This window comes from Prunus dulcis, chromosome 7 (genome assembly GCF_902201215.1).
Source record: "Prunus dulcis chromosome 7, ALMONDv2, whole genome shotgun sequence".
NCBI classification, from domain to species: Eukaryota; Viridiplantae; Streptophyta; class Magnoliopsida; order Rosales; family Rosaceae; genus Prunus; species Prunus dulcis.
Window position 1 is genome coordinate 10,040,883 of NC_047656.1, and position 70,214 is coordinate 10,111,096.

Here is a 70,214-nt window from a genome sequence, read left to right on the forward strand (position 1 = left end):
TTTCTTTTTTTCAATGTAAGGAAATAAAGAAAAACTTGGAGATTTGTTGACATGAATAGTTATTTTCGAACAAAAAAAATGTGAAATATTTTTTACATCATAGGTATTTTACATCATCGATATTGAAAGAAGGGAATTGAACACAAAACCTCAATGTATATGGAATTATAAAAGGATCTTTTATTTAATAACTAATCTTTGTTGTCATATTGCATTTCCTAGGTACCCTTGAATAATCTTTAGTGAAATTGTAAGTCATGTGAACAGCTGATTATTACCATAATCACTTAAATATAATGATATATAGAGTTCATCTATTTATTTTATTTTATTTTAATTAAAAATTCTATGATTGAATTTATAATTTACCTAAAGAAGTCACTAGTCACAAAAGGCCAGTACAAATTAGCCACAAAAGGGCCATTATAATAACGGATCGGTCTAAGATCAAAATTAAGACAATTTGGTGCGTCTCCACTCACGATCACGCAGTATCGAAGAAACTCTGGTATAGGCATCCCAACTAAGATTGCAAACTTAGAATAATCAAAAAGAGATAAAGCTTGAAAAACCCAAGCCATAACAATACAAATAAAACTCTTATAAATGAGAGATGAAAAGCTCTCGCAAAGGAGAGGTGAAAAACTCTCGCAAAAGGAGATGTGAAGACTACACAGAGAACCCAAAGAATCTCTGCAACTTATTCCAAACATAAAGAAACCACAAAAACGATGGTGGTGGAGATCCGACGCTAAAACACAGGTGGAGATCCGATGCAGAAACGCAGCCGCCTGTGATAGTTGGATAAAAATTATAACAAAAAGAAGACAAATAGGGAAAACCATTTGTCTTTGAAAATGGGAGAAGAGGTGAAGGAAGGAAGAGAATGAGGGAGATGGGAGGAAGAACAATGGCTTCCTCCCCCCTAAAAGTGAAAATGGCTTTAGGAGTGTTTTGTTCGTTTATTTATTTGAAAGGAGCATTTTTGCTCACCACTTTAACATTAAGTGTACCATCACCACTTTTCTCAACACTTGACATGTGTCCATGGGCCTAACCATGGTTCCATAAATACAAACTAAGAAATTAACTATGGTTATTCATGGACATGTGTGAGGTGTTGTTGAAAGCGTGATAATGATACACCTTGAGTTAAAGTGGTGAGTCAAAATATTTCCTTATTTGAATGCCAAAAAAAGAACTACATAGTTTCCAATTCTGATTTGCTTAACGTGACGACACTTGCAAAAGATCTAAATATGTTTATATTATGACAGGAAGGTCTCTAATCCAAATTGAACTCTCATTAGAACGTTATAATGCAATTAAGAGTATCTACAATCATGTTCTTTATTTTTTTTAGTTAAAATTTAACTAAAAACACACAAAAGTTATTTTAGGAGCTAAGGGAGTGTAGTGGACAAAAGCGGGGTAGGAAAATGAGATCCTAAAAAAATAGTTAGCATGAATTAAAAGTTTAAAATATGCATAAAACAAAGCACCATCAAATTATAGGGAGCCATTAGGAGGAGAAAGACTTCATGAAATGGGGATAACAATATTTTGCTATCTTCGACTAATAACGTTTTGATTTGTGTGACAACACTTCCACATGACACAATATTATTAGTCGAGGATAGCAAAATATCCCCATTGCAACTATGTTTTGATGGCAATTTCTGATACGACCTGATACATGACTTGAAACCAACATGACAAATTAGCGGGTCAACACGCATGATTCAACTTTTGGGTTGCAGGGGCTTTTTCGTTCAGACAGCTACTGATGGGCCTAGGCTGCTATAAAGAGTCAAATGTGTGAAATTGCCCCTAGGTTTGAGTTCAAGAATCAAACCCCAAAAGTACTTCGAAAAGGTAGCTAAGCCTTAAGAAACACCTTGGTCTTCTTCACCAATGAAACCAACAGTTGCTTATAGATAAATTCTTGGCTTGGCTTGAGAGGCTTGTGGCATAGAAGCTAAGCATTCATAAGTTTAGCATGAGAGAGAGAAAGACCAGATTTTCTACAAGAAACAAAGCTTTAAAGCAAAGGATTTCATGAGAATTTGCTGAGGAGAGAGAAAGACAAAGGTTAGGGTGGAAGAATGGATGTTTTGGGTAATTTTTCGGCAGCTCGACAAACGGTTTGTCAGGTTTTGGAATGGCTTGCTAGAGGAGAGGATGGGGAGAGATGGAGGAATAGGGCTTGAAATTGAAGGGTTCCAAGGATGAGAGGTGAAGCTTGCTCTCTGGATGTGTGTTGGTTCTTACGGGTAGAAGATGCCCCTTTTATAGTCGTTGGAAGCTCCTGCTTCCCCAGAAACCTTAATGGGTTATCTCCAATTTTGCCAAGTCTCCCATTTCATTTCTCTTCTCTCCCTTTGATTCATCCTAATTTGTGAAATCTTCCTCTGTTCAAACACACAAAAACAAGAGTTTGGTGAGCTCTAAGGCCTTCCCGCAGCTGCTTCAGTGTTAAACTCCTATTTTTAGCTACCACCTCACCTTTTTTCCTCCCCTCTTCTATGGAAAGAGTTGGTGGGAGAAAGAAATAGGTAAGGGCGTTGGTTTGAAGGGTGCCTTTTCTCCTAGCAACCTGCGCGAGCTAATACCCTTTGGTTTTTTAGACGATCTACTTTGAAGTATGCTTTTGGCCACATGCTGGACCCTCCCAGTAGTCTACTTTCGTGAGTGGCTTTTGGCTTCTGTCATTGTTTTGTCTCCAGCCATGTGCTGGAGACTTTCAAATATTTTCTTGGTCATTTGGGCCTTCTAAAGGTGATGGGTTAGTGTACTAAGGGAATGGGCCAACCTCCTAAAGTGATGGACCATTTTTTATTAAGGTGATGGGCCAATTTTCAAAATAATGGGCTACCTATTTCTTTCCTTATGCTTACCCACATATTTGGGCTCAAGAAATGAGCTCGAGTTTTGGGGTTCCCAAGCAGCCCAAAACTTCCATTTCTCGACTCATCAATAGGTCTCATGAATGCTCGTTACAATCAATACCACAACCCACTCAGCAAGCCCTGAGCATTTGAGTGGCTTGGACCCACTTAAGCTTGTAGCGTGGCTAAGTGTAAAAATAAGGATCTTTCTGCTTGGCATTGCATGTCGATTGGCGTGCTTGAATTTTATCGTATTTGAAAAGGGATATGATGCTTGACGGGATAATTAGAATGAGCTCGTAGAGCCATTGCATTTTATAGGCTCATTTCAATTCTTAGTTGACAGATTGCGTATTTATCTGGCATGGCATGTGGTTGTGGCTCGTGCAAGCGTGCATGACGAATTTCACGTGCTGGGCCAGTAATTTATTTGGGCCCAACCCTAGATTTTTTGGGCCTCAACATGGGTCAACTCAACTTTGACCCATCAATAAACGGGTGGATTTCGAGTTAACCTGCCAACCCGCTAAAATACCTATGTAACCCGTTTATTAATTTATTTTAATTCTTATATTTCTCTTTCTCAGTATTCATACATAGAAAGAGGCAAAATGTAATCACTATTTTATATATAAATAAAAAGTATAAAATGCAATTACTTTATTAAATTATCAGAATTCAGGATTTTTTTTATATTTGTTTTTTATAAAAAGTATAAAATGAAATTACTTAGCGGGTCAACTCGACACGACCCAAAACCTGCACGGGTCATCTCGTAAATGACACGTTTATTAAACATGTTGGGTTAGGTTTAAACATTCTTGATACGTATATAATCCTGACACGACACGAACCCGATACGTCCTATTGCCAATCCTAATTAGGAGTCATTTCTCTCTCCTCAGATTTAGGAACACCTAGAGGTTTCCCTATTTTAAGAGGAGGATAGGAAGGATGGTCGGAGTTGTATTTTTCCAATTGCTCCAAAAAAAATTGTCTAATGAGGTGGTTTAGGGAGCCCATTGAGGATGCACTATCATTATAACTTATAGGTTTATTACCTAAAGTGCCCCCCAGAAACTTTGGTCAAATCCCACTTTCCCCAATGAAATTGAAAGTGACCCATATTGCCCCTTTGACAGTGGTTTTATGGGTCACTTTGCCCCATGTCATTAACTCTGTTCCAAACTACATAAAAAAATGCTGACGTGACGGAGGTAATTTCTTCTTTTTGTCCCAGCTGACTATTTTCTCACTAGTATGAGAGGGTGACATGGCTATTTTCCCACCAGTATAAGAAGGGTATCCCTCCTAGCCCCAATCTCCCCTAGCCTCTTCTTGAATTAATTAGTGTATAGTGATTAAAAACTTTAATAATTATGATATCATAAATAAAGTATTTTAGTTTTGGGTATGGTGAATGGATTTTGAGTTTTTGTTTTTTTGTTTTTGGGTGGGTAATATGTTTGGTGGGCCAAATTGGATGGGCCCATTTAAATTTATAAAGGAAAAGTCTATTTTGCCCCTTTTAGGTTAAGAGGGCACCATCGCAAAATGGACCACCGTTGATGTCTGCTGGCCAGACATACCTCCATCGGTTGGACCCACATCCAATACCTTTACTTAAACTAATAATTTAAAAAATATTAAACACCATGCCATTTGTAGGATTCGAACCTCTAACCTCCACTATGAACAAATTATCACTTTTCCAACGAAGCTATACCACACTTTTGATAATTTTGGATTTTTATATTAACTATCCCCTCAAAAATTGGACAAATCGGTTTAGTCACTGTCTAACAATGACATAAAAGAACACTTATGTCAGTGTCGAACAGTGACATTGAACAACTCTCGGGTCACTGTTCGACAGCGACATAAAATAACTCTTATGTCACTGTCAGATAGTGACTGGACCGGTTTGTCCAATTCTAGAGAGGTTGGACCATTCTAACATTTTGTCTTGGGTGAATGACATTTTTATCATTTCTGATGCACACACTGTGTTGTAGTTTCTATTATATAAGTCTAAAAATATAAATATAAGAGTACTCTTTGGTTATATGTTTATTTTTATATATGTGTTAAATGGTTTGAAATTGGATTGTGTTGCCTTCGGACATCCCGGTTGCCTTCAGGGATAATGATTTCTTCGAACATCCTGGATGCCTTCAGAAATATAGAAGTCTTTAGACATCCCAATTGCCTTCAGAAAATAAAGGTATCTTCGAATAACTCAATTGCCTTAGGAAAATTCTACGTGCAGATGATATTACCCCACGAGTCTCGAGGACGCCGGAACCGTCCGGTGTTAGGGTTTGCGTTCTCAAGTTAAGAATATCTCCCTAAGTTCTACTAGGATTGCGTTCTCATGTTGACCATTTCTCCCTGAGTTCTGCTAAGAGTGGACTGTTCCACATGTGTAGTACTTGGAATTAACGGATTATCTATGGAATTGACAGATTATGTTTGGGGTATACCTATGTGGAGAACAGTGCGTACTGATATGTTTTGTATAGTTAATAGGATAGTTTTCACCACCCTACTCACGTTATCTCCATAGGGTTGGCCCAGATCCCTAGCCACCTGGCCGACTTGTTTACATAGGTGGTTGGCTAGTTTCCCCCTTCCCCGGTTGCCTTCGGATTTAATGATATTTCCCATATACCCCTTTATGGGTGATTGCATGACATATGCACTATGCGGACTGTCGTAGATATGGCTTTCAGGTAAAAAGGTTTGGTTACATATGTGTTTAGATGTACAATGATAAACTAATTGAATAGTTAGGTACATAATTACAAGGCATGATATTCAGTTATATATATAGCTTGTTGAAATCAAAGTAAAGAATAATTCTAAAATTTTATTGTTGGTTTCACCTTGAATAATATTATATTACCTGAATTGTGTTTTTGGTAGGAAGAACTATCTGTGGCTTAATCCCTCGGTAAGGGTACGTAGACAACCTAGGCTAACCTATGTGCAGCCGCAAGTTTAGGCTTATTTTGTTCAATTGTCAAGAAGATTTTGCTGACTTTTTATGTTGTAAAAAAAGGGGGGGCTTGAAGCCCATTGAAAATTTTGCTAATTGTTGTGTGGTTTATACATTGTGCTTGCTGAACATTTGGGAAGTAAATTGTGTTTGTTGTGCTTGTAGATTTTTGAGTTTAGAGCCTTTTTCAAGGGTGACTGTTGATTTTTCGATAAAAGTCAAACCCTAAAGTTGTTTTGGAATTAGAGGAAGAAGGGTATTTTTGTAATTTGGACCGACACGTGCCTGGTGTCGGATTGAGAGAGGGTTCATCACGGATTCCAAGAAGGAATTCGGGGCAGGTCATTTCATGGAGGGTAGTTGTGGGATAGGTTTAAGGGTTAGAGATTGCAGGTGGTGTTCATGTGGGAATAGGGGAAGAAGAAATCGACAAGGAAGAGAGAGAGAGAGAGAGAGAGAGAGAGAGTTTTATTTTTATTTTTATTTTTTGTTTTAAATATTTTATTCACATTTTAATTAATTTAAAATAATAATAATAACAGAAAATATGGGACACATAGTGCCACATAGGTAACTAACAAAGAGATCTGACGAAAACCCTAAAAGCTAAACCACATTGTAACAACTTTAAAAAATCGAGGTATGTGATTGTAAAAATTAAAAAGATAGGTAATAACATGTCTTAAAGGTATAACCACAAGGTACTAAACTGTAATTAACCCTTTTTCTTTTGCTCTGCCCTTCTTTCTTTGCTGTGATTTTCTGGGGTCTTTGATGTCTCTCTCTACCGACTATCCATTTTTGGATGTAGAGCTCCTCTTTATTCTACTCAAAAAATCTGCTGCGCTTTGCTTTTTCACATTTGCATTACTATGTAATGACAGGACCCGACCCAATTTTCGCTTTGAAATTCGAGCCAAGTCCTGTGCGTGTCCGACACCTGGCGAATGTCGGGCACAAAAGACCTTTTTTCCCTTCTCGTTTCAAATTCTGTTTATGTTTTCCCTTAGACTTCTGCCGAAAATTCGGCAGAGTCTCCCCTGTATTTTGACCAAACCCAAAATTTTTCCGCATGTTAAACAATCAAATAAATCCACACCAACTGCCAGAATATCTCAAATAACAGATCTCAACTCCAGTTTTTCAGTTTGAACTAGATATTAGAGCATTTTCTAAAGTTTTCAGGGTTTCAAGGATTTTCTACAAAACTCTACCTTACGTGGTGATGCGGAAGCTTTGAATAGCCCGGTGGTGGATCCCGCGTACTTCTACGGCCTGGGGGCGAAAAACAAGTCGAAAATGTGAGTGGATAAAAAGAATGTTTTCAAACTAGTTTATAAAAATACTAACCCCCGTAGTCAAAATAAATATGTAAGTAAATCTAAAGCTCATCTGTAATCAAATATATAAAGCATGTAAATCAATAGATATACGTATATGTATATATATACAGATATAAAACAGCACGAATATTAAGAAAACTGATATAAAATTTTCTGAAAACAATAATTTCATAAAACACTGAAATTCCTTGAAAAGTACCACCTAGAAGTACCCATGTAAGTCCGTCAATTCCCCTGGCAGGTCTCGGATGACACGCAGTCTATCCGAGCCGCAAACTGGCAGGATACAGGGGACTATGGTCAGCCTGATCTGCCGGCAGGTCCTCGATGACACCAAGTCAGCTCGAGTCGCTCTGGCAGGATGCAGGGGACCGTAGTCAGCCTGATCCGCAATCCTGGCAGGTCTCGGGGACACAGAGTCAGCCGAGCCGCAATCCTGGCAGGTCTCGGGACACCAAGTCTGCCGAGCCGCAAATCCTGGCACTCACGATCCGAGCGTCCCCGAAACTCGTGAGGCAAAGTCAAGTGCACTGACGTAAACTGAAATCGGACTGGATGTCCGTAGACATCGGTCCAACTCTGGGTAATCACCAAATAAAGGGTGGGTACATGGTGGTTCTAAAATAAACTATTTTTATAAAAATCTAATAACTCACTGCCTTTTTGTGAAACTGAAATTTTGCTGCTATCTCCTCTGATAGAGTTCTCAAACTCTGCTTTTTATATATTACTGAGCTTCAGTAACTAAACAACACGTAAATCAAAGCATTGTACAGCACAAATCACGTTCGAAATGAATAGTTCATAAAACTTCTTCAAGATCAAATAATGACATTAACCCATATAAATTGATTTATAAAAGCTTATTTGTATAAAATCATTATAAAAATCACTTAAGTAATCTCATTTATATAAATCATTTATATAACTCATGCAAATAAAATCGTTTATGAAAGAAAGTCCACTCACTGATGGTCCGAGCTAGTTGGACCCTTTGAAGGTTCCTGCTGCGGGTCGACTGGACCTCTAGTGCCTGATTATCCATGAATAATAAATCAATAAATTGCTGAATAAAAAGAATTTAAATTAAACACCCTGCCCCCGGCTCCTAGAAATACGTGCACTCGTTTCAGTTACTCCTATGCCCACATTAGCCCTTTCAGACACTTAGATTAGTTTTGGGAGATCCGACGCTCCGCTAAGCGATAAACCACCAGACCGGCCAATCCGGGAACCCGTGAGTCCACGGTCTCCGATGGCCAATCTGGGCTTCTCTGAAGGTTCCTCAGAGAGAGGGAACCATGTTCTGCGAGTTTGGTCCGAAACGGACGGTCGGATTAGCCAAAATCGCGTTATCGCTTAAAATCCAAACCCTAGCCCCAGGGTTCGCGATTCGGGAGTATCCGGGACTCCGATTCGCAATCCGTCGAATCCTACACAATCCTGAAATCATATGGACCGACATATCCAAAATTCAGTGCGATCCAGCAATCTGACAATACTGCACCCAAGGATCGCGCGATACGGAAAATTGGTTTGGGGCCCAAACGAACTCCGAATCGAGATCCGCGAAATCCTACGCGCTCGTGACGATACGAGGATCTCAAAACTGCCCAGGGTCACTTCACCACCCTCGCCCACGTGCCCCAACACGCGCGGGCAGATTTGGGTGTCCTAATCGATTTCGGGTGGCCGAAAAATCTCAGAACCAAGACTCCAAACTCCTATCCTAGGTAAAACACCCCATTTGGAGTCACTTTTGTTCTTGGATACACCCCAGAAAGTGACCAGAAATAGTAGATCTCGGTGGCTGAATTTTTGGCCAGAATTCAAGTCGAAAATTGATCGCTTTAGAGCTAAAACCGATCGAAACCCATACATCCATCCACTAGAACACGAAAAATAGCTGAGAAACCATACCTTGCTCAATTGATTTGGTGGAGAAACGAAGGAGAAAATCGAGCTGGAAGATCGGGTGGAACTCGGGTGAACATCCGTCGGAAATCATGACTTTCCGACCAGCTCCGGGCGGCCCAAGGGTGGAGGATGGTCAGGTCGTAACGGCGAGAGGGAGGCGGAGCCGACGGTACCTACAGCGGAGATCAGCTCGGCCTGTGCTGGCCGGGCCGACGTCGAGAAGATGAAGAGTCGCACGGCTGGGGTGCGACGAGAGAGAGAAAGATGAGGAGAGAGAGAGAGGGAAAGGGATAAAAATCTGACTTTTTCTCTAAATTACCGTTTTGCCCTTCGCGGTATTTTGATCGTATTTTCTTCGTTACAAGTCCGATTCAGGTCTACTCAGTGTCTACGGACTCGTTTCGCCGTGCTCTACGCAACGGCGCAAGCGAAATTCCCAAATTCTTTCTCAATCAAAAAGTCAAATTTTTCCCTATTAAAATATATGAGGGCAAACTTGTCTTTTTGCTAGAAGATATTAATCTTACTTTTTAAATATTTTTGTTATTTCTTTGATATTTTATTTTGGGTTATTACAATCTACCCCCCTTATAAAAATTTCTTCCTCGAAATTTACTTATTTGTTATTCAAGAGGGGAAGAGGCTGCATTCCCATCTTCTCTTGAGTTGCCCTTATTTACTGAGAATTAAACACTTCCCATTTCGAAATCTGATCTGATTGTTTGCCCACAAGTGAAATCAGCCTCCAATTTTGCTAATTACTGGTCCAACAGATGAGATAGATCGGATTGTTCTCTTTGAAGCATGGGCATACGGAAAACATCAAGTTATTGTACTAGATATTCTATAATTTTATTGGGTCCGATATGGTTAGGATTTGACTCCCTTGCTTCCTTAAATCCCACTACACCTTTCTTAGACGATAAATATCGAAGAATACCCAATTGAAGATTCTTCTTTTAGTATCTGCATACCTCCTTGCCAATCCTGGGTCGTTTGAGTCTTTTTTTGCTTAATCCAATAAGGTTCTTTGTTTCCTTCAACACTTTCAGATATCAGTAACCTTTGCTTACCATTCCATCTTCATACTCGGGTGGTCTATACTATATCTCGTATAAGACATCAATTGGTAACGTCTCAGTTATAGACACCAGTGACAAATTTGGGGCTTGTAATCTGAGGAAGATCAATTCGTCTAATCAACTATCATTTGAGTCACACACTCTCAAAGTGGTAACTTTTCACCCTAATTACTCTGAAACTGCAGTATATAACGTCTCAACAACCTTTCCAAAGTTTGAGTCATTTTCTTAGGTTAATCGTCTATCTAGGGTGAATTGCAGTATTTAACTGCACTTGGTCTCAAAAACTTCTTTTAACTGAGTCCAAACAGAGCATAGCTTGGGATTCTCGATCTCAACAATAGGGATTGATATTCCATAAAGTCTGGCGATCTTTTATGTGAAAATCTTGCCGGTCTATTCAAACTACACTTGGCTCTCACCGGCAGAACTTTTACAGACTTGTTGAATCGATCATTAATTTCCTACCCTCCATCATGTTTCCTCTATGTTCAAGGAGGCTGAACACAAAATCCATCGTAAGTTACTTCAGCCTTCCTTCAGAAATCGGTAGTGGTTGCAAGAACTTTGTTGATTTCTATCACAGAGCTATTCCTTACTGACAATTTCTACTGTTCTTTTCATCATAAGAAACTCCTTGTAAGATCTCCATTTTAAACCTGTGCTCCTCGTATCATATAATTCAACCCTTTTACTCATAAAAATCAAATCAAGATCCTGGAATTAACCTGCGAATATCCGAGTTCTTTAGCGTTGGTCTTCCTTGACAAGTAATTATCTATGCTTCCTGAGTATTCGTATCCGGCTCAACTTTTGCCCTACTATTTTTGATAATTATCTTCTTCGGAGCAAGGCTACTGCTCCTAATGATTTCATACTAAGCATTTTTACAACCATATTAGTTTGTCTTGGTTAAGTTTTAGTGCTGTGGTCCTACTTCTTTGTGATCCTTGCTCACTTTCTTTGCTTCACTTTTCCGTCCTCCTGTATAAAGAACTTTGGTAACCTCTTGTGATCTGTAAAGTTCTGACATATTTTCTCATAAAAATACTGTCACCAACCTATTAGGCCCATATTACTGTGGCCTGTTCCAAATCGTGAATAGAATACTTTGATTTATGCCCTTACAATTGTCAAACACCTAAGCACTCATTCTACCATACTGCATCAGCACAACCCTCAATTCTTATAGCAAACAACATTGTAGCCCACCAATTTCTACTAACCTCTTACAGCACTAAAATCGAAGTAATAATTGGCCTGTTCTTAAGTTTAACATCATCCTCTGCACACTAGTCTGACCACCAATTTAATTTCTTTCTTGGCTAAAAAGATGAACGGTGTCGCCATGGTGGATAATCCTTCCACCGGGCGACAGTAAAAATCGGCTTACCTAGAAAACTTTGTACTTCTATAGCACTGATTGGTCGTAACTAAATCTACTACTGCTTCAATCATTGAGGATCAACAAAATACTTTTAACCGAAATTATGTGTTCCAAGAAACTCACTCTGTCCATCCAACATGCATACTTACTGAGATTGACATAAAGTTACTGCCTTCTCAAAGTCCACCACCCAATGTTTAAATACTTCTCATGTGCCTTCTGTTTCTTAGAATACACCCACAGGTTATCTAGTTACGCGATCATGAGGCGATCTCAATACTGCCCAAACATTCTGTTCAAGGGGGTCCAAAATACAACTAGCACACCCCTTAATTCTTTATAGTACGACCAGGAATTCAGAGTTCTCATACCTCATTCAACACGCTGTTTTAGGTACATACTCCTTTCCAACTCGTTACTGGAGCTATTCAAGCCTCAAATCACTTTTTAGAAAATCCCTTGGCACCCCTTGAGCTTATTAAACAATTCCTTACTGTGAAACCATAGACGCCTAGTCCCGTACTGTAATCTTATCCAGCTACCTTGAGTCCATGCATAACTTCATGATGATATCTCCTTCCTTAAATAACACTAGAACACCTCAATAAAGAACAACACGAAGCTGAATGGCCCTCTTTGCTATCAATTCCTACCATTGAGTCTTTAACTCCTTCAACTTATTGGTGTCTTTTTGTACTTCACCCAAGAACTAAGCTCCATTCCTGGAGCAAACTCAAGAATAGACCCACTCTCCTAATGAAAAGTAACTCTGCGATATGGTATCTGGTCAAATCCATCCAACCCTAGAATGATCTCCAGTCAACCATACCGGGGGAGAATTCAATCTGTAACTGCAGTAAATAATGCTCATGCTTCCTACTAAAACATGTTATACTGTCTATCTGCAGGTTTAAAACTGTTACTACATCCCTTCAGCTGACTGCTTCCTCAACTAACCACACTGATTTGGGCCCACCACGAAACAGAGCCTCCTCTGTGGTGTTTCCTATGATTTACCTTGCTTACTTGTTTCGCTGTAGTAATAATCTTTTTATGCTGAAGAAACAGCGACAATCCTTTTTTGAAAATAATATCCTCCAGCTGTACCTCACTAGCAGGGCCCGGAACGATGCCTGCCACACCTGACACATTAAGGCAACTTCTCCTGTTAGAGCCTAGCAACATCTGTCTTCCAATTCTTCTGGCTATACCAGCCCTAGAATGATTTCCAATACTACTATCATGGCTGGTACCTTTACTGGACCTAAATCCAGGTCGGCAGCCTCTATACCTGCGGCCATTCGGTAAATGGGAAACTGTAATCCCCACTGTAGTTACCTTTCTTAAATTCTTCCTGATCAGCATTACCTATATCCAAATATTGTGCACAGAGTGCACTCCATAGTTTGCCCATTATCTGGCTGGGGCAGACATCAACACGACACCAAAGTTAACCAACTACTGACTGATCACAATATCTTGGATGGAAGCTTTTAACCTTTTCGCAATTAGGTACTACCTCTTACTTTCCAATCTCTATTAGTAGAAAGCAGTACGTGAAACCTTTTTCTCGTATTCGAGTCCAATCATTATCCCCTATTTGGCTGCAAAAAGTTCTGCATCCACACCCTCTGCAGGCTTGTAGATAAAACTGACTATCACATTCGGCTCTAAAATGCTTGTCTCATACGAGTCAAAGGATTCTAGTATCGTTTCCTAACCAAATCCCACCAATACTTTACTCTTCTGTGGAGCAACCAGGACCTCCACGATCTACTCTATTCCTTCAAGTTAATCCTCTTTTTACTACTAGGTACCACCATTATCCCAATTTATAACTCTCAATCCCTTTTTACTGAATTCTCCTATCTCACGGATGAATCTCTGACTGACTAAAGCCTGAGCTAACAACTCCAAGGTTTACTGGATGTTTGGATCTCCCCGTCTATTAGGTATAGTAAATACGGCTCCTGACGAGCCTCTAACAAAAGATTTCTCTACCGGTTCAGATACCGGTGCCGTTCCTGTCCAACTTGAAAATCTCATCTCCTTACATCGAAATATCTGTCTAATTTTCCTACGGATACCACCACCATTAGGGCCCAACTCGAAAAGAAAACCGGGGTGCACAAGGTGCGAAGTCTACAGGAAGTATAAACCTATCCTCTGATACCAAATTGACAGGACCCGACCCAATTTCCGCTTTGGAATTCGAGCCAAGTCCTGTGCGTGTCCGACACCTGGCGAATGTCGGGCACAAAAGACCTTTTTACCCTTCTCGTTTCAAATTCTTTTTATATTTTCCCTTAGACTTCTGCCGAAAATTCGGCAGAGTCTCCCCTGTAATTTGACCAAACCCAAAATTTTCCACCTGCTAAACAATCAAATAAATCCACACCAACTGCCAGAATATCTCAAATAACAGATCTCAACTCCATTTTTTCAATTTCAACTAGATATCAGAGCATTTTCTAAAGTTTTCAGGATTTCAAGGATTTTCTACAAAACTCAACCTTACGTGGTGATGCGGAAGCTATGAATGGCCCGGTGGTGGATCTCGCGTACTTCTACGGCCTGGGGGCGAAAAACAAGTCGAAAATGTGAGTGGACAAAAAGAATGTTCTCAAACTAGTTTATAAAAATACTAACCCCCGTAGTCAAAATAAGTATGTAAGTAAATCTAAAGCTCATCTGTAATCAAATATATAAAGCATGTAAATCAATAGGTATACGTATATGTATATATATACAGATATAAAACGGCACGAATATTAAGAAAACTGATATAAAATTTTCTGAAAACAATAATTTCATAAAACACTGAAATTCCTTGAAAAGTACCACCTAGAAGTACCCCTGTAAGTCCGTCAATTCCCCTGGCAGGTCTCGGATGACACGCAGTCTATCCGAGCCGCAAACTGGCAGGATACAGGGGACTATGGTCAGCCTGATCCTCCGGCAGGTCCTCGATGACACCAAGTCAGCTCGAGTCGCTCAGGCAGAATGCAGGGGACCGTAGTCAGCCTGATCCGCAATCCTGGCAGGTCTCGGGGACACAGAGTCAGCCGAACTGCAATCCTGGCAGGTCTCGGGACACCAAGTCTGCCGAGCCGCAAATCCTGGCACTCACGGTCCGAGCGTCCCCGAAACTCGTGAGGCAAAGTCAAGGGCACTGACTTAAATTGAAATCGGACTGGATGTCTGTAGACATCGGTCCAACTCTGGGTAATCACCAAATAAAGGGTAGGTACATGGTGGTTCTAAAATAAACTATTTTTAGAAAAATCTAATAACTCACTGCCTTTTTATGAAAATGAAATTTTGCTGCTATCTCCTCTGATAGAGTTCTCAAACTCTGCTTTTTATATATTACTGAGCTTCAGTAACTAAACAACACGTAAATCAAAGCATTGTACAGCACAAATTACGTTCAAAATGAATAGTTCATAAAACTTCTTCAAGATCAAATAATGACATTAACCCATATAAACTGATTTATAAAAGCTTATTAGTATAAAATCATTATAAAAATCACTTAAGTAATCTCATTTATATAAATCATTTATATAACTCATGCATATAAAATCGTTTATGAAGGAAAGTCCACTCACTGATGGTCCGAGCTAGTTGGACCCTTCGAAGGTTCCTGCTGCGGGTCGACTGGACCTCTGGTGCCTGATTATCCATGAATAATAAATCAATAAACTGCTGAATAAAAGGAACTTAAATTAAACATCCTGCCCCGGCTCCTAAAAATACGTGCACTCGTTTCAGTTACTCCTATGTCCACATTAGCCCTTTCAGACACTTAGATCAGTTTTGGAAGATCTGACGCTCCGCTAAGCGATAAACCACCAGACCGGCCAATCCGAGACCCCGTGGGTCAACGGTCTCCGATGGCCAATCTGGGCTTCTCTGAAGGTTCCTCATAAAGAGGGAACCATGTTCTGCGAGTTTGGTCCGAAACGGACGGTCGGATTAGCCAAAATCGCGTTATCGCTTAAAATCCAAACCCTAGCCACAGGGTTCGCGATTCCAGAGTATCCGGGAGTCCGATTCGCAATCCGTCGAATCCTACACAATCCTGAAATCATGTGGACCGACATATCCAAAAATTCAGTGCGATCCAGAGATCTGACGATACTGCCTAGAGTCACTTCACCACCCTCGCCCACGCGCCCCAGCATGTGCGGGCAGATTTGGGTGTCCTAAGCGATTTCGGGTGGCCGAAAAATCTCGGAACCAAGACTCCAAACTCCTATCCTAGGTAAAACACCCCATTTGGAGTCACTTTTGTTCTTGGACACACCCCAAAAAGTGACCAGAAACAGTAGATCTCGGCGGCCGAAGTTTCAGCCAGAATTCAAGTCGAAAATTGATCGCTTTAGAGCTAAAATCGATCGAAACCCATACATCCATCAGCTAGAACATGAAAAATAGCTGAGAAACCATACCTTACTCGATTGATTTGGTGGAGAAACGAAGGAGAAAATCGAGCTGGAAGATCGGGTGGAACTCGGGTGAACATCCGTCGGAAATCATGACTTTCCGACCAGCTCCGGGCGGCCCAAGGGTGGAGGACGGTCAGGTCGTGACGGCGAGAGGGAGGCGGAGCCGACGGTACCCACGGCGGAGATCAGCTCGGCCTGTGGTGGCCGGGCCGACGTCGAGAAGATGAAGAGTCGCACGGCTGGGGTGCGACGAGAGAGAGAGAGGAGAGAGAGAAAGCTGAGGAGAGAGAGAGAGAGGGAAATGGATAAAAATCTGACTTTTCTCTAAATTACCATTTTGCCCTTCACGGTATTTTGATCGTATTTTCTTCGTTACAAGTCCGATTCGGGTCTACTCCGTATCTACGAACTCGTTTCGCCGTGCTCTACGCAACGGCGTAAGTGAAATTTCCAAATTCTTTCTCAATCAAAAAGTCAAATTTTCCCCTATTAAAATATATGAGGGCAAACTTGTCTTTTTGCTAGAAGATATTAATCTTACTTTTTAAATATTATTGTTATTTCTTTGATATTTTGTTTTGGGTTATTACATATAAAATATTTCACTATATATTTTTTTTCATTTCTCTCAGGTGAGGCGGCAAAGTCACGAAAATTAGTTGGAAAAAATAAAATGAGAAGAGAGATTCTCTATTAACCCAAAAGAAAGAAAATTGAGATTCTCTATCATTTTCTATTGCATTATTCTCAAGGAAAGTATGCTTAAGTCCATACTCCAAATCCATACTCAAAGTGAGATTCTGTAACATTTCCTATTGGATTGTTTTGACGTAACCACCTTCAAGGCTTTAACTATCAGCCATGGTTCTCTTGGGGCTTGCATTGCGTGATAATAGTAAAAATATGAAGAATTATCCCATATTACCTTTTAAAGCACGAAAGCATCAGGGATCTTTTATTTCTTTATTGAGATGATGATAAGAGTTTACTTCTCCTCTCTACCTATCTCCTGTTCTTAGGATTAGTGAAATACAATCCGGAGTGGGGCCTACAAAGGGTGTCACTCAAATAAGCTTATTTGAAGAATACCTCAATAGAAGCTCTATATATATATATATATATATATATATATATATATATAAACAAATACCCAACCACATGTATACATAACTCTCTCCATCTTTTACTTTGAGCTAGCGCATGAATCCGGACGTGAAAGCCATTACGTCGACTTGAACATCTAAACGACAATCTTAAATTTCTGGGTCTAGCAACCCCACTCAAATCTTTAAAGAGAAAATGTCCGAACCTCAAGGTACACCCGCCAAGGTAAAGAGCCCATAATTCTCCTAGTATAAAAGTAATTTTTCTACTGAACATTTTCACCTTCATATCCTTATATAACTACATAACAAATTTATACTGAATTTATTAAATTGCTGGTTGCAGAGCGAGGGTGAGTGTGACAGATCATCAACATCCAGTCCATTAAGGTCCAAACAAGAGCAGAAAGAACAAAAGGATGGCCGAAATTCGGATTCATTGTCAATACCGAAGGATTTGCACGACAATTACCGCGATGTTTCAGGGTAAAGAGCTCATAAGTTTGCTAGTGTAATAGTAATTATCTACTAGACATGAATATGATCGAGGAAATGTGCCCAGTTTTGATCGGACCTTTACATTAAACTATGGAAAAGCTGTTGACGCAACTCCTTACTGTAATTATGTAATAAATTTATACTGAATTTATTAAATTTCTGGTTGCAGAAAGAAAGAGATGGAGGCTCAACATTCCAGTAGTAGCCATCCATCAAAACTTGATCATTTCAGTCACAGCCATGAATTGATGTTCAAAGAAGAACAGAAAGAGAAAAACTATGATGACAAAGTAGTTTTTTGCAATGCGTGCGAAGAGCCAGTGTTTGGCCCTAGATACAGTTGCAACACGTGTCGACCCCAATTCCACCTTCAACCTCCATAAATCATGTGCGGAGGAGTTATCCTGCGAGATTGAGCACCCGATTCACAGCCACAAACTGAAATTCGAATGTAAAACAGGGCCTTCCACGGAACTTTTCACTTGTAATGCCTGCCACCAACCTTGCAGATTAGCCTACGCTTGTTCCCCATGTGATCTTGCCCTTGACCTCAAATGTGCCTCCAATTGGCACCACATTCTTGACAGGAAGAAGCCCCACGTGCATCAATTCAGCGTCCTTCGGAAAGGAATTCCATTTGATTGTGAGGTCTGCGGCAAAAGTCAGGATTCACTCCCCTACCTTTGTACCATTTGCCACCTCTTGGTCGGTAAGGAATGCACACAATCACTAGTACTACCACACTCCATCAAAATTACCTCGCACCAACACCGTCTCTGGCTCATTTGGTTCCTTGAAGAAGATTACAAGAATGACCAAATTTGTAAAATCTGCTATACAAGCACGAACAGAAGTCGCGCTGTTTATGAATGTGATCGTTCTCATTGTGATTACGTTGCCCACACTCCATGCTCCAGGGACAAAATAACTCGCACCTTTGATGATGATCGTTAGAGACGGAGACGCAAAATTTTCTCAATGTTTGAGAGAATACTGAGACAGATGAGTCGTCTCAATTTGCAATTAGAAGACATAACAATTGAGCGAGTTGGGGAACCGGCGCTCAAGCACATCAGTCACGATCAAATCTTAATCCCCATTGATAAGCATAGACATAATGACGCCATTACTTGTAACGGTTGCATGGGGCCCATATTTTCCCGTATCTTTTATCGTTGTACACAAAAGTGCCTTTTTTTTCCTCCACACAACATGTGCTGGATTAAAGGGAAAACAGCTTCACCCATTTCATCCACACGAGCTCCAAGTCCTCACAAAAGCTCATACATTTGACGGACTGTTTAACTGTCGTATGTGCCACAGCTTGAGCCAAGGATTCTTTTGCTATTGTAAAAGATGTAACATATACCTGGACGTCCAATGCTTGTTTATTTTCAACCCTCATGCACATGGCGCTCATATACACAGCCTCCACTTGAACTCTGGTTCAAGCGAGGATCCGGACCATTGCGGGGGTTGTGGTATTTCTCTTGCGGATTTTCGCTTCAGTTGCTTCAAATGTAAGTTTCATTTGTGCATTTCATGTGTTAAACTACCTGCTACTGCTAGGTACAAATACCAGAATTATCCTCTCCAGCTTGCCTACCAGGCTGTTAAAAATGAACTAGGTGAATATTACTGCGACATATGCGAAGGAGAACGAGATCCTACACATTGGTTCTACAAGTCATCTAACTTTGAATGCCATCCTCATTGCATTCTAGGGCGGCATCTGCAAGTTAAGTTAGGGAGCAGTTACAGGCTTGATGCTCACCCACACATTGTCACTATTGTTGATAAGAGAAAGAGTGTCATTCCTTTTGATAAGAGAGAGAGAATTCTTCCTTGCCACGGATGTGGTGAACCTTGCGAAGGATTGGTGTTTGAATGTTCTGTGTGTAATAAAAATTATTAGGGGTGAGCACGGTTCGGTTTGGACCGGTTTTTGCCTCAAATTAGAACCGATCCGATACTATTCATGCGGTTTGGTTCGGTTCGGTTTTAATTAAAAAAATTCAAAAACTGTCCGGTTCCGGTTCCGGTTCGGTTTGAACCGGATTATAAAAATTATTTTTTTAAATTGTTTTGTAATACAATTCTCAACTGAAATATTATTTTTTTACTTGAAAATTAACAAATTATTCAATTTCATATAATTAATAAATATTAAAGTGAGAAAAGAGAGATATTTTGACATTGAACTTGGATAAATATTAGTTTTTTTTAGTGAAATTAAAAATATAGCATTAAATATAAATATATATTGAAATTATATATTTTTTTAGTTTCATCGGTTCGGTTCGGCCCGGTTCGGTTTTTGAAGACATGGAACCGGATCCGAATCCAGTCCAAACCGGTCCGGTTCGATTTTTGACCGGTTTTTGACTTTTTGGTAAACTCGATTTTTTTCCGGTTTGGTTCGGTGTGGTTCTGCTCGGATTTCCAGTTTGCCGGTTTGAGTGCCCACCCCTAAAAATTATCACCGAAAAGAAACTTGTTTGAGTCACTACAACACAACTGCTGGGGTTGCACGTCCGTGCTAAGACGACAAGCACAAAAGGAATCTATTGTGGCTAATATTAAATTAATATTGATATCCGCTCCCGTACTTGTAAGTTGTAACCTCAAGGAATAAATAAATGAGGCAGCGTGATTATTATTCTAATTTGGAAGCACGATTAGCTGTGCTTTTTTTAGGGTCAAAAGATTAATTGTGCTTTTGATAGTGCACGAAAAATACTTGTGTGCCTTCCCAGATAAATAATTAATTTATGGATCATTAAGAAATAAATAGCCTTTGCAACTCTAAATGAACAGGGCTTTTTTTACAAGAAAAGTTTCTTTTTTTTCCCTAAGTCTTTTAAATCTTTTTGTTATGCAATTTTTTTTTTATAGCAAAAGTGATGGATAAAGAGTCTTCTCTTAAAAAATAGTATAGATTACTACATAACTTAAGAAAAGAAAAATATAATAGCCAAACTCTTTACTAAATCTAGACCATTGGCCAATACGTTTTAAAAAATATTATACCTAAAAATGAATCTTATGAAAATGTGCTACTTCTATCCCAAACTAAGATTGACATCATGAAAATTAAAGGAGTTTGTGCCATTAGAATTAATAAAACCAAAATAAGCTTTCAAATCCTTTATTGAACCATTAAATTTGAACTTAACAAAAAAGGGGCCCTAAAAGATATCGTGTATGTATTGCTTGTTTGTTAAAAACATTTAGAAAGCATTGAAAAAATTAACTTAATTTATAACATGTGTAAACAAAATAAGAAGTTTATTAGTTTATCATACATATTATATTATTTTGATTAAGTATAAAAATGAGGTTAGGAAGTGCATTAATTAAATTTTTAAAAAAGAAGGGCATAGGTGACCGGACCTAGGCCAGGTCGTGGGCGGACTGAGGGTTTCAAATCCTAAGCTTAAGCCTTACCCAACCTTAGAGTAACTCCACCCATTTGCCCTTAGCCATGGCAAGGGGGGAGGTAGGGCAGCCATTATTCAAGTGAATAGTGGTTGCCCTTGCAAATAGTATTTTGTGTTTCCACCCATACCATGGCTAAGGCCAATTACTATTCAATTTTTTTGTTTTTTTCACAAATTTTTTAATGAAAATAATTAATTTGGATAATATTTTCAAATAAGATTTTCGGGTTCCTACGTGTCAAGACTATTCATAATCGGATAAGATTTTTGGATTCAAATTTCGGATGAATTTCAAAATTCAAAATTCAAATAAGTTTTTGGGTTCAAATTTTGAATGCATTTCAAAATTCAATTTTCAGATAAATTTGGGTTCAAATTTCGGATGAATTTCAAATTTCAGATAAGATTTTCATCCAATCAAATCAAGCCACATGGCATGTCTATCTTGCCAAAATTTTCTATAAAACCAGAGGCTCAGCTCATACCTCTCACACCACATCTTTCTATATTTTCATTTCTCAGAGTTTAGAATTCATACTTCATTCATTCTCAATGGAAGATTTTAGGAGATGCTTGGAGAGGCAAGAGCGAGAAACAAATGAGAGAAACCGTAGAGCAGATGAAATCAATGAGTTGCAGAGACAAGTCGATGAACAAGTTGTCATAGCAGTGGCTTTGCAAGATGAAGAGAACCAAGGTCGCCGCCGTGGTTCACAAGTCGGCCGCCGCCGGAATGTGGAAAGACATAGGCATTCTCGGGGTAAGAATCTTTTGGAAGATTATTTTATCCCAACTTCTTTGTACTCTGATGTTGATTTTCGAAGGCGATTTAGAATGCAACCTCATTTGTTCAATAAAGTCATGCATGATATTTGCAATTATGATGCATACTTTGTTCAAAAGTGTGATGCTGCTGGGGTTTTGGGGCTTCTTCCGGAGCAAAAGCTTACAGCTGTTATACGAATGTTGGCGTATGGAGCATCTGCTGATCAGGTGGATGAGATTGCCCGGATGGGGAAGTCCACTACGTTGGAGGCTTTGGTAAGATTTTGTCAAGCAGTTGAAACTCTGTACACTAGGGACTACCTGCGTAGACCTACTCCCAGGGACCTCCAACGGCTTCTACAAAAAGCCGAAGCTCGAGGATTTCCAAGAATGATTGGTAGCATCGACTGCATGCACTGGCAATGGAAGAATTGCCCAACTGCCTGGCAAGGTGATTACGGAAATAGAAAAGGCCAAAAAAGTATCATCCTTGAAGCCGTTGCTGGCTTCGACACATGGGTTTGGCATGCCTTCTTTGGAGTTGCAGGATCCCAAAATGACCTCAACGTGCTGGGTCAATCCCCGGTCTTCAACGATGTATTGAGAGGCCAGGGCCCCAATATCACCTATCAAGTCAACAATACAGTGTACCAGACGGGGTATTATCTAGCTGACGGCATCTACCCGAGGTGGACCACTTTTGTCAAATCCATTCCGAATCCCCGATCCCAGAAGCAAAAATTATTTGCTACCTATCAAGAAGGATACATGAAAGATGTCGAAAGGTGTTTTGGCATCCTTCAAGCTCGGTGGTTGATTATTCGAGGTGCGGCCCGTATGTTTGATGAGGAGATCCTCAGAAGCATTATGATGACTTGCATCATCCTCCATAATATGATTGTGGAGGATGAGTACGATTATGATGCTTTAGAGGTCTACGAACCGGATCCAATGAACACGGCCTTGACACGGATTTATGAAAGGCCCATGGGGCCAAGTGGAGAACCGTTTGAGCCGAAACCGTTGGTGAGGGATGGTCATTTGATGACCCGAATGATAGATCGATATACAGAGATGCAATCTTCGGTATATTCATGAAATGCGTCAAGTTCACTTGATGGAGCATCTATGGGCGGTGAAAGGCAATGAAGATGAATGATGGAGCATAGATGCTTTGGTTATGTTTTATTTAGTTATGGTTAGGTTGTGTTGTATTTTTATTTATTATGGTTTGGTTGTGGTTTGTTATTATTATTGTGCCTTGTTTGTAGTTTTTTTTATTTTAATTTTGTTTTGTTTGAAGTATGGAATATGTTGAATAAAAAGGTAATTTATTGAATGCTTTGTTTATTAAATAAAGAAATCTAATACAAGTCATTAAGAATTACTACTACTAAAATAAAATACATGAATTACAACAACTTTAATAGAAAACATGAAAAATACAAATACATAAAAGGTATGCTAACTAATTTAATGGTTTCCATCATTTAACCAATCCGTGTTGCTAGGCCCATCATCCCGGAAAAGTCTTCTTCTCATAACATCCCTTCGTTCTAGCTTCCAAAATTGTTTTGTTTTAGGGGACATATGACTTGTATCCATCGCCATGGTTTCCCGATCCGTCTTGTCCATATCTTTTTTGCGCAAATACTCCCTTTCTCGTGCATACTCGGCTTGAAGGGCCAACTCGTTATCTTGGCGTTTCTGCTCCATTTCAATTCTTATGCCGTTTTGCCTTGCAATTTCCTCCAAAAACTTTGAATTATTATTGCTTGAATTACCCGCTTTCTTTGCCTTCGCGGCCTTTCGGCCAATGGGCCTCGGCTCCTTTTCGATGGGTGAGTCTTGACTCATAGGAGAATCGAGAGGTGAATCCGATGTCATTGAATCACGGAGTGGCGTCTCGTTTAACACAACGGCGGGACCCGTCGGAATAATTATGAAGCGTTTGCAATATTTCACCACCTCCCAACATTCATGATGGTTGAAACTTTTTTTGCCACCCCCGGTTGCACCGAACCACATTTGTGCTTGAATCATCTATTTAACAAAAAAATGGAAATGCAATAAATATTTAAAATATATTGGATATGCAAGTAACAAAAAAATAATAATGGAAATGCAATTAACCTTACAAATAAATTAGAAGTGCAAGAAAATTAAGAAACAATTGGAAATGCAAGAAATATTAACAAAATAAAAATGTAAGAAATATGAACAAAATATTTAAAATGCAAGAAATATTAACAACATATTTAAAATACAAGAAATATTAACAAAATATTTAAAATGCAAGAAATATTAACAAAGTTTTGAAAATGCAAGAAATGTTAACAAAATATTTAAAATGCAAGTAATATTAACAAAATATTGAAAATGCAATAAATATTAACAAAATATATATATATTAGGAGATTAAACTTAATAAAACAAAAATTATAAAATACTTACTTCGTTAGTACGATTTTCCCCCCTTCTATAGTTGTCCATCGCTTTTGCCAGGGCATCTCTCCATTTTCCCAACTATTTATTGAGAATTTTCCACTACTAGATAATGTCATCTCCGTACGAGTAGACCCCGGAATTTTTTCACAAAATTCGGCATGAATTTTTTTCCACATATGAAAAAATTTCATCTCATTGCCGGACACGAGACAATAACAAATTTGGAGCCAAGCCTCACACAAGGAAACATCTTCCATGGTGCTCCAAGCCCCTCCGGTTTCGATAGAAGAAGCCATAAAAATAGGAAATAAAAATACAAGGTGGAAAAGAGGAAAATGTTGATTAAAGAGTGAATAATAGTAGAAGTATAATGAAATGTATGAGGATTGGTGTTGAAAGTGAAGGGTATTTATAGGTATTTATAGAAGAAAAAAAAATCTGAATTTTTTAGAATTTTAAAAAAAAATTTTGAATTTTTCATAATTTTATTTCCCAAAAAATGCCAGCCGTTGGATTGGATTCGGAGAAGCTGATCTGAACGCTGGGGGGGCGACACGTGGCATCTTCCCTTTGGAGCTGGCATCGCACTGACGTCAACGCGCGCTGGTTCAAATTTTTTTAACCGTTGGCGCGTACGGTAAAAAAAATTTGAACGCGCTCGCTGACGTCAGCGTGACGCAAGCACTGACATCACCGCCCGCGGGCTGAACTGGCCTTCGGGCTGGCCCGAGTTGGTGGGACCCACTCCCCCCTCGGGCTTGGGCTGACCGCTAGAACGAATTTTTTTTCCCCCCTATCCTTGGGCTCAGCTGCCCGTTGGAAAGGCTCTTAGAGCAGGCTGGGCCAAGCGAGCCTAACCATCAGACAGGGCTGAGCCGAGCTTTGGCCCATCTAGCCTTGTTTGCTCTTGAGCATTCAAAAAATATTTTTATTGCTCTTACTTGAGAGTGAGTATGATTGCATACACATAAAATTCCTCCAAGTACATTCACATTGATTTCGACTTAATGTTTTGTTGTTTAATTGTTGTAATATTGATTTAAACTATATGCTTCAAGTTCAACACTTGTAGTTTAATCATCACAACATTTGGTTTCAATTCTCTAGCTTAATCATCATTGTGATTAAGAAAGATGAATTTGTGAAACCACAACTCACTTCATATATCAAATTACATGCAACTTGAGCTTGGTACTCTTGCAAAGACTTGGAGAAGATTTGCTACTAAGAGGTAAAGAAAAGGTACTTGTTGAAAGGTTAGATTGTAGCTGCCTATATAAGAGGTAAAGAAAAGGTACTTGTTGAAAGGTTAGATTAAGAGGTAAAGAAAAGGTACTTGTTGAAAGGTTAGATTGTAGCTGCCTATGGGTGATAGTTTGAGCTAAGTCTTCTTTCGTTTTTCTAGTACTTCTTAACAGAGTAGATTAGAACTCTCCTGGCTTGGTGTCCCAAGTTTTTCCCCTTGTTGAGTTTCTGGGTCAACCTTTGTTGCGTGTTATTTACTTAATGCTTTTTCTTGTTCTTTATTCTCCACATTAGTGTTTGTGTTTATTCATGTGTGCACCTTTAAAGGACTTACAATTTAAAAAGGTAGGTTATTACCATATAACCTACTTCACACAAACCCACACCCCCCCTGTAGGCTTTTGGAGCTTAGGGCCTGATTTTACAAGTTGTTCTACACCGTGACATGAAAACTAGGGCAACAACTACATCGTGAAGGCATTCCTATGAATATGCCTGCGTACGTTCTTCTCATATCAAAGGTGATGGCTTTAAAGCCCATTTGAGCTGAAAACGTTAGCTATTTCATTTTGGTATTCTTTGGGTTGGTTTAAAGATGAAAGGGGATTTTAGTTGAAAATGGCCTTGACTTGCAGACAAGAGGGCTCAAGTTCGAACCCACATGGTATCTTGGTTGTGTGTGTGAGAAACCTCATTCCCCTGTAGTTTTATCGCTTATACTATTATTTTTTTAATAAATAAAAGGATGAACAGGAATTCCTAGTCATCATGAAAAGAGTGTTGGTACCTGGCTAATAATGGTTGAGAGAGCGAAAGAGAGAGGCTAGTTGGCGATGACTTTGTTCTGAAGAAATGCTATCCACTACCATTTTTGAAGGATTTTGTGTTGATTTTGCATTTGAATGGCATTTTTACAAGGATGCCTAAAATAAGGGTTCCCCATTAGACTGGCTGCTTTTTTCTTTTTTCTTTTTTTTTTTTTCCATGTAAGGAAGTAAATAAAAACTTAGGGATTTGTTGACGGGTAGGTCCCTAATCCTTGTTGAACTCTCATTAGAACCCTACAATGCAATTAAGTATCGTTATGTATACTCCCATCATAAAAAGAAAAAATAAATAAACTCTTACCACAAAATAACCATATCTATTACTATAGCACAGGCAGATTACCAAAACAACCACTCCCTTCCTACCCTGTTCAGACAACCATTCATCTCCTTTGATTTTCTTAGAATGTCATCCGTCTCTTGCTTCGGTTTCATTAGCCTCTCTGTCTAGTTCGCTTTGCCGGACCAGCTGTTGCTGGTGCGGCTGCCCTTTTTGAGGGCCGTCCCACACTCCTTTTCGTGGGACTTCCTTGCTCTTTTGCAGCTTGTCTCCCACCAGAACCTCTGCGCGAACCTTGATCTTTTTGTGCATTTCCCTTGCCATTTCCATTTTTCCTCTGCTCTGCTCTTCCTCCTCTGCTGTTATTGTCCGGGGTCTTTGATGTCTCTGCCGATAATCCAGTTTTGGATGTGGAGCTCCTCTTCATTCTACTCAAAAAATCTGCGGCGCTTCGCTTTTTCCCACTTGAATTAGTGTTGCTCTTCTTTTCCGTCTCAGCTTTGGACTCTGAGTTCTCATTGCTTGTCACTACTCTGCTTGAAAACCCGTCATTGGCTTCTGAATTCCTGTCGTTGTTAGTATTACCATGGCTCCTGCCATTTTTGCTCGAGTTGTTTCTTGAACTGCTCCTGAGTCTTTCTTTTCTTCTCTTCTTGGTGACGTGAAGTTTCTCAACTTCATCCGAGGATTCTTCTTTTTGCTTCCAACTTATAGCTGGCTTGACATCACGGAATGAGGTAGTGATTTGCTCTTTTTTTCTGTCTGGTCCAGAAGAAGATGTTGTGGATGCTCTTGCAGTAATTGAGCTGCGCTTGCGACAAGCATTCAGTGGAAGTGAAAGTTTTGATTTTGCTAGCAATGAATCCGACGTTTCAGGATCCTGGTTCAGAGGTGGAGCTGGCGGTTTCGGAGTTTCTTCTTTAGGTGGTGGATCTTGTTTAGGAGCCTGAAGAACCATTTCCTTCGAAACAAGTAACTGAAGCTCGCACGCGGCCTTGTATTCTGGAGACTTTTTCCCAAAGAAGACTATGGCATTGTTACAAATAAGCAACAGATCTCGAAAAAATAAGAATCTGCTGCAGGGTTCGTACCGACCTCCTTCAAGTCTGGTTTGCACCAATTCAAAATCTACATGTTGCCGAATCATGTTTTTATAAATGGGGGTCTCCTGCAACATTAGAGAACCATGAATCACACTGTCATTTATTCTGCACAAGTAACCAAAGTTATTAAAGATAAGATGACACGTTTATGCAAAGAATAATAAGGTCATCCCAACTCAAAATTTTGACATTTCAGAAATCCACTTACCAATTAGCTAGATATGAGACTAGAATCAAATTTTTACAAAATTACTTTTGGGTTAACATTTCATGCCAAGCTGGTGTTGTCTTTTTTGATTTATTGCCCTGCAGTTTCTGAGTTGAAAGCGCAATTTTGGGCCCATGAGCTTTGGCTTGAATGGCATAAGCATGAAGTGGGGAAATGGTAAATCTAGGTTCACATCTTGCCATAAGTTGAAAAAGAAAAGGGAACAGCCAATTATCACCAAGCAGATTTTATCCCAATAGAGCAACCAAATCTCATGTCACTACTAACTTTGATGAGGGAAACAACAAAAAATGAGATTCCTGCAACAAGGAAATGGTGGGGCCAACCACTTTTGTATGGTCAAATTGCACCAACGAGAGTTGGTATAGCCTTATTGGCCAAGGATAGAATGCAAACTCAGAAAGTAGCACGAGAAAGAAAAAGTATCCCTTTCAAATAATAAAAATCTAAAGTTATTCACCTGATAGCATCCTCAATTAGCAAATCCCAAAAAACCACCACCAAGCAAAAGATGAAGGATGACAAAGATGAATAATTTTTTTAATTAGATGAATATGCCAAATTGTCATATCCTTTCGCATTGACTAATTATTAATTTCTCCGACTTATTGGAAGAAGTTCTAAATTCAAATTCCTCTTCCTTCATGCCAACCCTTGACATGATGTGGTACGCACGGCTTATCAACTATAATAGTAGTCTATTGAGAATGACTACAAAATAAAAGGAAATATCTAATCGACAAATCGAGTAGGCACATAAAGACCTATCCACCCAACTCACATAACAGTCCTGATCTCTTGGACTCCTGTAGTCCAAGAGATTTATGGTCACTCACCGTTGGATGTAAATTCAACGGTTGACTTGAATCGAGTAATAATCATTTATGTCATATTGCATTTATATATATCATTTTGAACCATTGGATTAATATCCAACGGTGGATGACCACAATCTCTTAGACTCCTGTGGTCCAAAAGATCGGGACTGCTCACATAAATACTTCCAACAAGGTACCAACTAGTCCTTTTCAGGCGAATTTTTAATACACTTACTAATATGCACCATCACGTACAATATAACCGCTCTCAAATAGGGCAAAAGAACAACATAACGTCACAGCCATTAAACCCGCGGTGACATGTCGCTACCTTATTGGACAGCGACCTCCGACCTAAAGACGTCGCCGTTTACTTTATGAAAACAATACTAATTTTCTTTTAAATAAATAAATAAATAACCGAACCTGAGAATGAAGCCGGCGCTCGAAAAAGGAGGCAAACTTATGAGACCGGATTATCCCGAGGAATTCAGCCAACGGCTGAGATTCAACGGGGACCCCCTTCATGGCGGGAGATTCATCCTCTTGGTCCGGTTCAGATGGTTCTTCCGGTCTGTCCGGACCGCCCGGTCCACCCGAGTTCGGTTCTTGCCCTAGTTTTCTCGACAAACTCGCCGAGCTCTGCACCTCACTGTTACTCGGACTCTCCTTCGTCCCCTCCTCCTCCCTTCCTTTCGACTCGGCCACCGATTCCTTCAACTCGCCGGAGTTCCCCTTCTCCGCCTCCACAACCGCCGTTTCCTTCACCACCGAATCGGAGCTTCCGTTACACGAATCCTCCACCACCGGATTATCCAACTTCTCCACCGGTTCAATCTCCTCACCGGCCGGTTCAGTCTGTCCGGAGCCTTTATCAGCATCGGCGACTTCGGTTTCGGAAATCTCGTGTTTCGGATCTGTCGTGTTTGATTCGTTACACGACCGGTCGTCATGCTCGGAGACTTCGCCGGAGATACCTTTCTTCTCCGGCGAATTGTCTTCCGGTTCGGCGTCTTTGTGTTCGATCTCTTCCTCTTCAGTCTTCTCAAGATCCGATTTTTCAACCGGTTTTTCGGTCTCTCTCAAACTCTGTTCGCGAACCTCCTTTAATCTCTCCACCTTCAACTGCAGAGACCTACATGATTATATCACACAAATAATTGAATTTAATATCTTGATTATAATAAAAAATTCAAATCGCTATCGTGATGGATTTAGATTTCTACACGATGGAATGGTCGTAGCGTTTAGATTTCTACACGATGGAATGGTCGTAGCGTTGGAGTTCACGTCGGAGTTCATCGAGACGGCGTTGTCGCAACTGGTCTAGCCAAGGAATAGGGGGAGTATCGTCGTCTTTGCCGGAAGCGGCATCGTTTTGACTGAAACGACGTCGGAGGTCGTGGAACTTGCGTTTACATGCGTGCGGGGTGAGAAGATGGAGATTGGAACTGCGTTTGCGGAGTTCGGTGGCGACGGCGTCCCAGCTCTGCGTGCCGAAGCGGTGGACGGCGCAGGCGAGGAGAAGCTCCTCCCACGTGCCCCATGATGGTGTTTGTTTCTCGGGAAAATTGGGTTTATCCATCAAGAAAATCATGTAGTCACTCAGTCCATTGTCACAACTTCCCTCTGCAACAACTGATTTAACGTTCATTTAACATGTTTGATTGATTTTAATTCCCTTGGGTCTATTTGCGTCTTGGGTCTGTGCTTTTTTTTTTCTTCCTTTTTTCTGGTTTTGTTTTAATTTTAATTTTAATTTTAAGTTTGTTGTGTTAGGAATAGGCACTCATCTCGAGCATGGGGACTTTTGCCTTTGTCGGCCAAAATTACTATTTTGTCACGAATTTGTTTAGTCATTGTAATTTATTTAAATTACGCTTTTGCCCTCCTAAATTGAAAATATCAATTTCGAAATATGCAAGTGACTGTTGGCCGACGTGTACCATCCAAGTGACTAGATTTATTCGTACGGTCAGGATAATGAAACCCAATAAATCTGTCGTGGATGTGACTGGCTCCAAAGGTCCATAAGCCACACGCACGCTCATAACATAACACTTGGGTTTAGATATTAGATTGGGTTTGGGCTCTTGGGCACAATGCCCTCCCATACTCCTACTAGTACTTTCTAGTGGTCCAATGTACATTTGGAGAATCTTACCTAAAATATGGGATGTAGAAATAAATGCTCCCAATGTATATTTTTTTGGGTTAGTCGGAAAAGTTGGATACCAAGCAAAAGAAAGAGTAAAGCATGTAGGCAATTTAGCATTTTACACAACTCACGAGTGAGCCTATTGTCTCGTGAACATAATTGCCACATAAATCATCAAATCAAATCCGTTATTTTTCGGAGATAGAATACAACTATTGTAAATGTTTTTAAATGTTTTTACTTTTTTTTAATTCAATAGCCAAAATGCAATAAACTGGTGCATTTTACTCTTGTTATGCTACAGTTGAATCAACTTCTTAATTCAAAATTCATCCCTAAGTATCACCATTCTTACTATTTTATTCGGCAATTTTTACACCAACCACAAAACAAATCAATAACAAAATACCTAACAAATACCAAAATAAATAAAACATACTATATAACTTCGTAGCTCTGCCACATCAGTGATTGAGTGCCTTCTTCAATTCCTCACTCACATCACCCTCCGACGACCTTTTCTCGGTGTTTGACCGCCAGTCAACTTTCCCACCAGAATTCCTGCCCCCATTGCCTGAATTTGAAATCGACTTTGTGGCGCCGGCGATTTCCTGCCTGAGATCCTCCACAGCCTTTCTCAGCAACCCGTTCTCGCTCTGTAAAGCCTCCAGCTGACGCTTCACCGTGAAGCAAGCCTCCGCCACCTCGGCATTTCCCGGAAATGTCAATCCCTTTTCCATCTCTGCTGCCTTCGTGGTTTTAACCTTCGAATCTGCAACGTCCACGTGTTCGATCCCGATCTTGTTCATCACCAGGAACGGGATCTTCTGAAACGCAATCGGATTAGCCCCAGTACTCTTCATCTCCGCCGGCACCCTAACCCCCCACCGCAAGTTCACCACCCCCCGGTTCCTCACGGGCATCGACGTCCTCGCCGCCATTTCCATGCCGGAAAACACACCGGCGATAATTCCGGCCGCTTGATTTTCCGAGGGCAAAACCGTGATTTTCTTCCCCATAAACGCGGTATCCACTGCTGGTGTCTCCGCCGAAACGACGCCGTCAGCTGGACCTACGATTTTTTGAAAGACAGAGGACTGCGACTTTTTGATCGAGAAGTCTCCGAACTGAGGCTTGAAGTGGAGCATGAAGCTAGGGTTTTTCCCGCTGCCGAGCAGATTGAACTCGGCGCTCATGAGCATGGAACTGGAGATCGGCGAGCCGAAGGGACCGGTCCCAGTCTTGACGATGAGGGAGAATGGGTTGGACGTGTCATTCGGGCGGTAACCGACCCGGATGGAGGGTCCGGATTCGAAGAAGGTGCCGAGGTTGAGAGTGAGCTCCTTAGATTCGCCGGCAACGATTCCAGATTGAAAGGGCAGGCCCAATATGCTGAGGGGCACCTTGGCCCTCAACAATGGCTTCTGATCCTCGCGGAATTTGACCGAAGCTTTCATTTCTGGTTTTGTAGAAAACCCTAATTGTGAATTTTTTTTTGGGGGGGGGGGCGAAATTTATATCAATTTTGTCTCTTGGGAGTTACAGTGAAATGAGTTTTGGCTGGATTTGAGCTTGGCGTGTGAGCTGGCATCGGCGTCTTCGCTCTCGGGTGTTTCCGTCAAAATTTAGCCCTTGTTTTTTGATGAAATTACAAATCTCGTAGTCTGAGGATGCTGTAATATTTTGAAATGTTAGGGCCATATGTGTGCCTGCAAATGGGTCAGGAGGGTGGTGCTGCCACACGTGGCAAGAAGGTTTTGAATTTTTAAAATTCGCAAGTCTAAAATTAATGAATTATTGAAATTTTTAAAATTTGTGGAAATAATTCCGCTGAGTGGCTAGCTGGGACCGTTACGCGCGGATTTGGTTGCCTAATGCTTGCTGCTAGTATATTCAAATTGAATCGTGCGTTACCCAAAAACTAAAATTTGAATCGTGAATTCATGATATTATTGCTTTAAGATTTTGCATTTCCATCTCTAAGGTGGAGTCTCCATTCGTGAATCCAGCCCCCAGATAGTCTAGTGAGAAAGAGATGGGGGAACAATGAATGAGAATCATGATAGGTATATAGTTCAATTTCCCCTAATATAACAAATAAAAATTAAATGTGAAATAGGTGAAACTACCCTAACTATTAGGCCATTTTTAAGTCCATTGAACCATTTAGCATTTTCAAACTCATATACAAACTCGTAAACAATGTACATGCTAGGACAATATTATTCTAACTCTCCTGTAATTATACTACTATTGACTTGAGCTCGTAGTGTTTTCTTACAAGTACCCCCTCCTCTCTCATTGGTGACACTGACAAGAATGATCCATGGCTTCTCAACATGAAAAAAAGATTACTTGTTCGAGGAGCTAAAAAATTTCACTCCAACATCTACTTAGTTGAATTTTACGATATTGGCATATATGGAGATGCAATCTTGTAAACGAGGCCAAACTAAGCAAATACTTTTCTTGCATATTGCTTTAAGTCATATCCATGCCATAATATATATAAAAAAATCCATTTAATTAGGCCCAAAACTGATAAAATTGACCAACGCAACCCAATCATAATTGGGTTTGGTTGGTCTGGGTTGACCTAATAATGAGCCCTTTTTTGGCTCAATAAATCATACACGGCTATGTATAGGTTAGGTAACAGGTTGGGAACAAAATCGACCTAACCCAACTCGTGCCCATCCCTAATATTGACAGTGTAGATCCCACATTTTATGCTTACTTGGACTATCAATAGCTCATGCGTGTCTCCAACTCCATTCATTTGCTCGTCGTGGATCAGTTCGAATTGTGCTCCAATCTATTTGAACTAGGTTTCAATGTCTTCGTCTCGTCCCAACTCATGTGAAATTTATGTTTTCTGTGGGTGGACATGTCTTGGCAGTGGCATGATTTAGGACAAACTATGGGTAAATTCTTATGGAGGAAAATAAAGAAAATCTTTTGGTTCAAAATTGGCAAGAACACACACAATAAGAAAGAATCACGATATCCGTCATGGCCTTACAAGGGGAAGAAAGATATATCATTGGGTTTTTTGATTGGTTGAGCAAGTTTGAAGCAAATATGGATTATGGCGAGGAAAATATTTTATTCAATGTTTTATTTTTTATTTTTTACTTTTTTAAAGGAATGTAATAGATTGCATTTATAATTCATGCCTAAGGGCGAATACAAATACAAATAGCTATATAGGGTTAATACAAATACGAAAGCACAATAACCACAAAAAGGGTTAATCCAAATACAGAGGAATCCACCGACAACAACAAGCCAACAAGGTGTACCTCCACTCATAAGGCCAAAGAAATTCCAGCATAAAAGCAACTAATCTGGAAAAACCAAGCAAATACCTCATTGCACAAGACTACAAATGTAACTACAACCTTTAAGATCTAATAAGATTTGTTATTTTATTGATATTATGATTTGATTGGTTTCTTGGTAGTTAAGTTTAAGAATAATTTGGAATCTTTAAGAATTCCTATGTGTATTAGGGTTTTGAGTTTACTATTTAAACATAATTTATGTAAGAGTATTGCTATTTCCATCCACCTACCTTATTTTCCCACTCACCTTATCTTCTCACCCATCATATAAATTATAAAAAACACAATCCTATTTTTCCACCCACTAATATTCCTAAAATACCCTTTTAATTATTACCTCATTTCCTCTCTCTTTATATCCTCTCTGCTCATGTCTTCTCTTTCTCTCTCTGACGGCCCACACATCTCTCTCTCATTTTTTGTGGTAGCTTATTTTCCATTTCTCATGCTCCATCTCTCTTTGTCTCTCATGTTTACTATACATCTCTCTCTCTCTGCCTCAATGGAAACCACACCATCTCTCAAATCAAACTTCACATGGCACAGCAAGACCTTGTTCTTCATCATCAAATATTCCACCATGTATTTCACACTCTTCATCACATCTTCATGCAAAATATCCCCCACCAAATCATTGCATTCCTCAAAAACCAACGACCCATTAAACCCCCAAAGCCTTCTTCATCTTTTCATGCCTCAAAGAATCCTCAGCCAAACTAGTTTTGTAAGGAATGTTCTTTGTGTAATCAACAGTGCCCAAATTGTTGAATTGTTGATTCATCCCAAGTTTTCAGATTTTTAATTTGTTTAAGGAAAAAAAATCAAAGTCCAAGAAATACTCATCTCCCAATGCTTTAAGTAATCGTAAAGATCTTAGAAATTCTGTTCATTTTTGTCAAAATCGTTCTCTTCAACATCCATTCTCTTGTTGTTTCTTCTTCATAAACAATTTGATTGAATGAATAGAAAAAAGAAGAAAATTATTTGAGAATGGAGTTCTAAGCACTGAAAAGTCATAAGAAGAATCATGAGCAAGGAGTCGTAGCTTTCTTGTGTTTTTTTTCTTTCTGTCTAACGATAAGGTTACGTGAGAACTTGAGAAGTCTTACTTCTTGTTTTTTTTTTTTTTTTCTCTCTTTCTTTTTCCTTAAGTTCTTTTAAGTCATTTTACAATATGGTTAAATTTGTCTTTAAAAGTTTAAAGATAAGGTGGGTGGGAAAATAGGACATGTGGGTGGAAATAGCAGCACTCTTTATGTAGTTGTATTTGTTAGCTTTTATTCATATTATATTATTAATAAAATCAAGAGGGTTTCTCACTATTTTCAGGTGGATTCAAGTTTATCAACTTTTAGGGTTAACATTTGTTTTCTCTTTATCTTATTATCGTGCTTTCGTACTGTGTCACGAGTCAGTGGAACAATGACAACTCCCTCGGGCGTAGGTGGTTGTAAGCTGGGGAGGGGGTGAGGAAAAATGGTGATTGGTCTGAGTTGAGCATGCAAGTTTTGTTGTGAGTGGAGGGTTGTATGAAAAGAGAGAGAGAGACATAGAGTTTCTTTTTATTTTATTTTCAATTGTTTATTATTTTGTAAAATTTTATCCACATAAGCATTATTTGGGGTGATAAGTGATTTTTTTTAAAATTTTAGGAAGCCCAGCCCGTTTAGTAAGCTATGAGAAAATCACTTATTGTTAAAAATTGCTTTGAGAGAAAGCTATAAGGAAAGCAGCTAATGAGGTGCTTTCATTTTCTGATTATGAAGGAATCAGTTTTGAAGAAGCGCTGAGTTTAATGATTATGCGGCAATCATTTTCTGAATATGAGGGAATTAGTACCAACAACACTTTTAACAAAAAGTTTACCAAACACCAAACTGATTTCTCTCACAGCAAATCTGACAGCGATTATTTTCACAGCACAACAATGCCAAACTGGCCCTAACTTATAAGATTAGGCAATTAAGAGATTAAAATTTGTAGGTTTATACAAATTCTTAGCCGTTTGGTTTAAGGTTTAATAGCTTGGTAATGTGTATGAAATTGTATTCCTATGTTGATAAGTGTATCCTTGGGAATCCAATAACTTAACTCATGGGTATTGTTGGAAAACTAAACAACTTTTCAATCTTAATAATGCATAAACCAAACCTGAGAATGAATATCTTCCATACCCATTACGTGTGATTATGCATGGGAATTTCATTCCCAAGAAATTCATCCACGACCCAAATGGCAAAGCTCTTCATGTATGAGTTTGAAAATATTGAATATTTCCACCGCACTTCAAAATGGCCTAATAATAGGTGTAATTTGATGTAATAACTATAAATTACACAACTTACTATTCTATTATAGTAGTAAAAATTTAACTTAACAATCACTTTTCAATTGTAATCTTAAATTGCCCTTTAAATTTATTTTTCAAATGATAAATTGTAATTAACTTTGATAATGTGGAGGGAAATTGCAATGAATTTGGTTTGGTAACTAAAAATAGTTTTCTTTTTTCCTATATTGTTACTATTTCCATATATAGATATACACACACAACAATATCGAATGTATCATTATGTATAGCAAAGCTCAATTATTCTATCATGTATAGTCAACAAGTTCAAAAATAATTTTCTTTTTCCTATATTGTTACCATTTCCATATATATATATACATACAACAATATCGAATGTATCATATGTATTGCAAAGTTCAATTATTCTATCATGTATAGTCAATAAGATTTGAACTTGAGACTCCTTCAACAAAATATATGCTATCATTAGGCCAAACGTTCCTAAGTGGCCGAAACGATATTTGACCCAAGAAATCACCCACATAGGGAATTTTCCTTTTAAAGAAACAATCATTTTTCCTTCCTAATTTTCGATTGTCATTTTAAGTAATATATATATATATATATATATATATATATATATATACAACCACTCCATACTTTAGGTTATAATATACGTTTGCCAACAAGATCTAGCTTAATGAAAAAAGATCTTGACTTGCAAACTATTGGTCTCTAGTTTGAACTCTCATGACACCTTGATAGTCCAGTGGTCTCACGTTCGAACTGTCATGATACTTGAGTAGTGTGCGTGTGAGAAACATTATCTCTCTTGTGGGTTAGACTATCGCTTATATTATATATAAAAAGTTGTAATACAAGTTTTATTTTTCCTACCAACAAAAGAAATGATAAAACTTTGACCTATAGCTTACGCAGGAAGATTCCCATATAGCTTGCACAACAATTTAAAGATGAAAGAAATCTCTACCGTCCATCGTGCTGACAAACGCGTGCATTTGTAATAAATCCGCTTCGAAATCAGAAAATCAAACAAAGCCCAACAGCCGCGTAAAACAGAGGAAACAGAGACGAAGAGGGAAAACAACTCTTCAAATTCCGATGCTTTAGGGTTTTTCAACTTTTAATATTAAATTTTCAGAACAATTTTCGAACTAGCATATTGTGCTATACGATTCGTTTGGGTTTCACCACAGAAAGTAACCTTCGGAATACATTGAATTTGCCATGGTTCTATTTAACCGGGAAAGAAACTCAGAAAATACGTATTTTCCCTGATTTTTGCTTGGTTTCGAATTTTCCCGGGAAAGTTACAGAGAAAGTTGAAGTAGTTGATTCAAGGGATGATGGAACGTGAATTGGCCGGTAGCAGTAGCCGTGGAAGAGATAAAATGGAGCAGCCGCAAGCCGTGGCTGACCGTAGAGCTCTCCGATCACGCTATTTTACTGTGAAGACCCTCATTCACGGTATCTACTTATCAATCTCTCATTCTTCAAATTTTTGATGATTTATTTGTGTTCTCTTTTGTGTGGTTTATGTGTTTGATATTGGGTTGCAGAGTTGTTTGTAAATTTTTCTTCACTAAATTCTGGTTTGGAATTTGCTGCTCTCTGTTTGGTTGCTGAGAAAGATCATCGTGCTATGTGTTTTTTCCTTCGCATTGTTTTGTTTCCATAAAAAAAAAAAGGCAGTTTAATTTGATTGGCGTTCAAGTAGTGAAATTATAGGAAACCATATGGTTTTAAATGTTTGTATCGGAGTTCAAGTAGTGAAATTACCCTTTTTTTTAAATCTCGAGCTTCTAGATTTAAAAACTGTTTGTTTATCTATATTTCACTATATCTAGATCAAATAATAATCTAACGACTTAACACATACACATTAAATATAGCTCAGAGTTTAGTTTCTATTTTTTCATTCTCTCTCTCTCTCGTCATCTTCTCCGTATCTTCCCCGTGCACTCCTCCTTTATTTTTTTTTTCTTCACAACTTATTTTGTATCGATTGAGGAATTACAACACTAATTCCCCATTGACAAGAAAGATTTTTGAGGCGGGAAGAAATGACAAATAAATAAGGAATAGATGAAGTAGCTGATAGGGTGGGGGTGGTTGGTGGGGGTGGGGGAGATAGAAGTCGGCTAACATTAGTTAGTTTAGAAAAATATATATTAATTTACGTGTCATGTCATAACTCGTGAGATTATTAAAATAACTTAAATATAGTTAAATGTAGATAAATGCATAATCTTTAAATATATCGGGATCCCTAACCTTTTTTTTTATGTCACTTAAACATATATGAATTAGAGGACATTACAAAAATGGATGTGTTTGTTGTTTGGTTTCAGGGTTGTTTATTCTTCGAGCATCATCTCCAATGGGGATAGCAAATGTTTTCTAGTGTCCTTTGTTAACCTATGTGGCACTTTGATACTAGAATTTGCTACCTTAAAACTTTGTCCCTCCAACCCATCCTTCAAGTATGTTAGGATGAATAAATAAACAATTCTTTTGATTAAAATATGTTGTGAGACCCAAATTGCTATGGTTAACTCACATGTTGTATTTAAGATATGAGTTGCTACTTCCACTGGAGGGGCTTTTATCCTATTTGGCCTATCAAATCAACATTGCTACCCCATATACTAATTCCATTGGAGATGCTCTGTCTCTATAATGGAGGTTTGGATTGTTATTCTTCATGGGATTAATCTTCATGTTATGTGCTTTCTCTTTTTCTCTCCCACACAAGTAAGTAGTTTAGGGAGGTGGATTAGTCTGTAAAGACGCAAATAAAGCCAGTTTAATTTTCTTGGAGTGTAAGGAAACTGTGGGAAACCTATGGTTAAATTTTTATATTCTTTCTTTCTAATTATCTCTTTTTCTCGTGTCACTGAAACGGATACGAAGATGAAAGAGATGACATTACAAAAGTGGATTCCGACAAGTTTAATTCGATCATTAATGAAGTGGATAGCTTGCATGAGATGGGTAATTTCCCTTTTCTTATCGTAGATTTCTCTTAAACTAAGAAATTTACATTTGGGATGAAGGCTTAATTGATTGGTTTGCAATGAATTTCAGTACAAAATCCAAGAGAGCAAGTTGCTGATGCAGAGGCGCTTTTGGACATTGCAAACACCTTGATGACCTCTGTGAAGGCGCAGAACAAGGAAGGAATCACAGCTACAGATTTTGTCTCCTGTATTCTTAGAGACTTTGGGCAACAAAGCGGGCTGATAAGTAACAGAGAAGGGGTTAGCTGCTCAATATCTTGGAAGGATATTGGGACTGAAGTCTCAAATGTTTTCCAGAGAAGCCCCCAATGCTGCACTATGTAATGACAGCTCCGAAGATCAATTTTTTTATACGTTCGTTCGGTTTCGATTTCTTTAAATAATTATATGGTTTGCTCTTCCTTCAGGATTGGGCCTATGAATGCTGAAGTAAAGCAACGGAAGGCTCATGTTCATACGAAACGTGTGAAGCCTACAGAAAATGATACCCCAGAAGAGGTAAGGGTGGTTTTTGGCTTAGGGTATCTTCTGTTTTCTCATGAAACACTGAGCAGTTACCTAAAACTCACTTTAACTTTATGCAGCTTGATAATGTTGCTGTAGAAGAGGAACCTGAGACGGTTAAGAATGTGACAGCAATGTTTAATATCTTGAGGAAAAACAGAAGAGCCAGGCTTGAAAATCTAGTCCTGAATGGGAATTCTTTTGCGCAGACGGTGGAAAATTTATTTGCCCTCTCATTTCTGGTTAAAGATGGGCGGGCTGAAATAAAAATTAATGAAGAAGGCCATCATCTAGTTTGTAAGATCCCTTGCAATTGCTCACTTTCTTATTTGACTGAGGACCTCTTCTCTTTTATTCTCTATTTGGTGTTATTGTATAGTTTTGTGTTTGGTGTTTCAGCTCCAAGGAATGCTCCTGCTGCCAAAGCAATTGCCTCAGGGGAGGTTGCTTACTGCCATTTCGTGTTCAGATTTGATTTCAAGGACTGGAAGGTACGTTAAGATTTTATTGATTGAATGTTTATTGTAGCTTATCCATTGAATGATTTTCCAAATGGTGCATTTGTGGAATTTGCAGTTGATGAAAGAGTCTGTTGGGGATGGAGAGCAGCTGATGCCACACCGGCGTCAAGAAAACATATCAAGCAATTCTCAGTTCGATCCGCAATGTGTAGAATCTGAAGCAACCACAGCTAAAACACCAATTAGGAAGTTATCCCGACACAGAGGCTTGGTTTTACAGCAGCGGCCAGTTGGGGGATGCGGCACGGCTGATAGTAATCAATCAGTTGTAGAAGACTCGCCAGTATGTGATTACTCTGAAGATAGAACTGCTGCCATCCGAAAAGGGAAGCGTAAACTGATGTGAAGTATTTACTAAGGGAGGGATGAAGTATACAAATTTTGGGGACATTTAGGACTTCTGCTTTATAAGTATACCAACTAGCAGTCATTTAGCTCTCTGTATGTCAGATGCATTGCTTGGGTTTCACACATAGGACTATGCCTTCACCTTCCACCTCTTGGCCCTTTTGGCTATTTGATACTGGAAGTGGAAGGTTCTTGTATCGTATACTTTCTTTTGAGAGAACCTTTTAGTTTTATACACATATTTTAATTTTTTAGGTGAAAATTTCATCATTCGTGGATGGCCCGGTTAGAAAATGATTTCTAGCAGCAATATTATATATGTTAGTCCTAACCTCATTTGAATTATTTTACAATTTGATAAACAAAATGTTAATAAAAAGTCTTGGTGGAAATTTCATTGCACCCTTCATTTTGGTCTTGAATAACAATTACACCAATTACAATGTTATGTTGGACACAGCATACATGATAATGTCAATAGCAAAAATGGATTCCAACTAAAAAGACCTACCCTCAATTCTTCAATAGAAAGCATGAATAAGACCCATGTTGTTTTTTGACTGCTATAGCATTAGCACAGCGCTACTTTGCTGCTTTTGGAATATCAAGGTTTTCAAAAACTGGGCTGTCAACTCCCACTCCCATTGCATTTAGACCATTGTCGACGTATAGAACAGTACCGGTGATAGCTGATGCCAATGGTGATGACAGGAAGGCAGCAGCATTCCCCACTTCCTCTGTTTCCATGAATGGTTAAAGTTTATGTAAGTTTGCAAGGTAAAAATCTTGTCTAATGAAGAATGGAAAATTTGGAAATTCATGCTTGCATTTGGTTGTGTACTTAATTACTCACCAGCAGATAATTCTTTCTGCAAGGGTGCATTTTCCGATGAGTAATCAATCATCATATCAATGAACCCAATTGCTTTTGCCGCACGACTTCTTAATGGTCCTGCATAGGGGGGGAAAAAACATATGAACAAGAAAATGCGAGAACATGGAACTATGCAGCATTTAGGGTTCAACAAAAATGTGAGGTCTAGATAAGTTTGAAGCCCCGATAAGCTATTTGGTGACACATCTGCCATCTGAAGACCATTATTGCATATGAGCATCTTATATCGAATGTCGAGGGTTGACTTTAACCAAGATCCACGTACACTCATATGATAGGAAGAGGTTCACCACATCTCTTCTAAGAGATGTTAATCAGAATCATCAAATAAGACATTTAATTTGATGTGCAGAAGGGCATCAACTCCTAAATTACTGAATAGCTTTTATCATCAAAGGCAATAACATCAATATTTTGTTATCAGAATGTAAACACTTTTTCGACCACAAGGTGGTCATTTTATGTTTCCATTAAGTAGAAGACAGATTCTGTCAACAGAAAATAACTGTAGTACCAGGCAGAAGGGCATCAATTCCTAAATTACTAAATAGCTTTTATCATCAAAGGCAATAACATCGATATTTTGTAATTAGAATGTAAACACTTTTTCGAACACAAGGTGGTCATTTTATGTTTCCATTAAGAGTGGAAGACAGATTCTGTCAACAGAAAATAACTGTAGTACCAGCAGATATTGTGTTGACTCTAACGTTGTGTTTTCTTCCAGCTTCGAAGGCCAGCACCTGAATCAAGGGAAGAAATGTGATATATGTATATATATATGTTTCATCACCCAAAAAAAAAAAAAAAGAGAGAGAAAAAAAAAAGGGAGAATCTAGAAATGGTCAGTCTAAGAACTGTTATAAAAGCAAAACAATTAAAGACTCACGCGTGTGTCACTCTCTAGAGCAGCCTTCGCTGAACTCATGCCTCCACCATACCCTGGAATGATCCTTTCTGAAGCAATGTACGTTAGAGAGATTGAAGCACCACCTGTCATGTTAAAATTTACCTTTAGATTCTATGCTGTCTACAAAAAGCCACTGCAACATCATGGGATTCTAGAAAAATAAAGAGGGGAGGAGGGGTAGGAGGAGAAATAAAGCATTAAAGTTAGAACTGTGCCTGGGTTAATTATTGGAGCAAAGTGCTTGAGTAAAGAAACATATGAGTAACTCGATGCAGAGATTGCTGCAAGATACCCATATCTTGATGTCTCCAAAAGAGGTTTAGTAACCTGTGCATGATACATTTACTGCCTAAGTACCGTGAAGATCTTAAATAATGTTGCTAAACAAAAAATGTGAAGACATATTCACCTCTGGTCCATTAGCAAGTGAGTGGACAAGGATATCAATGCTGCCAAAATCCTGTTTTACAGATTCCACAACCTCCTGCAAAACATTACAGAATTAGCCAAAATACCCAAGCTGGGCCAGTTTTATTAACCCAACATCTGGAAACATAACCTATAACAGAAAGGCATATAAGCTCGACCAAATTCAAGCATGCAATGCACCGTGGACATCAGTGACCAGAGACACCTGGAAACATATGTTTCCACATAAGCTTGAGGCATTTCAAGTATGTAATTCACCATGAATTCTAGTGACCAGAAACATCTGGAATTATAAATTTTAACCATTATACGCATTACACATTCTATTTTTCATCTTAAAGATCGCACACAAGAGCGTCAAATTTCATGTCTATCTGACTAGGGGTGGAGGTTTCTGTCTATGTGTCAGGTCTGAGCTATGGGAAATAATTTCATTATACTAGATAGGCCAATCTTATGTCAAAACTTCATTTTCTTTGGGAGGGGGAGGGAGGAAGGGAGGAGCCAAGGTCCTCACTAGTGTGCCCTTCCTTTTTCCTCTGTGTGTCACTTAAAGGCTAAAAATTTAGTCAATATCTGAGAGTCAATAAAATCTTACGAACTTCAATTGAACAGTAATTTAGTCCACACAAAAATGATACCTTCACAGTCCAATTAGAGGACCCCAAGTAGCGCTTGTTGGATTTTACCTGTACAAAACCACAATATGAGCACCACTACAAATATAATTTGACTTTATTGTATATTCCAAAAACTTAAAATCAGGAGATTCATACATCTTCAGGGACATCCTCAGGATTGTCATAAACCGCGTCCAATGGGTAAACCTTGGTAATTTCCATTAAAGAGCCATCTGGCAATCTGAAAGAAAAAAATAGAAATCAAAAGAAAAACCTAAATCAGCAATAAACTTCAATAACAATAACAGAGAATTTGAGACAGCTCAAAAAACATCAACAGATTTGCATAAAATGCAGGAAATGAAAATCTGCTCTTACTTGCGCGACTCATCAAACTTCCCACGCCTTAAACTGGATTCGAAAATGTTAAGTGCCTATAACGAATAAAACTTCATTAAAAGACTACAGTTTTTCAGAAGTTAAGGTTCCACAAATTCAGTTAGATCAATTTACATACCGGCACCCAAGTACCAACTAGAATTTCAGCCCCAGCAGCAGCAAGAGATTTTGCTATTGCCCATCCATATCCATGATCATCAGCCACTCCAGCAATGAATGCTCTCTTTCCTGCAAATAGCTGTCCCAGTGTTAGATAGATGTGTGGAGAATATGAACTAAAGGAAGCAGCCTTGGAAAGCCAAAATATCAATAGTTACTTCCTTTTTCCAAAACTTTGTCACCCTACCTTTGGGATCAAATAATTTAAACATCGAAAGCAAACCCACGATCTTGCTTTGCCTTTCAAGAGTGTCTTTCTAGATGAAATCACATTTCTTTTCCTATTCTCTTGCTTTAGAACTATAACTCTCTTGATTTTCTGGAATTAAAAATCGTAAACTAGTGGCATTCATTATTGACACCAACAATAAACTAACATCAATTATCAATGATGACGATGACAAGGACCTTCTTGGGAAACTTCATGACAAATCTCTGACTCTTGTTGGCAGCATTCTAATTCCTGTCATCCTTTTTATCTGTCACTCAGTAACTTATGCAGACACTATGAGTTCACAAGGATGCTGGTATGCTATACAATATGTCTAACTGTGAACCCTAATAACTTAGTGCTTGCGCTAAGGGGGAAAGACATAGAATTGATAGGGAACTGTAGCCAAGTGACTAAGTGCAAAACTTCTATTCGTCGGTTCGAATCCAACCGATTCCTAGAGCGCCGCGTACTATTGTTGGTCTATTCTAATTGTGTCATTCAGCATGTAAGTTCACGACAACTATGAAAAACACTCATACACAAGTTACAAATTTGAGTACTTAAGAAATATACAAGAAGAAAGATGTTTGACCTCTCAAATCAATAGGCAATCCTGGCAACGGACTGTTCTCAGCTGCTCCTGACATTGCTCTGGTGACAGCCTTTACAGATTTCGTAGGCCCTGATTTGAAGCTCTGGAAGAATGGCTGCGTTGCTGAGATGTGAGAAGAACTTTTAAGCCTTCTCCAAACTCCCACTTCACTGTTTGTACCAAAATTTGCTGTGCCTGAAGTATAAGTTCTTCGAGAGGAGGATATGCAAGGCTTAACTGCTGCCATGTGGGATCCAGGAGTTGTAGTCGTGGCCATCTTAGATACAAATCACCAGAAACTGAAACAAACTCTGCAAGACGGAGAAGCATATACATCAGTAATAGAGGTAGCAACACTAACACTCTGCTAGTAAGCTCAAACTTGTGACATGTTATCAGCAATTATTAGAGATATCTCTAATTATAATTCTTAACAACCAACACAAGCAGTAAATCAAACTAATACAACCAAAAACTAGCAATTAATCTGTCTCAACCTGAAACATGTAAGATTAAACAACTTCATCAGAGTGGTAGTATTCAACAAATGAAATGCAAAAAATCTGGAGCAAAAATAAAAACAACTATTGGGTACACATTTTTGGATTAGATGGTAACCAAGATTATAATAACAAGATTAGTTTCTTTCCATTTCCTAAAGGTGTCTAAACAATTGCAGCCAATTTTACCCAAGATCACTTAAACTATTAGGCCAGGCTTTCATTTTTCATTTCCAACGTGGGATCATAATACACTCAACAAATGTCTCTACAAAACCTTAATGAATCAGAAAATTTTGGAAACACAAACAACACGAGACATTGAATCAACCCAGTGAACAACGTTAGCGACATGATCAAAAGCTGTGTTTTTTAACTGATCAGAAACCAGTGAGATGCATGCACACATTCACAGAGAGATCCGAAGACTCACCTTTGACCTCTGCTGCAGTGTTTTGGGAGAGAAGAGCAAGGTTTTGGTTTTGTGTTTAGATGAAATGTGAGTGTCTGTTTTTGTGTGTGGGTTTCGATGAAATCGAAGTCTTGGTTTGTTGGGGAGTTGGTGTTGGGAAGCTTTGTAAGTGCCGAATGAGGGGGGTGGACACTGGACTGAGCGTTGAGCTGTGTTGTTTTTGGCGCCCTTGTGAATGACAGTTTTGTCCCTGTTATTAAATGGAGCCTTTGGACTGTCATTTCAGTGCCCGATTTGTGCATATGGATGCGATGGGCTTAAGATTCTGGAAGTGAAAAATCCAAAAAACAAAACTCAGTTGTGCTCAGGCCCAAACTGAAAATCCGACATGTATAGGTCCGGGTTGGTTAGCTTCCCTTGGCCGGTTTTGGTCAAAACTGAACTAGGCATGTAATCTTTAGTTTTGGTTTCGGTTATGGAGAAAAATCGGGCTAAACTGAACTACGCTCGCCTTTAATATTGGAAGGTTAATTCGAACACACAACTTTCGAGTGTAAAGATAACAACTCTTATTGGTTTAATTATTCGATCAATGGTATAGGGAAATTTCTATATACACCTACCTAGCTATCTGCTCAGTGCGTTTGATCCTCACATAAAAAATTACAAAATTCTAAACTTTACTCCTCATTGTATTGAAAATGTTTTTTTTTAAAAGGTCAACAGATCAAAAAGAGCATTAACTTACATATAAAAAATCTCAGGTTCAAATCCCCACAACATTATAATTGCGTACTTGAATTTCTCAGAAAAAAAAAAACAAAAAAACAAAAAGAGAGGCAAAATCAACCATGGGGCTATAACAGCCCATTATGAGATTGCCCATTTTTATTCACAGCCCACTGTGACTTGTTCTAATTTATAGACAAAAAACATTACATCACATGAATTTGTTGAGACAAAAAACAATCAGTTTGGTGAATAGTTTTAAGAACTTCTTGTATCAGTAACATCACTGAGTGAATAATATTTTGCAATAAATACCTTTATAATATACATGTAGGAAATATTTTTTCTTCAACTTTAAGAAGTTAGTCAACCAAAACATTATCTGGTAAATAATTTAATAAAAACTGCACTTTCATGCATTGTAATAACCCAAACCAAAATATCTGAAAATTAGGATTTCTTTATTCTACCCAAAGGACAATTTTGCCCTCACATATTTTAATAGGGAAAAAGTTTACTTTTTGATCAAGAAAGAATTTGGCAATTCCGCTTGCGTCGTTGCGTAGAGCACGGTGAAACCAGTCCGTAGACACGAAGTAGACCCGAATCGAAGTTGTAACAAATAAAATACGATCAAAATACCGCGAAGGGTAAAATGGTAATTTGGCCAAAAAGTCAGATTTTTATCCCTCTCCTTCTTCTCTCTCCTCATTTCTCTCTCCTCTCTCTCTCCGCCCGATTCCCGCGAGCAGCCCGACATTTCCTCCTTCCCGACGTCGCCATGGCCACCACAATTGGAGCCGATCTCCGCCGTTGGTACCAAACGAACCACCACTCGACCGCCGTCATTTCCTGACCCGTCGCTGCCGTTGCCGTGGCCGGAGCTCGCCGGAATCTGTCATTTTTGCCGGTTTTTCGGTTTGAAGTTTGAGCTCCTCGTTCTCTCTCAATTCTCTACCAAATCGATCGAGTAAGGTATAGTTTCTCAGCTATTTTTCGTGTTCTAGCTGATGGATGTATGGGTTTCGATCGATTTTAGCTCTAGAACGTTCGATTTTCGACTTGAAATTTGGCCAAAATTTCAGCCGCCGTGATCGGCCGTTTCCGATCACTTTTTGGGGTATGTCCAAGAACAAAAGTGACTCCAAATGGGGTGTTTTACCTAGGATAGGAGTTTGGGGTCTTGGTTCCAAGATTTTCCGGCAACCCATAATCGCTTTGGACACCAAATCTGCCCGCGCGTGTGGCGGCGCGTGGGTGAGGGTGGTGATGGGACTCTGTGTATTTTTGTGATCCTTATGTCGTCACGAGCGCGTAGGATTTCGCGGATCTCGATTTGGAGTCCATTTGAGCCCCGAACAGATTTTCCATATCGCGCGATCCTTGGGTGCAGTGTCGTCAAATTGTTGGATCGCACTGAATTTTGGATATGTCGGTCTACATGATTCCAGGATCGTGGAGGATTCGACGGATTGCGAATTGGAGTCCCGGATACTCCGAAATCGCGAACCCTAAGGCTAGGGTTTGGATTTTAAGCGATAACGCGATTTTGGCTAATCCGACTGTCCGTTTCGGACCAAATTCGCAGAATATGGTTCCTCCTCTGTAAGGAACCTTCAGAGAAGCCCAGATTGGCCATCGGAGATCGTGGACCCCACGGGTCCCCCGATCGGCCGATCTGGCAGCTTATCGCTTAGTGAGGCTTCGGGTCTTCCAAGACCGTTCTAACTGTCTGAAAGGCTAATGTGGGCATAGGAGTACTTGGAATGAGTGCACGCACTTATAGGAGCCGGGGCAGGGTGTTTAATTTAAATTCTTTTTATTCTGCAGTTTATTAATTTATTATTCATGATTAATCATGCACCAGAGGTCCAGTCGACCCACAGGAGGGACCTTCGAAGGGTCCAGCTAGCTCGGACCATCACTGAGTGGACTTTTCTTTCCTAAAATATTTTATAATTTTATTTTATATTTGATCTTGAATAAGTGTTACTGCATGTTTTCGGAGCATGAATTTTATCGTAAAATCTCTTTATTTTTATAATATTGGTTGAGCAGTAGATTTGAGATTTTGATACATAATTAGCAGTTTAGCTTAGATTTATCAGAATACAGAGGATTATCAGATTTTATCGAAGATAGCTATTTTAGAACCACCATGTACCCATTTATTTTCGGTGATTACCCACAGTTGGACCGATGTCTACGGAGATCCGGTCTGATTTCAGTTACGTCAGTGCACTTGACTTTGCCTCACGAGTTTTGGGGACGATCGGACCTTGAGTGCCAGGATTTGCGGCTCGGCAGACTTGGTGTCCCGAGACCTCCCAGGATTGCGACTCGACTGACTCTGTGTCCCCGAGACCTGTCAGGATTGCGGATCAGGCTGACTACGGTCCCCTGTATCTTGCCAGAGCGGCTCGAGTCAACTTGGTGTCATCGAGACCTGCCGGCGGATCAGGCTGATCATAGTCCCCTGATTTCGCTAGTTTGTAGCTCGGGTAGACTGCGTGACGCCCGAGACCTGCCAGGGGAATTGACGAATATGACAGGGGTACAAATAGGTGGTAGTTTCAAAGGATTTTGAGCTCTTTTGCTCAGTTATGACTTTCAGTTATTTTATACCAGTTTCTTTGATTTTTCATGCATTGATATCTTTATATATATTGTTCAGTTATGCAAGTATATTCATCAGTATATTTATTCATGTTTATTGAATTCCTTATATTGAAATATAGCTAAATTATCGATTTATATCCCTAGTATTTCAAAACGGGGGTTATTATGTTCTAACTTATTTTTAAGAACCATATTTTTGTCCACTCAACTTTAAACTTGTTTTTCGCCCCCAGGCCGTAGAAGTACGAAGGAAACCACTCGGGCCATCCTCCCAGCTTCCGCCTCACCACCATAAAGTGTAGGATCTCGTTGTAAATTTCTTAAAGTCCTGTAAATTTGTAGAAATGCTCTGATATCTAGTTGAAACTGAAAAACTGGAGTTGAGACCTGTTATTTGAGATATTCTGGCAGTTGGTGTGGTATTTGTGCTTGTTTGACAGGTGAAAGACTTTGGGTTTGGTCAAAATACTGCCGAATTTTCGGCAGAAGTCTAAGGGAAATTTTAAAAAGAATTTGAAACGAGAAGGTTAAAAAGGTCATTTGTGGCCGACATTCGCCAGGTGTCGGACACGCACAGGACTTGGCTCGAATTCCAAAGTGAAATTGAGTTCGGGTCCTGTCATGTATAGTTTTCTATTTATCTCATATGTCACTAGATTTTAAAAAAAAATTCAAGCATAATTTAATAAAGTATAAGATCATTAAATAAGGTTCTTGAATGATAATTTGTTTAATAAAGCCTTATATGAAATATATTATTATTATTTTCAAGATACATAAGCAGTTCCAATAACAATTTTTGAAAAGAAAAAAACAACCATAAAAAAACATTTGTTCCAATCAAAATTGAATGTAGAAATGGGATTAGCAAAGTTGGATAGAGCAGATGTGCTATCCACTATGCACCTGAGTTTGAATCCTCATTTTTATTATTTAAATTAAATTAAAATAGAATACCGTTTGTCTAAAAAATAAATAATAAAAACCAAAATTGAATGAATTTTCTTTTTGACAAAATTAAATTATGTTAGACATACCTTCACTATGCCATGCAAAAGAGGAAAACCAGAGAAAAATGAAAAAACGGTAAAAGAAATAAATTTGAGCTTACATCAGCAACCCAGCATATTGGCGGCAACCCAACCCAAATATTTAACCCTAATTTTAAAATCCTCAATTATTTGCATCACACAAAAAACTATTATTACATCATATTATTTATTACTTATTATCCAGTACAACTATTGCTGTTTTGTTATTTATGATTTATATATAATAATAGATAGTTAATATAATAATATCCCAGCCAGGCCCTGGACTCTCCCACTATCGTTTTCGAAGCCGCTTTAGTTTTTAGCCCCAGCAGCTGCTCTTCCTCTTCCAAAACCCTTCTTCTAGGGTTAGGGTTTGGGCTAGGGTTTGCCTCTATGTTCCTTTGTCTATCTTCTGTCTAGGGTTTTCTGTAGTAGTAAATAGAGATTCTTTTTTGTTTCTGTGCTCGTTTTTAGTCGTTTGGGTTCGTTCCGGATCTCGATCTGTGTTCGAGAATGATGGATACTCGTAAAAGAGGGCGGCATGAAGCTGGTGCCTTCCATGCTAATGGTGGCTTCAAGAAGAACAAGCAAGGTTCGCTCTTTGCCTCTCCCATTCTGTTTTTTGTGAATTTGATAAACTTACATATCTGTTAGTTCTAAGCTTTTATTTTTTACTTTGTTTTCTATTTGGTTTATGCGAAGGTATCTAAGCTTGAAAATTTATCTTCTGTAAAATAAAAAATTTTAAAAAACCCAAATACTGGTGTCCCTAGCATAGCAAATTTTTTTGTTCTACTTGGGTTTGTTGGATTTGGAATGTCTTTCAAATCTATGTGATATTACATGCTTCATACTTGTTCAAGTTTAAACTGTTCCGTATGTTCTGTTGACGTGAATTTGTGGCATGTGAAATTCTTTCCTGGTTTTTCTTAAATCTTTGTTATCTCAGAATTTGCTTGTTTTTCCCATTGTCTGTGGTTTTATAATGTCCCAAGTTGTTGGTAGTTTATTATCAGGCAAAGTTTGTTGTGCTTTCTTGTGCTGAACCAATCCTTCAAATGAAGTTACTTTGGTTGGCTGCTTTGTTTACGAAAGTCAAACATGCCCCATAAAAAAAATTAAAAAAAAATTAGCCGTCTTCAATTTGCTGGTTAATATAGCTAGATAAAAATCATGTTGTACTTGGATTATTTGGACTAGTACTATACAGGTAACTAACTTTACTAATTTTTATTATCTCTTTGGTTTCAAGCTTCTTAATGGGTTTGAGATGCTCTAGAATAATTGGATTAAGGATCAGGAGAAAATGTAACTGAGAGGAAGTAATTAATGTTTTGTAACAGAATTGGAGTCCTTTTCAACTGGTGTAGGAAGCAAATCGAAGCCATGCACCAAGTTTTTCAGGTTCAAATCTTTGCCCATCTAAGTAAATATAATGAAATGCATCTTATCCCTTTTAAAGGTATTTACAAGCTTTTATAAAATATCAACTTACAATTGTTACAAAATAAAATCTTGTAACTGCACTAATGAACTGGGAATTCATAGTTGTTATACAGGTACGAACTTTGCTTTGGTCTAATGAAGTTGACAAATTCCATGTAATACTGCTTTATTTATGAACTACAAGGATAAGCATCCGGTAGACTAAATTGGGTGCTTATGGAGTTATAATAAAATTGAGCATAGCATGTAATTACTTTATATTGTACCCTGTAGCTCAATTAATGTTCATGCTTTATCACAAAAGATGGGTAAGACAAACTCTACTGATAGTTTTTCCAGATTTTAGTAAATTGTTTAAGCTGTTGAAACAACCCTTCTGTTGATAAGTTGTAATTTATTCCCATGCCTTCTGTTTAAGAAATATTATTGATGTGAACATGGTTAAGATTTAAATTAATTTGAAGATGTCTTCTCTTCTTGTCGTATAGAAAATTTTAACTTATAATAACATATTTCAGTTTCAATGGTATGATTTACTTGCCCGAGAAAAAAATATGCTTTGAATTTAGCTCCAAATCCTTTCTACCCCCCTCCCTTTCATTTTTCTTCTTCTTTTTTTGTGCTTTACAAGTGGGGCAGGGTTGATTTGGGATCTGTATGGTCTTATAGATTCTTGTGTCTGTTATTGACTGGTTTTCTTCTCAGTAATAGGTAGTGAATAAAACTTTTGAATTATAAATTTGTTGAAAGTAGTATATGTTGCTTTGCAATTCGCTAAAAAAAATTATAATTGTATCAGCAGGTTTTGTTAGTCAGTGAAATAATACTCAAAGAAATTTAGAAACCAAATTTCGTTAAAGTAAAATGAGTCCGCAGATGAAATTGTTACTCCTATATATCTGATGGGTCCACGCCTGCAATTAAGTGACGTTTGGACTAGAACAGTCTTTGTGATGAATAATGGTGTCATTATCATTTGGTCTAACCCTATCTTATTAACTGAAATCACTGCTTTATCTTAGAAGTATGATGGTTCAGACTTTGTGCTTGTTTGAATTTGGACTGAGTTATGTCTCAACTGAATGTAGTTGGTATTGGATTTTTGGATTTGTGATTTTGTGAAAAATGGAGGGGGTTTGGTGCGGGCCGTACTGTTCGTTTCATTTTTATCATCTGATTAGGTTTTGTCACTAAATACTGCTAAAGGAGACTAAGATAAGTTTGCAAGGTATAGTTGCTTGTTATTGTTTGGTTAAGTGTTTCCCGTCAACCAAAAATGTTTGTGAAATTTATATTTACATTTACAGGTACATAGAAAAGAACAACAATTGTTATACTGTTGGTCCTTGGCATACGCTAGAAGGAACTTTTGTTATGTGAAACCTTATTTCTTATCTTCGAATTGAGTGACCACTGTTGGCCTGACTATCCATATCTCTGTAGAGAATAGTTGATAATTGTTTACTGTCATCTGATTAAAGAGCTTTATGATTCTGATTGCAGCACTGCTGGCTGTCCTTTTGGCGAGAGTTGCCACTTCCTGCACTATGTCCCTGGTGGTTATAATGCTGTGGCTCAAATGATGAATCTTGCGCCTGCTCCTCAAGCATCTAGGAACATTGCTCCCCCACCATCCAATTCAAATGGATCCAGTTCATCTGCAGTTAAATCGCGCTTATGCAATAAATATAATTCTGCTGAAGGCTGCAAATTCGGTGACAAATGCCATTTTGCACATGGTGAGTGGGAACTTGGCAAGCATCTTGCACAGTCCCACGATGATTCCCGTGCCATGGGACCTGGTCCAGGCCGCATGACCAATTGGATGGAGCCACCCCTTGCAGGCCCTGCATCTAGCTTTGGTGCCTCGTCTACTGCCAAAATCAGTGTAGATGCTTCGCTTGCAGGAGCCATTATTGGGAAGGGTGGTGTAAATTCGAAGCAGATTTGTCGCCAGACAGGTGCCAAGCTTTCAATCCGGGAGCATGAGTCAGATCCCAATCTCAGGAACATTGAACTAGAGGGGACCTTTGAACAGATTCAGCAAGCAAGTGCCATGGTGAGAGAGCTAATTGTGACTGTTTCAATGTCTGGCCCTGCAAAAACTCCTGGAGGAGGAGCTCCAGGGGCCCCGGCCCCTCCCGGAAGTAACTATAAGACAAAGCTATGCGATAATTTTACCAAAGGGACTTGCACCTTCGGAGAAAGATGTCACTTTGCACACGGGGCTGCTGAATTGCGGAAGTCTGGGATGTGAGTGCTCATTCAGTTTTTGCTTGCAACCTTGTACTAGTGGGAGAGCTGTTTGGATTTGTCCATGTGCAATGCAACTTAGTGGAACTAACAAAATTATGATAATTTTTGGGCATTTGGTTTCCTTTGTTTCTAGTGTAGCTTGTAGGCATAAGTTTACTTTCTGAATATATGTTTTATATGCTCGTCATTTGTTTATGTGGAAACTACGGCAGGATTATTTGTCCAAAACTGTTGGTAATTTTGATGTCACTTGCAGAACGTGGGTAGGATTTTAAGCCTTGTAATAACTTTTGTGTTTCAATTGAAGTTCATTAAGAACTGCAAACTACCTACCAGAGTACGCTAGATTTGGATCCTTTGTAATGATTTTCTTAACCATGATCTTCTTTACTTTTGTTATTCATACGTCACCTCATTAAAATTTAATTTAATGGATTTATAAGTTGGCACATCATCTTAAAATAAAAATCCAATTTACTTTTAATTCGAAAAAGAAAAAAAAAAAACATAACACCCAACTAACGGGATAGTTAATGTCCAAAGTTATTTTTTTTTCTTCTTCTTGCTTCAGTGTCTTCTTCTCTTTTTCGGGTTCTTCCTTGCATTCTGGCTTTTTTTCCCTCCTCATGTCTTTCCCCAAAACTCAATTTTATGGAGTATAATTTACTGGATCCAATCATCACCAGAAACAAGCTTTGAGTTTGTTTGATTGTAATTACCGACGGCTCATAATGAAGGACCGGATGAATTTTGAACTTATAGGCCTCATGCATTTGGTACGAGCATGGTTCTTCCCTGCTTCAAGTTGTCACTGTAAGATTATTAATTCAATTCAATTATGTTATGTTATCTCATTAATTTTTTTGTTCTTGGTGGGTTCTTATTCCTAATGGGCCGTAATTCCCTTTTTTTTGGGTTCTTGGTGGGTTATTCTTCCCAACTTCACGTTTTGGCTTTTTTGTCCAAGAAGAAGAGGCCCTGATCTTCTTCTTTTGTCCTCCTTATGGCCTCTTGCTCTTCCTGTAAAATCACAGCCAGTAGGAATAAGAACCCACCAAGAACCAATAAAAAGGAATGAGATAACATAATTGAATTGAATTAGTAATCTTACAGTGACATGTAGAGGAAAAAAAAAAGCCAGAACGTAAGGAAGAACCCAAAAACGAGGAGGACAGTGAGGAGAAAAAAAAGAACTTTGAACGTTAACTTTCCCATTAGTGGGGTGTTTGAGTTTTTTTTTTTCTTTTTAAATTAGGAATAAATTGGGTTTTTGTTTTAGGATTATGCATCAACTTGTAAATCCATTAGATTAAATTTTAATGAGGTGGCGTATGAAGAACAAAAGTAAAGCATATCATAGCAAAGAAAATCAGAGCAGAGGATCTGAATCCAAGTAAGCCAAAAGTGCAACAAATGCCAATCCACAAAGCTTAATTACCATTGAATCCCATTAAAGGCATGTAATGCTAGAGTTCCATCTTAATACCAAAGGAAAAACTAAGGAGATGCCAATTGTCAAACCAAAGGGAAACATCTTTTCTCTATAACCTGCAATAACATGATACAATCAACCTCCATTTCCAAGCAGAAACTTGGGAATGTTGATGGACCAAAAGTTTTGCTTTTCTCTTTTTCTTAATTAGCGAGGAAGAGGAAATTTGAACTTTGAACCTCTTGCAATTTTGGAAATAGAGGTAGTTGGTGCTCACTAAACCAAAAGCTAACTGATATATTGACTCTTGAATGGCTTTTCACCCAAGTATCATTAAGGCTTCCAAACCCACCCACCTCTTTGTGGGAGACAAACTTCCTCCCAAGGGACCTTTAGAAGCCTAATGGTTAGAACAAATACCAGCCCATAAGAAAGAACAAATCCTTTGTTCAATGTCCAACAGCAGTTTCTTGGGCAAGAACAAGCAACCTCCTTAGGAGGCTCAAGACTATGATATTGAACATCCAACATCTCATTCCTTCTTTTGAATTTTAAGAACATTTTTAGAGAGATCAATTTCACTACAGACTTGAGACACCAATTGAATTCTCCACACTTTTAGTCTCACATTGTTCCAAATTCAGTCCTCCCTGTTCTCAAATTTGATTTGTCTGGAGGAGGTTGTCGTCGTGGCTTTGTTGTGTAGTTTTGTTTTTCCTTACTAAAAACAAAAACAAAAACGAACTTGAAGATTACATGAAGATTCCATAAAACACATGTTGATGCCCAAAATGGAGTTTAACTTAAATAGATGTGGAGTGATGGATGATGTGTGAAGACGTGGGCCTTCAGCATATGTGCCTTAGGCAGGTTATTGTCTTCAGTAGTCAATGACATTCAGCGTAAGTAAAGTAAATAAGCATGCAGAAGACAAGGTATACGTGGTTCACCCGAATGATGGGTTATGTCCACGGAGAAGGATGTTCTCATAATGATAATGTTTGTTTACATTTGTACAAGGGAATTAGACACAAAAATAAAGGGAAGAAGGCCCAAGGCCTAAGTTACAAAGCCCAAGAGTCCAAGGCCCAAGGGTCAAGACCCAAGACTCTTTTCTAAGTGGAGTGTGGTCTTTTTTTTTATAGGTGAAGGGGAGTCTCCACTTCTTGTAGTCTTCTAATGTGGGACTCTTGACATTACCCTTAATTGTGACTTATGGCAAGGCTTCTTTGGCTAAGGTGACGACCTCTCAAAGCACGGCACGTGGCTGATCTTGCTTAGCTAGTTGCTCAATTAGTCATGATATCGACAACACATTGAATAGATTGTCACTTCCCAGCACAAGATAAGGAACTTGGGTTAAGTCAATAATTTATCTACTAGGTAAGAATTTTGATGTTGGAGTTGAAACAACTAGTAATCTTTAGGTTTGATAGGGTCACCAACTAGTAAAAAGGTATATAATTAAAAATATAATATTTTTAATTAACTTTTTCTCAGAAGAGTTCAAAGCCAATTTTTAAGAGCAACTACAATTATATTCTTTATTTTTTAATTAAAATTTAGCTAAAAATACACAAAAACTATTTTAAGAGCTCTTTATAAAATTTCAACTTCAATCATACTCTTTAGTTTAGGGAGTCATAATTGCTATAATTCTTTTTTAATTCAATATAAATGATTTATCTCTATATTTTAAAAAAAATGTCAGTATTAATTAAAGATTCAAAATAGGAAGCTGATTTTCTCACTCCTATTTTGTCCACTTAAATTCATTTTGTTGGAAATTGTATGTTTTCACTCCTTCTTTGTCCACTTACACTCTTTGTATGTTAGAGTAAAAAATATTTAAAAACAAAAGAGAGTGTAAGTGGAAAAAAATCATCACCCTTAAAATATTCATTAAATAAGGCAACATTAAATTATAGGGAGTCACTAGTAGTCTATTCTCTCTTCTCATATTTAGGAGCTCCTAGAGGTCTCCTTATTTTAGGAGCTGGATAGGAAGCATGGTTGGAGCTGGATAGGCGCATTAATTAATTATTACTGTATTAATTTTCATTAATGTAAGAAAAAGAAAATGGCAATAATAAAATAGTGCTGCTATTTGTACCCTTATCCTATTTTATCATCCATTATTATTCACTAGCCCCTTGGCACATGCGTTGGTGAGCATGTGCCAATTGGTTTTATTTTTTATTTTTTATTTTGTTTTTAGAAATAAGAAAAGATAACATGGGTAGTTATGTTCCATAAAAGTAGGGCCTATTATATGATTTTATTTTATTTTTTAATTTTTTTAATATGAAAAAAAATGAATTTACCATATTATCTTCATTTAATTAATAATTTCAATTCTTGTTGTTTGAATTAACTGAGGACATTTTCTGGTATTTTAAATGTTTCACCATTCTCTGTATTTTGCTTTATATATATAGATAAAATACCCTTTAATTATTAAAATACTACAACATTAAGATTTGTTTATTAATAACAATTTTAATAAAATAATTATTATAAAAATAAAACTAAACCAAATCTAGTATGCAAAGATATTTATGTAGCTGCTGAATAAGACTCTCGAGATGTGACCTTGCGTTGTAGATGGATGACTGTAAGCAGCCAGCTTAATTACTTTCTCTTGATTAGTGCCCAAAATTGGTAGGCTATTCTTGATCACCCCAACTGTGAATTCTTTGTGAGAAAGAATACATAATGGATAAACTGAGACTAAGAAGAGAGAAACCTGTGGAACCTGTAGGGTAAAGTCAATACCACCTCCCCCAACGCAGCCCCTCTTTGGTGGCAACACTCTTAAGGCCAAGTGGGTCATGTCTGATAAGACCTTACTCTTTCATCAATACCCCTAACGTCTGATAAGACCTTACTCTTTCATCAATACCTCTAACGTCGATGATGATTACGACGACGGTTGTCTCCGGTAAGGAGTTGTTGAGGATTGTGACTGGAGTGTGGAAGGTGGTGGATGGTTTGGGAATGGTTGGGAAGAGGTGTCGCATTGCCTTAAGGCCCGTTTGGTTTATGGAAAATGAGACTTGGGAATAGAAAATTAATTGCTTTTCCATGTTTGGTAAGTCTAGATATGGGAATTCGTTGCCTGGCTCATGGGAAAGTAGGGGGAAAGTAAAGTCATCCTCCCAACTTGGGTTTTGTTTTCCCTTGTGAAAGTTTGGAAAAATAAGCTAACATTAAATACATATTTTTTATGACTATTTTATCCCATTAACAATTTAGAATTACAATATATCATGAATGCATTTTTTTATTTAATTTAATATGGGTATAATTTAAAAATTTTACAAATTTTTTTTTTATTCCTACTCAAAACAAACATAGGAAATGAAATAAAATGATATTTCCCGATTACTTTCCCAGTATTACCAAACGTGAGAAATGAATCTTCAATTTCCATTCTTTAGGGAATGACATGAGAAATGATTTCCCCTCAAATTCATTCTATGAACCAAACAGGATATAAGTTCTTAAAAATCATTTTAAGAAAACAATTATAGAGGGTAGATTTTACGGAGACAATTTTATCTCATGATACGTCTCTTCTTTAATGTTAAAGAAGATTTAAAGAAGATTAAAGTCGAATCTCCCCTCAATTTTTTTAATAAATTTATAAATAAATAAATAAAAATCATTACCAATTTTTTTAGAGACACTCTCAATCTCTCTCATCTCACATATCTAAGCATCTTCTCAATTGGCAGGCACTTTGTCCAAATTTCTAATTCAAATTTATATATAAACTTTTACATAATGCTACCAATTTTATTCCATTAAACTTGCAAAATATCAAAACAAACTTCAACCACTATGCCTTAAAAGACTTGCCCAAACAAAAAAAACCCCACGTATTACACATTAACCCACCAAAAAGGGTTGGGATTTAAAAGATGACCTAACCCGACCCCACAAATAATGGCCATAATACAAAGTCAAAGGCTCCATTTCAACTGAAGGTCCCACCAGTTCCATACCCGGGTGGATTCCCACCCACACGAGTATTATGAGCTGCGGTCCGACCCGTACCTCTGTTGATCCCGATAGGGTGCGATTCCACTACTCCCTCCGTCACCTGGCCCGTGGGCTGCCCGGTACCATGTCCGGGCAGTGCTGACATTTGGTGGGCCCCAGTGGGTTGCCCTGTGGCCCCCGTTGTGGAGTATGTGTGGGTCCCAGTGCCACTTATTGTGTACCCCATGGGCCCACCCACGGATGCCTCGTGTCTAGCCGCGGCGTTGTGTGCCTTCGCCTCACACTTGTTCAGCTCGGCCTCCACCATTCTCTCCTCCCTCTTTTGGGTTGCCATGTCCTTTTCAACCGGGTCATGAGCTGTCATCTTCTCCACCTTTTTTTTTTGGTTGGAAAAACAAAAACAAATGGTGAATGAATAATAAATTCATAAAATGAAACACAAAAAACATGATTAAAATGAAACAAATGAAATAAAACCTTTTCTCGCACTGTGGCTTTGGTCTTGTCCATGCCAGACTTAGCAGAGGCTGCTACATTAGCAGCCGTTTCTTTCACGGACCCCTTTACGTTCTTCCCAGACTGCATTTTCAGCTCACTTCCTTTTTCTTTCCTTTTTTTTTTTCCAATCCAAATAATTTGTCTCAACCTTTTTTTTTTAGCACACTGTAGCAACTTAATATGGTGCGCTTCAAATAGGCTCAAAGGACGTGTTGGAGTCGTGAGTCGTGACACGTGGAATAATAGAGAGTTGAGGTGGGCGTTGGAGAGAACATCACGATCCCTGTATTGACACGATGCAAACACGTGTCGGAGCGTGCTGACAGTGTTGATGACGCAGCAGTTGGGAAAGTTTATATGATTGCGACACAAAGATGATAATAATGACACGTGTCGTTTGCGTGTAAAGTGAGTTCGTTGTTTCCCCGATATGCTTGGATGATTAGGTTAACAATTGAATCATGAACCTATCACAATCGGAACTTAAATTGGAATAACAATTGCATCATGCACCTAACGCAATTGAACCATACAAAACTAAACCCTATATTACACTATGAACATTATGATTTTAACTGAAAGATTCCATTCTCACTAATTTAAACCGAAACTCAATTCAATATATTTTTTAAATATTCCCTAATTTAAACCGATACTCACTAATATATATATATATATATATATATATATAAAGGGCAACAGTTTTGAAAACCCCAATTGTATTTCGAAACAACCCTAATACATACTTTTATTAAGGAAAAATGGGGATCGGATCAATTTTGTTCTTAAATTATTGTTCAGGTTGCTTGATTATTTAGTTAATTTGAAATATTTGAGTTAGATTCGACAATATGTTTTAGAAAGTTTTATACGAAACATGTTTTAATAAAGCAAGGAAATTTTAACTTAATTCGGTAGATAGCTAAGATATAGATTGGGGAAAATTAGATTAGACGGTACTAATTTGCATGCATCTTTAAGAAAACAAATTGACTCTAAAAAGAAAAAGAATCATCAACAAACGAGAGAGAGAGAGAGAGAAAGAGAGAGAGATATAACAACATGAAAGTAGATCACCCTATTGAACTTTGATAAGATGTTGGTGTTAAAAGTCATCTAAGTTTGCTTACCTTGTTTATTGAACATTAATGAGACGTACGTGTTGGTTTCTTGTATAAATAGACAGAGAGTTCCAAAGTTATGAGTTTGTCACGGTGTGTCTAAGCTAGATGCAATGCATCATGAAATTTTGTACAATTTATGTAGATGGTCTACTCTCTTGTATAAATACGGAGTTTGGGATTCTATGAAATTCACTAGAGAAGACAGACACGTCATGTCCTATCCGTTTAAAAATAAGCCATGCTTAAGACAAGTCATGTTGAATCTCATCTACAAATGGAAGAATTATGAACCTTAAAAGACATGTTGATTTAAAAAAGAGAAGAGACTGTGTCCTAAATCCAAGACTAAGTAAAAGTGTATCAAGTCTTACCTGAATATTCAATTCTGGAGATCTAACATTGAGGGAATGAATATTCATATCAAATTTGGTCAGCGTTTAAACATAACTTTGCTTCCTTGATTCTAAATATTTATATGAAATATAGTCAGCATTTAAATATGTGCTTAATTCTCAACTTAGTCATAAAAAGTCTCAAGATTGAATTATTCTACTCTATAAATTTACAGAAGGTCACTTCGAATGGAAATTCCTTTTTTTATTTATTTAAAGATGAGGGGAAATTTGATTCTGGGACATTGTCAAACATTTTTTTTTTTTTTAAAGTGTTGCAAAAATGTAGCAACACATGGTGGGCACCACTGAATTGATTACCATGAAACATTTCTCCAACCACTTCTACAACAGAAGAAAATTTGACGCACATTTCCTCAAAATTCAAGTCGACGGTTGAGAGGAGTAATAGTGACACAATAGTGAACCGGAGACGGACGGCCAACTCCCGAAACCTACTTTCTTTGATGACAAAATTAATAAAGCCTAATTAGTCACAAAATATGGTTACGTTGTTTAACTTATTTGCGTGTTTATATTATAACTTGATTCGCAAAAAAGAGTTTGATTGAAAATGATTTTAGGAAGCAAAGTTATGTTATGAAAGTAACCAGAAAATATCACTTTATTGCATTTTCATATTTGGTTTGCGTAGAAATGTAAAACAAAGTTGGTTTAATTTTTTAATTATATCCATACGAAATCAAATAAAAAAAAGAATGCATTTAATGTTATATTGTAATTCTAAATTGTTAATGAAGACAAAATGATCATGAAAAATATACATTTAATACTGACTCATTTTTCAAAGTTTCACACAAAAAGGGAAAATGAAACTAAGGAGGAGAAGGGTTACATTTTCCCTCTATGAGGAGTGCTAGCAACCTTCTCTCTAACTTTCTCTTTTGGACATTCTCTCTTCTCTTTATGACAAGTGTCACTTTCCTTACACTAAAAACAATGTCATTAATGCATCACACAAACTAGTTTTTGTTTTCCAAGTTTACCCTTTTAAAATGTATTGGCTTTTATATTTCCTTCAATTTATTCAAATTTTATTATAACTTCTTTAGCACATTGTTAAAAAATAAGAAAAACGTCATATTTTAAAAAAATAAAAATAAGGTTTGTTTCATGACATTGTTATCATCTTTATTTTGTTTTTAACAAAGCACTCGCCTCTTTGGAAAAATTAAAAATTAAAAGAAACTTCAGTTTTTATTTTCTTATTTAATTTTTAACAAGGTGGTAAGAAAGTTATTAAAAAAAAAAAAATTAGCTTGTTATTAAAAAAAAATTTAATACATTTAAGAAGGGCAAACTTGGAAAACAAAAACAAGTTTGTGTGATGCATTAATGACATTGTTTTTAGTATAAGGAAAGTGACACTTGTCATAAAGAGAAGGGAGAAAGTCCAAAAGAGAAGGTTAGAGAGAAGGTTGCTAGCACTCCCCTCCCCCTATTCCTTATGTGCAAGGCAACCATTTCTCATGTCTGGACTTACCAAACAAGAGAAAACAAATGATTTTCTATCCTCAGGCCTCATTTTTCATGTACCAAACACAGCCTAAAGGGAATATCAACCATTTTGTCTACCTATATTATAACACGTGTACAAGTTATACCACATAACCGTACTCCAATACCATTATATAATTTCTCAAAAAAGTTACAACTTTAAAACTTCAATAATGGACTTCCCCATCCAACACAATGACATCATCACCTCAACTTAAGAACATTTAAGTTTTTTGGTCAAAGAAGAACATTTAAGTTTAAAAAAGTCTTATTTATGGACAATTTAAATTCAAAAAGGACTAGTGCTACTTGGCGATGTGACACACATACCACCGTGGTTAGAGCATTTACAATAGGCTCCCTAAATCATCTCATGAGACAAATTTTAGGGAGGAATTCAAAAAATGTAACTCCAACCATGCTCCCTATTTACCTTCTAAAATTGGGAGACCTCTAGGGGCTCCTAAATCTGAGGAGGGAGAAAAGACTCCTAGTGGCTCCCTATAATTTAATGCTGCTTTATTTAAAGTGTATTTCAAACCTTTAATTAATGCCAACTATTTTTTATATTATTTTTTAATAGAGATGGACCAATTAAAAAAGAGTTATAACATTTATGACTGCCTAAACTAGAGAGCATGATTGTATTTTAAATTTTATAGAGAACTCCTAAAATAAATTTTATATGTTTTTAGTTAAAATTTAACTAAACAATAGAGAACATGATTGTGGATGCTCTTAGAGCATCTCCAACCGATATGTCAAATTGCCACGTGGACATGAAATGACAAAAATTGAAGGCTAAAGTTGCTCCAACATAGTAGTCAAATCTTATATAGATTTGAAGGTTGGAAGATATATGTCAAACATAACATATCAAAAAGCTTGATGTCAAATATTTTTTTAATATTTTTTTAGTCATGTACCCCACTATCATTTACTCTCTTTAAAAAATTTATGCATCATATGGGCCCCATTTGTTTTTAAAAATATATAATAAAATAATATGATATTTGGCATTTCGGGTGGAGTTAAATTTTTTTCAAAGTGTCAAATTGCCACATAAGCCATCAAATTCAAATTTAACATTTAACATTTGACATCTCCCTTTGAAATGTTTTTAGAGGCCATCACAGCACATCGTGTATCAAATAAGTAACACGTCTTTCTAATTTTTTATTATTTATTAAATCATTGAAGATAAAGAGATTTTATGACGTCAAATTTGGAGGATGTGACATGAAAATGTAAATTATTATAAAAAAAGAAAAAGAAATGCAAGTGTCAAAAAATAATAATATAAACGATTTATTTTCAATAGAGATAGTTCCCGAACTAGGTCAAACAATCTACTAAATACACCGAATAAAATTAGTTGCGATCTGATTTTGTTTGATTCAAAATAACCCTTTATTAGACCAAGTGGCCGTTAATGGGGTTTAAGGGTTCGTTTGAGAGTGATTCTATATAGACAAGAATCACTTCTGAGAAGAAGTACTTCTCCATGTGCTTCTCCAAATAATCACTTTTAGTGATTTTAAGCGATTATGGAGAAATGATTCTAGGTTCGAATTTGCATAATATCATGATAGTGTGTGTGAAGACACCCTTTCCTATAGTTTATACTGTTGCTTATACTAAAAAAGGGTGATGATTTTCTCACTTACATTCCCTTTTGTTTTAAAAAAATAATATTTACTATAACAAAAAAATAGTGTAAGTGGACAAAAGAGAAGTAAGAACATACAATTTCCAATTTCCAACAAAAGATTGTAAGTGAACAAAAGAGGAATCATAAAATCAACTCCCAAAAAACATTATCAAATCAAATGGCTCAAATTTGATCATAACCCTATTTTTGGTTGGGTTATTTTTCTTGACCTTTTATTATTATTATTCTAGCCTCTTGGCACATGCTCACGCATGTGTCAATTGGTTTTTTTTTATTTTTTTATTTTTATTTTTTAAATTAAGAAAAGATAATATGAGTAGTTATGTTCCATAAAAGTAGGACTTATTATTTAATTTTGTTTTTAATTTTAAAATTTTTAATTAAAAAAATGTGAATTACAATATTATTCTCATTTAATTAATAATTTTAATTATTAATATTTGAATTAACTAAAAATATTTTTTAATATTTTGAATATTTCACTATTATCTGTTTTTTGTTATATATATATAGATTATTTCGCAATTAATTTCGTTGGCTTGTAAATTTAAAGCTTATGTTTTTATGTGTAGGTGTTGAGTGCTGGTACTGGCCACCCTCATATAAGTGGCAATTGCCTATCGCGCCATAATTTCCACAATCGTCACCCTAATGCATCCCATAATTACGAAAAACCTCAAATCCCAACACGTCGTTTCACGAACTCCGCAGGGGCCACTCTCGTCATTACAAAAAATTCAACAGCACCATGAGGGCCAACCCACACTGACACTGACACATACACGTGATAGCCCAGAGATATTTATTTATTTATTTTATTTTTTTGGTTACAAGATATTTATTTTTTTCACTTTCTCTTACATAAGTAGGCACGTCCCATCCCCGACGTCGAAAGTGCGTGGGAAAATAGACGGTCAGTATCGAATGTAAAATCAGTTAAAAGCCTGAGGCAGAGCATCGATCGTGTCACGCAAAGCAAGCAAAAGTTACCGAGGAGATCGAATCAGCTGTGGCCACGTCATCAGATATACAAAGTCCGAAGAAATCCGTGGCCCCGTCTCGTAACCCGTGGGTCCCACAGATATGGCAAAGCGGGGGGGAAGCCAAAGCTTAAATAGTCGTGGCCTCAGGCCCTCCTGGACACTTCAAAAGGGCCGGCGCTTCCTCCTTATACAACAGGCCACCGAGCCCAAGAGCGAGAGAGAGAGAGAGAGCGTGGAGAGCGAAGAGCTTCTCGTTCAGGTACTCTCTCTCTAGTTTTTTTCTTCATTTTGCTTCTGGTTGATTGTTTCTGTTTGGTTTGGCTTGTCAAATTCGGAGTTTTCTACTTGCATTTCGCGGTTTTTGATTGAATGTGATTTCATTTTGTATGTTTGAGCTCCATTTCCTGCATCAATGGCGTAATCTGGATTAGATCCAGGCGTTAATGGTTTTCTATGGAGATTCAGATCTTCGTGTTCGTTTGCGACTGCAACTCCAATTTTATTTCCCTTTTTCTTTTAAACGCCTACGATTTTGAGCTAGATTATTATAATGCTACTAATATGATTTTTTAAGCTCGTTCATTCTCTATGGAGATTCAGATCTTCCTGTTCGTTTGCAACTCCATCTCCTTTTATTTTTCCTTCTCTTTTTCAACGGCTACGATTTTGAGCTGTATTATTAGATGCAACTGGTATTCTTCTTTTATATAATATACATATATATATTTATATATTTCTATTTTTATGGTTAATTTAAAAGAATTGAGCATTTCGAAGTCCGATCTGACTCATATGAGCGTAACAGTCTGGATCTTTTGTCGCGTTATTTGCTTTGGTCCTTTCAAACATGATCTCTGTCGTCATCTCTCACACCTTATTTAAAGTATTAAATTATTTTTCATCATTTTTACGCTTAATATTATAATTTAATATTAGTTGATATGGATTCCGGTTTTTTCTGTTTGAGAAAAATAATAGTCCGTTTTTATGCGGTCCCCCCCATCACGCCCGAATTTTCTGAGCATTCGTCTTCGTTCTCGTTTTTCCTTCTTGGCTCCTTACATTTAAATGCCGCGTTTTATTGGGGCGGTTGCAAGTGCGTCCTGACTATTTTGCACATATTCGTGATAACTTTTTCCCGGCTGATAATTTTGTAACTTTGCGAAGCTTTGGCTAGGTTTGTTTTGAGACTTTGAAATTCCAACGAGAAATTTCATTGCAGCTCCGTAACAGTGTTTTAAGAATATTCAAAGAACGATATTATGATTGGAATTTCAATTTTGGTTGGCAAGTTGGCAACAAATTAAATTTGATATTTTTTTGGGCCATGGGCAAGTTGGAAATGTTCGGCACATTAGGAAAATAATCTGGTCAAAATCAAAGCTTTATCGTCAAGTCCATCATGCGTAGAGGAAATGAGTTTTGTTTGTCATTTATTAATATTTAATCAACCTTGACCTAATGGTTGAACTGATCATGATATTGGGAGAGCCAAACAATTTCTCTTCCGCAGGTGCTGTAGTAACGTTGAACCTGTATAAAATATGCTTATTTTTACTTTCTTTATTCAAGTTTGAGAGGCGTAAGGTATACCTTCACGTGACACGCCTCAATTCCTTGTCTGTTTAGATTCATTGAGGATTGAGAAGTCTGCCCACCATATGTTGTATTGATTTTTTCAATTTCTTCTAGTTTGGTGCGTTGCAACTTGCAACTAGCATGAGGGCTTGTTTCTTTATTGCCTATGTAGTGTAGCAGTCGGCACATAATTAAAGTTGTGGTGGGTCCTAAGGAATATCAAATAAAACCAAGAAAACTCTATTTATTCAAATCACCTTTTTTCGCAAGACTTTGTTGTTGGTACTTTTTATGTCTAATTTAAGGGTCAGTCCCCACCAATTGCATTTAAGTTTGAGTTGCCCGTCTATTATTAACACAAAGAAACACTGATTTAAATTTTTATTCCTTAAAATTGTGGCATGCATTAAACATCGTCTAGGTTTATATGTGCTTGTTCTACTTGATTTGAAATTCTGGTGTGACTTATTGTATATAAAAACTTGAGTTCGGTTTGTAGTCAAATTGCCCGTTATGCATAGTGGATCTAATTAGAGCATTCACTAGGAGTACTTTCTCTCTTATCAGATTTAGGAGCTTCTAGAGGTCTCCTTTTTTTAGGAGGTGGATAGGAAACATAGTTGGAGTTGTATTTTTCCAAATCCTTCCTAAAATTTGTCTAAAGAGGTGATTTAGGGAGCCCATTGTGGATGCTCTTAGTAACACAAACTCCTAGTTTAGATTTGAGTGATTAGTCTTTGCCATCTCTGTCTCAGCTGTTAAGAATAATATGTAACAAAACCAGGGAGGCTTGTCGGTACGTCTACACTGGTTAATAGTAGCGGCAATAACTTAAATCAAATTGGTTGTGTGATGTAAAGAGCTCCTCTACTTGTATGTTGGATTCTTTTGGATATTCCACTTGCCTTTCTGGTTGGTTTTTGGTCCGTTTACTTTGGCACTTTGTTTCTGAGTGGTCGTCATGTGATGCTTGAACCTCCAAATATCTCAATCGGTTGGTGTATTTTTAATTCAACTTTTGCGGTGTTTCATTTTTTTGGTGCTCTTCGATTCAGCCAATGAGGAAACCCACCTAGCCGTAGTCACTCTCGAGGTCTACAGGGAGGAATATGTGAGAGATCTGAGGAATAAAATTATTTATAATTGTTTCATGTCTTTTACCTTTATCCTTACTAATATCTCCTTTTCGTTTCTTGGTGTTGGTATCCTATAAACTAGTATATAACTATTGAAATCCTGTTGTGGCACTACAATTGAATTATTCTGTTTTGGTGGTGCATTGTGGACTAACCTCCTTTTGACAATTACATTATACTCAAGAGATTCGTTCTTCTTTCTTTGCAGATTTAGGAGCAATGGGTGCCGGTGGAAGAATGTCCGCACCCCCTACCCGTAAGAACGCTGAAACCGACAACCCCAAGCGAGTGCCATACTCAAAACCTCCATTCAGTCTCGGCCAGATCAAGAAAGCCATCCCACCTCATTGCTTTCAGCGTTCTGTTATCCGCTCCTTCTCCTATGTCTTTTATGACCTTACCATTGCTTTTCTCCTGTACTACATTGCTTCCAATTACATCCAGCCTCTCTCTCAACCTTTCTCTTTCTTGGCATGGCCAGTTTACTGGTATGTTCAGGGCTGTGTCCTGACTGGTGTTTGGGTGATAGCGCATGAGTGTGGTCACCATGCTTTTAGTGATTATCAATGGCTGGATGACACAGTTGGTCTAATCCTCCACTCTGCCCTCCTTGTGCCTTACTTTTCTTGGAAGTATAGCCATCGCCGTCACCACTCTAACACAGGTTCCATTGAGCGAGATGAGGTCTTTGTCCCCAAGCAGAAGTCTGCTATTGGATGGTACTCCAAATATCTAAACAACCCACCGGGCAGGTTCCTTACACTCACCATCCAACTCACTCTAGGCTGGCCTCTGTATCTGGCTTTCAATGTTTCAGGGAGGCACTATGAAGGCTTTGCTTGCCACTACCATCCATATGGCCCCATCTTCTCCGATCGTGAACGATTGCAGATTTTCCTTTCTGATGCCGGTGTTCTTGCAGTCGTATATGGGCTATACCGTCTAGCTGTGGCGAAAGGGCTTGCTTTGGTTGTATGCTATTATGGAGGACCTTTGATGGTGGTGAATGGATTTTTGGTGCTGATCACATACTTGCAGCACACACACGCTTCATTGCCACACTACGATTCCTCCGAATGGGACTGGTTGAGAGGAGCTTTGGCAACAGTTGACAGAGATTACGGCATCCTGAACAAGGTTTTCCATAACATCACAGACACTCATGTTGCTCACCATTTGTTCTCAACCATGCCACATTACCATGCAATGGAGGCCACGAAAGCTATCAAGCCGATTTTGGGCGATTACTATCAGTTGGACAGGACGCCAGTTTTCAAGGCAATGTTCAGGGAGGCAAAGGAGTGTATTTATGTTGAGCGAGATGAGGGTGACAAGAAAGGTGTCTTCTGGTACAATAATAAGTTATGAATGTGATTATCAAAATTGTCCGAATGAGTGTAGGGGGAGTTTTAAGTTCTGGTAATGGATCCGAGCTTCCCCTTTCACTCATGAATTAGGTTTCTTTCGTTGCTTGGGACTGTATTTTAATATGACTAGTTGTGCTATTTCAATAATTTTCTCACCCCTATTTATTGTAGAATGCAAGAATGTTCTGTGCTGCGTTCCTTTTTTGTTCCCCTCCAATGAATGTGGTTAATTTCCTAAGCAAAAAGCTTTCCAAAGGCCTAATG

General features: G+C 38.0%; 7 protein-coding genes across 10 annotated transcripts; 3 read left to right on the forward strand and 4 right to left on the reverse strand.

Annotated features, from left to right (window-relative positions):
• Positions 1-26,665: 26,665 nt before the first annotated feature.
• LOC117635645 lies at positions 26,666-30,555 on the reverse strand. The gene is made up of 3 exons (XM_034369983.1): positions 30,082-30,555; positions 29,249-29,957; positions 26,666-27,840 (listed from the first exon to the last, which is right to left on the reverse strand). Exons 1-3 carry the CDS (start codon positions 30,474-30,476, stop codon positions 26,827-26,829), a joined length of 2,118 nt encoding a protein of 705 aa, XP_034225874.1. The 5' UTR covers positions 30,477-30,555; the 3' UTR covers positions 26,666-26,826.
• A 643-nt stretch (positions 30,556-31,198) lies between these two features.
• On the reverse strand, positions 31,199-32,526 carry LOC117633469. Its single transcript, XM_034367092.1, has one exon. The coding sequence runs from the start codon at positions 32,435-32,437 to the stop codon at positions 31,445-31,447; it is 993 nt and encodes a 330-aa protein (XP_034222983.1). The 5' UTR covers positions 32,438-32,526; the 3' UTR covers positions 31,199-31,444.
• Positions 32,527-37,689: 5,163 nt separating this feature from the next.
• LOC117634713 (non-structural maintenance of chromosomes element 4 homolog A-like) lies at positions 37,690-41,301 on the forward strand. 3 transcript variants are annotated; one of them, XM_034368907.1, is made up of 7 exons: positions 37,690-38,105; positions 39,552-39,632; positions 39,726-39,978; positions 40,066-40,156; positions 40,243-40,459; positions 40,562-40,653; positions 40,739-41,301. In XM_034368907.1, exons 1-7 carry the CDS (start codon positions 37,982-37,984, stop codon positions 41,027-41,029), a joined length of 1,149 nt encoding a protein of 382 aa, XP_034224798.1. In that variant the 5' UTR covers positions 37,690-37,981; the 3' UTR covers positions 41,030-41,301. The 3 variants fall into 3 exon arrangements, with proteins under 3 accessions (XP_034224798.1, XP_034224796.1, XP_034224797.1); XM_034368905.1 differs by having other exon boundaries at positions 40,243-40,653; XM_034368906.1 differs by lacking the exon at positions 39,552-39,632 and having other exon boundaries at positions 40,243-40,653.
• Positions 41,302-41,400: 99 nt separating this feature from the next.
• LOC117634715 (enoyl-[acyl-carrier-protein] reductase [NADH] 1, chloroplastic-like) lies at positions 41,401-46,384 on the reverse strand. Of its 2 annotated transcripts, XM_034368909.1 has the most exons (13): positions 46,183-46,372; positions 45,728-45,746; positions 45,250-45,577; positions 44,403-44,512; positions 44,264-44,319; positions 44,042-44,126; positions 43,907-43,954; positions 43,246-43,320; positions 43,052-43,163; positions 42,816-42,919; positions 42,612-42,669; positions 41,885-41,983; positions 41,401-41,768 (listed from the first exon to the last, which is right to left on the reverse strand). In XM_034368909.1, exons 3-13 carry the CDS (start codon positions 45,524-45,526, stop codon positions 41,614-41,616), a joined length of 1,179 nt encoding a protein of 392 aa, XP_034224800.1. In that variant the 5' UTR covers positions 45,527-45,577; positions 45,728-45,746; positions 46,183-46,372; the 3' UTR covers positions 41,401-41,613. The 2 variants fall into 2 exon arrangements, with proteins under 2 accessions (XP_034224800.1, XP_034224799.1); XM_034368908.1 differs by lacking the exon at positions 45,728-45,746 and having other exon boundaries at positions 45,250-45,560; positions 46,183-46,384.
• Positions 46,385-50,816: 4,432 nt separating this feature from the next.
• LOC117635753 (zinc finger CCCH domain-containing protein 14) lies at positions 50,817-54,608 on the forward strand. Its single transcript, XM_034370108.1, has 3 exons — positions 50,817-51,135; positions 51,887-51,947; positions 53,493-54,608. The coding sequence occupies exons 1-3, from the start codon at positions 51,057-51,059 to the stop codon at positions 54,244-54,246; spliced, it is 894 nt and encodes a 297-aa protein (XP_034225999.1). The 5' UTR covers positions 50,817-51,056; the 3' UTR covers positions 54,247-54,608.
• A 4,896-nt stretch (positions 54,609-59,504) lies between these two features.
• Positions 59,505-60,267, reverse strand: LOC117635653 (18 kDa seed maturation protein). Its single transcript, XM_034369990.1, has 2 exons — positions 60,160-60,267; positions 59,505-60,055 (listed from the first exon to the last, which is right to left on the reverse strand). Exons 1-2 carry the CDS (start codon positions 60,265-60,267, stop codon positions 59,657-59,659), a joined length of 507 nt encoding a protein of 168 aa, XP_034225881.1. The 3' UTR covers positions 59,505-59,656.
• Positions 60,268-65,994: 5,727 nt separating this feature from the next.
• Positions 65,995-70,142, forward strand: LOC117633799 (delta(12)-fatty-acid desaturase FAD2). Its single transcript, XM_034367578.1, has 2 exons — positions 65,995-66,128; positions 68,792-70,142. Exon 2 carries the CDS (start codon positions 68,803-68,805, stop codon positions 69,949-69,951), a length of 1,149 nt encoding a protein of 382 aa, XP_034223469.1. The 5' UTR covers positions 65,995-66,128; positions 68,792-68,802; the 3' UTR covers positions 69,952-70,142.
• Positions 70,143-70,214: the final 72 nt, after the last annotated feature.

What these genes read in the sequence shown, in the direction of transcription:
- LOC117635645 (XM_034369983.1), bottom strand. Translation starts at nt 30,476, where the DNA reads ATGAACGTTAAATCAGTTGTTGCAGAGGGAAGTTGTGACAATGGACTG. An exon ending in CGCTACGACCATTCCATCGT is followed by an intron (nt 29,958 to 30,081) that starts GTAGAAATCTAA and finishes ATAATCATGTAG; the next exon opens with GTCTCTGCAGTTGAAGGTGG. An exon ending in AGCGCCGGCTTCATTCTCAG is followed by an intron (nt 27,841 to 29,248) that starts GTTCGGTTATTT and finishes CTAATGTTGCAG; the next exon opens with GAGACCCCCATTTATAAAAA.
- LOC117633469 (XM_034367092.1), bottom strand. Translation starts at nt 32,437, where the DNA reads ATGAAAGCTTCGGTCAAATTCCGCGAGGATCAGAAGCCATTGTTGAGG.
- LOC117635653 (XM_034369990.1), bottom strand. Translation starts at nt 60,267, where the DNA reads ATGCAGTCTGGGAAGAACGTAAAGGGGTCCGTGAAAGAAACGGCTGCT. An exon ending in AAGCCACAGTGCGAGAAAAG is followed by an intron (nt 60,056 to 60,159) that starts GTTTTATTTCAT and finishes CAAAAAAAAAAG; the next exon opens with GTGGAGAAGATGACAGCTCA.
- LOC117634713 (XM_034368905.1), top strand. Translation starts at nt 37,982, where the DNA reads ATGATGGAACGTGAATTGGCCGGTAGCAGTAGCCGTGGAAGAGATAAA. An exon ending in TGTGAAGACCCTCATTCACG is followed by an intron (nt 38,106 to 39,551) that starts GTATCTACTTAT and finishes ACGGATACGAAG; the next exon opens with ATGAAAGAGATGACATTACA. An exon ending in AAAATGATACCCCAGAAGAG is followed by an intron (nt 40,157 to 40,242) that starts GTAAGGGTGGTT and finishes AACTTTATGCAG; the next exon opens with CTTGATAATGTTGCTGTAGA.
- LOC117633799 (XM_034367578.1), top strand. Translation starts at nt 68,803, where the DNA reads ATGGGTGCCGGTGGAAGAATGTCCGCACCCCCTACCCGTAAGAACGCT.
- LOC117635753 (XM_034370108.1), top strand. Translation starts at nt 51,057, where the DNA reads ATGATGGATACTCGTAAAAGAGGGCGGCATGAAGCTGGTGCCTTCCAT. An exon ending in CTTCAAGAAGAACAAGCAAG is followed by an intron (nt 51,136 to 51,886) that starts GTTCGCTCTTTG and finishes GTTTTGTAACAG; the next exon opens with AATTGGAGTCCTTTTCAACT. An exon ending in CCATGCACCAAGTTTTTCAG is followed by an intron (nt 51,948 to 53,492) that starts GTTCAAATCTTT and finishes TTCTGATTGCAG; the next exon opens with CACTGCTGGCTGTCCTTTTG.
- LOC117634715 (XM_034368908.1), bottom strand. Translation starts at nt 45,526, where the DNA reads ATGGCCACGACTACAACTCCTGGATCCCACATGGCAGCAGTTAAGCCT. An exon ending in TAGTTGGTACTTGGGTGCCG is followed by an intron (nt 44,320 to 44,402) that starts GTATGTAAATTG and finishes TATTCGTTATAG; the next exon opens with GCACTTAACATTTTCGAATC. An exon ending in TGCTCCAATAATTAACCCAG is followed by an intron (nt 42,920 to 43,051) that starts GCACAGTTCTAA and finishes TTAACATGACAG; the next exon opens with GTGGTGCTTCAATCTCTCTA.